The following is a 72,089-nucleotide window of genomic DNA, read 5'->3' on the forward strand; positions in this document are numbered from 1 at the left end:
GGATCTAAATTTCTTCAGTGACATAAAAAAATAATAGCTAAGTCAATTAACTAAGCTAAATAAATGATGCGACATATATTACATCACATTAAAAAATATATATACAAGTACTGTATTCATTTCTACTGCGGGTGTAAAAATTGAAATTTGCATTACCAGAGAGAGAGAGAGAGAGAGAGAGAGAGAGAGAGAGAGAGAGAGAGAGAGAGAGAGAGAGAGAGAGAGAGAGAGAGAGAGAGAGAGAGAGAGAGAGAGAGAGAGAGAGAGAGAGCGCAGATAATTTCCTGATGTTGTTGAGATGGAGTTCCATGATTTTCAGGTAGTGAAGTTTTTATTAAAGAAGTGAATGCCCTAAGTGTTATGAATGGCTTGGGAATCTGTCAGAATGTTTGCACCGCTCAAGGAAATAACAAACTCTACGCGGGAACTGGGTGTACTCCTGGTCACTATGGGTGAAAGAAGGGGCGGATGCAGACCTTCAAGTGAATACGAGGGGGAAGGGGGGAGGCGGGTGGGAGGCCCGCTGTCGATCGCTCGACTTGCTTATCTTCGTTAAACGAAAATCTAGGCGCCTCGGCCCTAGGGGCCTCGGTTTTGGTCTAAAAAATAAGGGGGTGGGGTGGAACCCCTCCCCTAGATCAGCCATTGACGAAATGGATGCACTATCAGGAACGTCCCATGGATTCGTTAAGGCTAGATAAAGATTGTTTTGTGTTATTATATGAGCAGCTTTGATTTGAATTTCCACACTAGGGATCTCTCATTCAGAAGTCAGATCTACGTATACCATACACGGCACATTATCAAAGTTTGACTCTGGGATTCACATTATTGAACGTTGGAAAATGAAGGAATAGTGTGGATGACGCGAAGACTACTTGTCAGGGGCGACTAGGACCAGAGTATCTTTTTAAAACGCAATGGACAGGAAACTGTTTACTGACACTGCGCATACAAGGCTTGTCAAAAGATGGTGTGTGTCATCAGTTTAATCTGCTCAGCAGGAATTAAAGCAGTATTTCAGCACTTTTGTTGTTTCCATTTGGTCCTTTTTAATATCATTGAATATCTGCCGTTGTGGTCACAGGTCCAAGGTATACATTTGCACCAGCAGCTCCACATATTGAAAGTGAATGTATGAAAATTCATGCATTTGATATATTCACCCTCATCTCATCACCTCTACGGGTACATTACGAATTCACAAAATGATCAGCTCGCAGTTGGCTTTATGCCTTAATAGCCATTTCTGAGTTGCTTTGGACCTCATTATGAAAGGGAGGCTAAGTGCAAAGTTTTTACTATGAAAATTAGTTTTCATTCATATGCAAACAAAACTAACTTTCATATGTAAAGATTTTCATTTATCCTCGCTTTCATAATGAGGTTCACAGCAACCCTTAAATGGCCTATTGGTAGAGCACTGTATCGATATTGCTGAAGTTATGGGTTCGATTCCTGTTCAAGCCTGAATTTTTTTCAGGCTTTCTTTTAGCGACTGCTATGTTGCGTACATAACTGTGATGATCATTCACTTATTCATAGCTCCACATATTATCGCTGCTTCTTGTAAGAGACAAAATCAATATTGTTACACGTAAATGACGTCCAACCCCTGTGTATGTAATTCTTCCATGAAGTCACGACTACATTGTTGGAAACTAGTGTCATTTAGAAAAATCAGATGTACCTATTTCAGAAAATGAAATCTCTAACATAGGAATAAGGAGGAAAATCGCGCTCCCAATTTCTAAATTTCAATCCTTTGTCTAATGTTGAAAATACTCATAAATTTCCAATGTTAACTGCATGTTGGACTTCCATTATCAACTTTGTACACGTAAAAAAAGTTTTACATCCCACAGTTTATCCCCAACGATTTTTGCAGAAACTCTTCCTGTCGCTAGTAATTACAGATGCGAATATTGTGGACCGAACTTGTAGTATACTAATTTGACTGCAACGTGATTTCTTTCTTTCTTTGCTTGTGACCCAAAACTTGGCCACGTTGTGTTTCCACAGCAACTTGCATTGGCAAATGCAGGGGGAGGGTCTGAGGAGTCCTGTATCCTCCCTGCTTTGTGGAGGAAGGAAAACTGAACCATTGGAGCAAGGACAAGAACCAACGATAACGACCCAGATATTTAACCTATGGCGTCAACTCTGGTAAAGAAACAAAATCGCACGGGGTGGGGTATACTACGCTATTCCTGCTCCACTCACACTGTAGGTCTACTTTGCAAATTTCAGTTAAGCCGAACTGCACCAAAGTTGCTTGATTGTCTTCTTAACACCTTGCCTCACTTCTCTCATCTTCCAACAGTAAAGAAGCGGGTTTAATGACGAGTTTAAGAAAACAAAAGTCATGGAAATTTTCTTGACCACAGACGAAAATGGAGATATTCTACTTTTGGTGGCCAAAAGTAAAAGTTAAATCTTTGTGAAGGACGACTAGGATCAGAGTATTCCCCAGAAATGCAGTAACAGACAGAAAAATGTTCACCGCGGAAACTGCAAGGCTTGTTAACCTGTTGTGTTCGTCACCATTTAAATCTGGTATGCAGAACAGCTCTTCATATTTAATTTTTCTTCCATTTTCAGTGAAATTTGCTATCGCCATGTCACTGGAATATGAATACCGGTTGTTGTAGTCGTAGGCTTGAAGCTTATTTATAGACCCAGAATTCACCCAGCTTGACGTATGATAATTGCTTTTGCAGGTGTTAAAATCCAATATTGTCTTGTTACACTTCCTTCTGTTGTATAATTTACCCACGTCCATCAACACAAATAAAAATTATGGAATTCGTGTCTCGTTCAATTCTATTATCGCTTCGCGCACTTAATATAAACTATCCACTCTTTTGGCCGCCAAAAACACTTTCTGCCAATCCATACAAGTTGTGCTAATCACGACTGTGGGCATCAAGCACCTGCAGTTATACGTTAAATATAATGGAGTTGTAAGATGGCCGAGAAGACTAAAATTGCAACCCAAGTGAATTTATCTTTTCATTCTTTCTCTTTTCGACTCTTTGCTAAAGATTCATAATCTCTTAGTTCTGAGATCCCCAGCTCTACATCTCTGGCGTCCTAAGAAATAATTTCCTGATTAAGAACTATTAACTTTTTAACATACAATTTGTTCTTCGATCTTCTGCCTCTTCTTCATCCATAGTTAAAGCAGCTGATCATTCAATCTTGTATTTTGTGACTGAGGAAACCTAATTTCGCATAAACCTCGTGATTTCGTTTAGGTTTTCACGCCATTTTTTACCTTCGACTCGAAAAACTGTGCTTGTATTGCATTTTGTAATGTATGCAGCATGGCAAAGATAAAAATCAAAAACAAAACAGCAAAAAAATAAGTAGTGTTTGTTTATCTGGGATATTCATCGTTTTGGAAAACGCTTTAGCTGGAAAAGTTCAGTCACAGAAATCCGTTATAAGGTAAATTGTTCAAAATTAATCTTTTTCGATAAAATACCTAAAAAAGAGTGTACGGAACAATTTTTTAGCTCAAGTCTTTGATTAGAATGTCACAGTTGCAACACTCTTCTTGACCACTTTCCAATCGAATTTGTATAAATGGCAAGTTCTCGGCCACATTCATTAGATATATTTACAAATAAAATCAGCTTTGACATCGCAGGATGTTTTTTCCGGAAGATGGAAAGTTTATTTGCAGACGTAAAACGTAAAGTTATGACAAAAAGAAGTGCTTTTCACTAATTTCACAATATTTACCTTAAATACAGGAAAGCTTTGTTTAGCTTACAAATTCAAGTCAATAAATTATTCGAAAAGGATGTCACTGTAAAAAAGAAAAGCTAAAACCGAAACACGTCTCGACCGCTCAGCGGCCATTCTCAATAACATGGCAAAATGCAATTAATTGTGAGCAGAACATTAAGTACTTACACGTGCATATATAGAAGCAATAAGAAATTTGAAAATGTCATTCGCTTTTAGCTTACATACATATATTTGTTATCGGTAAAACAGCTTTCAAAGGAAGTAATTCAGTAGTTCCTGGTAAAATAAGCTACAAAAACAATTTTGTTGGCATATCATTTGGACGTTTTTGAGGGAGCATAACCAAAAGCCAGTTCAGACATATTTTAGAGGCCTTTGTTGGTGAAATAAGTGAAATCAGCAAGTGCACGCAATGCTAGAAAGAGCTGGCTTGAGTTCTAAAGGCTTAAAATCTAAGTCAGTGGTAGGGAAGAGGATTTGAAAGCGGGGCCTCCAGCGTTACCGGTCTAAGTGTAACATCTACTATGCCACACGTCAAAACATAAAGACAGTTGGAAGGGGGAGGGGGGTGGGTAGTTTATAAAGAAACTTTCGGGCTACGTCAGTGGGGGGTGGGTGGAGGTGGTGTTCTTTCTTTTTTTCTACACAGATGAGGTAAATTAGCCACTGGTACGACACACATAAGCTGACGTTCCAGCGTTAGCCCTTGGTTAGATAGGTGCGCGTTGAGGTGAAAAATATGTGATATTCAGAAAATTGAATCTCTAACATGTTCCCTAACATAGGAATAAACAGTCTCACTGCACCATCCTTGCTCCTCCAAAACGGTTGGCCTACTTTGCACATTTCAGTTAAGCCGAACAGCACAATAGTTGCTTAATAACACTCTTTACAGCTTGCCTCACCTCTCTCGTTTTCCAGCAGTAAAGAAGCGGGTTTAATGACGAGTTTAGGAAAACTAAAGTAAAAGTAAATTTGCTGACGATACCAAGAGAGGGAGATGGCCGTTCACTTGAAGACGACATAATTAGGAACACACCATTTGGTAGGTAACAAAAAACTAATGTTAATTGCAGCCACAATGCACAGGATACTGCCTTTCTGAATCGCGCTATGTTGAGCTGACTTGATTGGCTTGACAATTCAAACTCTTGAACTTCATTTTGGCGTTGACGGAGTTTCAGAAAAATCTTTGTGTAAGAAACGCTTGAGGTTGTTAAACATACGGTGATCAATATCTGACTGTACTTAACAGCGATTTCATTACTTTTCACGTACATGGTTGAAAAGACAACAGAAATTACACAAAGCGTAGTTAAAAACATGTAAGTTCGCCTCAAAGTCACAACTTGTCTGTATTTGAGTCCCAACGACAGGGCGAGAAGCCGGTCCACACTAATTGCGGTGATAATCAACAAAGACATTCCACACAAAATATAACCTGTTACTATAAGTGAAACAAATATGTGGCGACAGAAATTCCAACGTTCGAAGATGGTAGACATCCAGAAGATGACAGCGAGGGGCTCCGAAACAAGACCAACACAGAGGTCGGATATCGCCAGACAGCGAAGTAGGAGTTTGGATGGCGGATGAAGCGAATTCTCTTTGTGAAGGGCGACCAGGATCAGAGAATTCCCCAGGATTGCCGTAACAGACAGAAAAATGTTCACCGCGGAAACTGCAAGGCCTGTTACCCTGCTGTATTCAAAACTGTTGTAACCTGCTGAGCAAAACAGCTCTTCTTTTTTGATTTTCCCTCCATTTTCAGTGAAATTTGCTATCGTCATGTTACTGCAATATGAATACTGTTAGTTGTAGTCGTAGGCCTGAAGCTTATATATACACCCAGAATTCACCCAGCTTAATGCATACTCATTGCTTTTGCAGGTGTTAAAATCAAATATTGTCTAATTACACTTCCTCCTGTTGTATGAGCACAAATAAAAATTATGCAATTATAATTAAATGTCTAATTTCCAAAATAAAAGATGTACCTTTGAATAATATATTCATTTTTTTTAAATGGCAACGTTACAATAAAGAGGAAAACTCTCCCTCTAGTTCTTAAAAATAACTTTTTGTGCAAAATAGAGCTGGGGATTTTTGTGACTGATTTTTCAAAACGTTCGTGTTTCGTTCAATTCCATTATCGCCTCGGGCACTTAAAATAAACTATCCACATATTTGCTCGCCAAAAACACTTTCTGTCAATCCATAAAAGTTGCGTCTTCCTGTCAGTGCTAATTACGAATGTGAGCACGTACAATTTGTTCTCTGATCTTCTTCCTCTTGTTCATCCATAGTTAAAGTGCCTGATCATTCAATCTTGTATTTTTGTGTGCAAGCCTAATTTCATATTAGCTGCGTGGTTTCATTAAGGTGTCCACGCCATTTTTTACCTTTGACTCAAAAAAATGTGTTTGTACTGTGTTTTGTAATGTGTGCAGCATGGCAAAGATGAAAACAATACCGAAACCACCATAACAAAAAAATTATGAGTAGTGTTTGTTTAACTGGGATATTCGTCGTGAAAATGCTTTAGATGGAAAAGTTGACACAGAAATCCAATTTGAGACAAATTGTTCAAAATTAGATCTTTTTCGAAAAAATACTTTTAAAAAAGTATAAATAACATTTTTTTATTAGAATGCCTTAGTTGCAACACTGTTCTTGATCACTTTCCAATCGAATTTGTATAAATGGGAAGTTTCCGGCCACATTCATTAGAGGTATTTCGAAGTACAATCAGCTTTGACATCGCAGGATGGGTTTTACGGAAGACGGAAATTTTATTTGCGAAAGAAGAACGTAAACTAGACAAAATGAAGTGCTATGCACTATTTAAAATTTCACACTATTTACCTTAAATACAGGAAAGCTTTTTTTAGCTTACAACTTCGAGTAAATAAATTGTTTAAAAAGGATTACGCTGTAAAAATATTCGCTAAAACCAAAAGACGTCTTAACCGCTCAGCGGCCATTCTTAATTTCAAGGCTAGCATGTATATTTAAATAAAAAAATGCAATTAATTGTTAGCAGAACACTAAGTACTTACACGTGATAAACTAGAAGGAATAAGAAATATGAAATTATCATTCGCTTTAAGCGTACACATACTTTTTTATCGGTAAGACAGCTTCCAAAGGAAGGGACAATTTCCTGGCAAAATAAGCTATAAAAACAATTTTGTTTCACATATCATTTGAAAGCGAGTATATTAACAAAAGCCCCTTTAGGCATATTTTGAAGAAATTTGTGTTTTCTTTTATGAAATAAGTGAAATCAGACAGTGCAAACAATGCTAGAAACAGGTAGGTGTCCTCCCTATCCTCCAACCCCGCATCTTCCCGCCCCCAAGGAAACCTTTGCGAGTCATCGCATGCCCTGCATGCTAGCCTGCAGTGCAGGCGTTTTTCATGGGCGAGCGCTGAATAATAAATTTAGTTCGCGTATTTGAAGGAAGCTGAGGGGCAGGGGGGGGGGGGGGGGGGCAGGAAATGTTAGGGTCACTTTTGAGTCGCTCCAGCCCTCTCGCGCTTCCTCGCCCAAGATGACAGCAACGAAGGATTATTCAGCGCTCCCGCTCCAAAAATACGCCTCCATTGCAGGCTACCTGCATGCCTGGCATTGGCATCGCGGAGGACGTGCGTGGGAACCGGTAGCGAATGCTATTTCCCCCTTTAAATTATTTGACGTCAGTTTGTTAAGTCACCAACGGCTTTAGGCAGGCTTTGATATTCGCAAAGCCGTATAGCAGAAATACGCCAAATAAGAAAACACTCAAATCCTGTTGACCTGAAAAACGTTCTCATATTGTTAACTCACATGCAATGAGACCCCAAAGAAATCGGCCAAATCGTGTTACCTCTATGATCCTCTATCTGTTTTAATTCCTTCAGTCAACACTTTTCCGAGTTGATTAATTCTTTAAAAATTCGCATGATCATTTAATTGTCATTGATCTTCTTTGATTGGGAATTTGAAATGTTGGCGTTCCATAGGTCCGCTGAGACCTATTCGTATAATAAATTTACTCGGGAAAGGGTTGCCTTCAAGGCTTCTAAAATTATGAGAGATACATGTTGTAGGACCCCTATTTACTGCCAAAGCGAGCGGATGTTGAATTGAGGAGTTCTAAGGACTCAAAAACTCAGTCAGTGTTAAGAAAGAGGATTTGAGATCGGGACCTCCAGCGTTACGTGTCTCATATACAATGCCACACGTCAAAACATGAAGACGGTTGGAAAGGGGGGGGGGGGGGGGGGGGGGCTATAATTCAAATTATAATTTAGTATCCGCCCAGCAGCACGTAGATTGTCGCTTTTTATGTGACAAAATCAATACTGTTAGCGCTTTCATCCGGCTGTGAATTTTCTCTCTTTCATGAAGTCAAAAAACAACGAGAGGATTATTTGACACATTATCAAAGAAATAACCGGATCTACCAAATGGAGAAAATTTATCTTTTTATCGAAATCCTCTCTTCCGTTTTTCAAGAAAAACTTTTACTTGGCAAAGGCCGATGATATCAATAGTCTAGCTACTCTCGTAAGCTTGTAATTGTTTTAATTGTGTAGCAACTGCTATTTTTTGGGGGTATTTTTCTGTTGTTTGTTCTATTCGGTTTTTTGGAAGGGTTGTCAGCCCATCGTGTGACACTTGAGAGCTGCAAAAATAGCCCCCAAAAATCATTTTCCTGTTTAATTTTGATTACATTCATGAGTTTCTTACTTAATGTTAAAATAAACTTTTCATGTTTCACATCCGCAAACAAATTATTTCTGCATCTTTTGTGCGCCCATCTTTATGTCATCGCTAATTACGACTGTGAGAAGAGTACACTTGTAGTTATGTTAACACAGATGCAAGATATCTGAGGAGAGTTTTGCACATAAGGATTTTTTGCCATTTTGCTGTTGCTTGCAGCTTAAGGGTAAAGAATTGCTTCAGATATATATTTAAAAAATAAATAAATGAATAACCCCCTCTGGTTGACAATAGATCGATCTCCTTCAAACCTTGAAGTGTCTTTGAACATTTTTCTGTTCACTACTACATTTCTGGGGAACGTTCTGATACTAGACGCCTACCTGGGTGAATCACTTCTGGGTGTATAAATGAGCTTCAGGCCTACGACTACAACTTCCAGTATTCACATTGCAGTAACATGGCGATAGCAAATTTCACTGAAAATGAGGGACATCAGAAATAAAAAATGAAGAGTTGTTCTGCTCAGCGGGTTACAATAGTTAAGTATACAGCAGGTTAACAAGCCTTGCAGTTTCCGCGGTAAACATTTTTCTATCTGTTACTGCAATCCTGGGGAACTCTCTGATCCTAGTCGCCCTTCACAAAGAGAATTCGCTTCATCCGCCGTCCAAACTCTTACTTCGCTGTCTGGTGATATCCGACCTCTGTGTTGGTCTTGTTTCGGAGCCCCTCGCTGTCATCTTTTGGATGTCTACTATCTTCGAACGTTGGAATTTCTGTCGCCACATATTTGTCTCACTTGTAGTAACAGGTTATATTTTGTGTGGAATGTCTTTGTTGATTATGACCGCATTGAGTGTGGACAGACTTCTCGCCCTGTCGTTGGGACTCAGATACAGACAAGTTGTGACTTTGAGGCGAACTTACATGATTTTAACTACGTTTTGTGTAATTTCTATCGTCTTTTCCACGATGTACGTGAAAAGTAATGAAATCGCTGTTAAGTACATTCAGATATTGACCACGGTATGTTTAATAACCTCAAGCGTTTCTTACACAAAAATTTTTCGGAAACTCCGTCAACGCCAAAATGAAGTTCAAGAGTTTAAATTACCAAGCCAATTAAATCAGCTCAACATAGCGCGATACAGAAAGGCAGTTTCCAGTGCACTGTGGCTGCAGTTGACGTTAGTTGTTTGTTACCTACCAAACGGTCTGGTAACATTTTTGACGTCCAAAAGTAGAATATCTCCATTTCTTTCTCTGGTCAACAAAATTGGTCTGACTTTTGTTTTCTTAAACTCCTCATTAAACCCGCTTCTTTACTGTTGGAAGATGAAAGAACTGAGGCAAGCTGTTAAGAAGACAATCAAGCAACTTTGGTGCAGTTCGACTTAACTGAAATTTGCAAAGTAGGCCTACAGTGTAAGGGGAGCAGGAATGGCGTAGTTGTGCCCCACCCCGTGTGTTCCTGGTTCTTTCCTGGAGTTGACGCCATAGGTTAAATATCTGGGTCGTTTTCGTTGGTTCTTGTCCTTGCTGCGATGGTTCAGTTTTCTTCCCTCCACAAAGCAGGGAGGGGACAGGACTCCTCAGACCCTCCCCCTGCATTTGTTAATGCAAGTTGCTCTGGAAACACAACGGTACCAAGTCGTGGGTCACAAGCAACGAAAGATAAAAATCACGTTGCAGTCATATTAGTATACTACAAGTTAGGTCCACATTATTCGCATCTGTAATTACTAGCGACAGGAAAGGTGTCTGGAAAAATCGTTTGGGATAAACTGGTGGATGTAATACTTAATTTTACGTGTACAAAGTTAATAACAGAAGTCGAATATGCAGTTAATGCCCACTTTACTTGTAAAGTACAGTTAACTACAAAGAGCTTTACTGTGTTGCTTATCACTACGGTGTGACCGCAGAGTTACAACTTTGTTGTCATAGTGCGTTACGGACATTCCAAGGAACTTGTTATCGGAACTATGGACGTTGTTAGCTACATTAACTTACTATTTATATCAGCACTCATACCCATGTCTTTGTTCCTAGATCGTTTAGGTTTGCGTGCATGTGCTTATCCGAATATTATCAGTTTAGCCATCTGTTGCATATCAGGTCTCAAGAACAGCACTTTCGTGCGTGTAGTTTCCATATGCCAATCTTTGTATGAATAGCACACACGCTATATTTTGATTGAGTATGCCTCGTCCAACTAGAAATCGTCGCCGCCTTTCCAATCCAGTACATCCAGCATCCATGGAGATAGTACAACTTTTGGCCCTTCCACGCCAGAGTTTAGTGCTGTTAGCTTCGGCCCGTAATCTCATGACGACCGGCTCAAAGGCGCGGCTCGCTGAACGAATCCACGCTTTCGAGCACGCTACGCCACCAGTTGTTGTTCCCTTAGACCTCGCCGGCCCAAGCAATGCGACTCCAGCGCCACTGTCAGTTAACGTGGACCAAACTCCCGTGCCAGCGACCGCCTTTACTGAGACGCAGATCACACAGCTCCGATCGCTCATCTCAGCTGCCGTTCTCAACGAGCGTGTGGGCTTACAACAACCCCCAAGTGTGGCCGTAGGATCGTTGCTTTCTCCTGCGACTCCACAACCACAACCTCCTTCGGCGGCCGTCCAAACTGGGTCGCAAAACGCGGTTACAGTCAACCCCGCGATCCAAGTTTCTGCAGGAAGCACACAACATGGCGTCCTTTCGTCTGCAACAGTCGGTCCCAAACCCCCACCAGCCAGTTTTGGTGGAACGCCTGGCACTTCTACCCCTGCTCACAATCTGCCCCCTCTCCCGCAGAAAATCCAACAGCGGATTGCCAAACGTGAGTACATTGATTTTGCTGACCTACTGTCTGACAGCCTATACCCTCACCCTTCCCTGGCGACCCAGAACCAGTATAAATTAGAGATCAACCGCCAGACCCCTCAGCCTTGGCTATCGTCCCCTCACATCAACGCAAACGCCGGGTTGATGGACTTCACTCCTGGTTGGAGGCCTGGAATATTTATTTGAGAACAGTCCTTCACCACTTCCCTCTCCTTGCCCCTGACCTTTTGGCCTACCAAGACCAAATCTGTAAGTTCAGCAGGAAGTTTAGAGCATCTGCATTGATAATGTACGATACTGCCTTCCGCTATATGGCCGTCTCCAACCCCTCAATGTCATGGGCAACACCCAACGACCAACTCTACAATGACACCTTGAAAGAAGAAACCCTCCCTTTCTGCATTTCTTGTCACTCTTACGGCCATCGCACCATTAATTGCCCCACTCGTTCCCAGGCCAACCAGTCCTTTCGTCGCCCCTCAGCTCAGGCTCCACCACCAACCTCTGGTCCAATCTCCTCTTCAACCAGTACATCTAAGCCCTCCACCAACACTCAGCAGGTCACCTTCTCAGCCTCTTCCCTTAACCTCACCTGCCGGGATTTCAACCGTCGTTTCTGCCGCCGCATCAACTGCCAATTCTTGCACATCTGCAGTAACCGAGGCTGCGGTGGCACCCATCCCTGTACCCAGTGCCCTAAAGGATCCCAACAAGCTGCCATCTAGTCTCTCCCACCTTTCTCCATCAACTCCTGTCTGCATCCCCAATTTGGCTTACGAATTAAAACACTATCCTGATCGTCAATTTGCAACAGACCTGCTTCATGACCTTCAGTCTGGCTGTCGCATTGGCTACCACGATACGCGCTACCATCGTATTACCCCAAATTTAAAATCTTCTCTCCTTCACCCTGAAGCGGTCACTGGGGCTCTTCAAAAGGAGATCAGTAAAGGCCACACAGCAGGCCCCTTCTCCTCTCTTCCCCTCCCAAACCTGCAGTGCTCACCTCTAGGGGTTGTACCTAAAAAGGATGGTTCCTGGCGTATCATCATGGATCTCTCTTCCCCCCGGGGCTCTTCAATCAATGACTTTATTGACAAAGAGGATTACACCTTACAGTACGCTACCTTTGATCAGGCCCTAGTTTAGTCTCTTCATTTGGCACCGGGGCGCTTATGGCTAAGCTCGACCTCAAGCACGCTTTCCGTCTCTGTCCCGTATCCCCTCATGACTGGGACCTCCTTGGCATGCATTGGCAGGGAAAATTCTACGTGGATCTCCGCTTACCTTTTGGCCTCCGTTCCTCATCGTTCCTATTCAATCGTCTAGCCGATGCCTTTGAGTGGATACTGAAGAACAACTACGCGATCCCAGCCCTCATGCACTACCTGGACGATTACTTTACTGTAGGCCCTGCCTTGTCACCATTGTGCGCATCCCACGTACAAACCATGGTTAAAACCGCTGACCATCTTGGCATCCCCTTGGCCCCTGACAAACTAGAAGGTCCCACTACTCGCCTGGTATTCCTTGGTATACTGATCGACTCCAATCTCATGGAATGTTGTTTACCTCCCGACAAACTCTCCGAGCTATTAGCCGAACTCCAAGTATGGTCTATTAGGAAGAAGTGCATCAAACGAGATCTCCTTTCCCTCATTGGTAAGCTTAACTACGCATGTCGAATCATCCCAGCTGGTCGCACCTTCCTCTGTCTTTGCAGTTAAAAACATCTAAAACTGACCCCTTCCGGAAAGGTTGTTCAATTATACTCGCCCCTTCTGGTAGATCGGTATGTGCGGTACGGGCCATGCGACGTTACCTGGATCATCAGCCTCCCCGCAGTGCCACCCCCTTTATTTCTTCTCAACTGAGCAATTCCTCACCAGGGACAAAGTCACCTCAATTTTGCGCCTCCTACTCCAGCGTCTAGGCTTCGCCACCGAGTCTTACGCATCTCACAGTTTCCGCATTGGGGCTGCCACTACTGCTGCAGAGGCTGGCTTGCCCCCCTGGCTTATCCAAACACTTGGCCGATGGTCCAGCAACTGCTACACCCAGTATATCAGGACACCGGCTTCAATATTCCAGTCAGTCCCTGCCCAACTGGCTGCTACCGATAATACTCCACTGCAATCCTGGGATCCAAGCACTGGACACTGTAGACCTCTTTAACGTTGCAAATGTTATTATTTTCCTGGCAGTATTTGGGGCTATATTTGGGTGCACACCTTCCACTCAGCTATCGCCTGTGGCAGGCTGGGTGGGTTCCTTATCCCACCTTATCATTAGCTACCTACAAGTACTGGGTTGGGGGGTTTCGTTCTCTGGGTGAGTCTGCTACCACCCCTATCATTCACTGGGCGTCTGCTACCGCCCAAGGGTTTCTGTCCCCATTCATTATCTCTGGGTGTGTCCGCCAACCGCCCAAGTTCGTGCATTGGGGTTTGTGTCCGCTAACCGCCCCACTTAGTGGTTGTGCTTTGGGGTTTGTGTCCGCTAACCGCCCCATTTATTTGGCAGGGTGTGTTCGCTAACCACCCATTTACACCTTCCTGGGTGTGTCGCTACCAACCGCCCTTGTTGCTATCCTAGGGAGCACCCAGTGTCCATAGTCCCATTTACTGCCAGACCTGTCTAGTTGTTATTTGAGTACTCTAGAGCGAAGTTGTTGTTAACATTGGAAATTTATGAGTATTTTCATTTTTGGACAAAGGATTAAAAAATTTAGAAATTATAAGCGGGATTTTTCTCCTTATTCCTATGTTAGGGATTTAATTATGTGATAAAACTCTCTTAAGATATCTTGCATCTGTGTTAACATAACTACAAATGTTCTCTTCTCACAGTCGTAATTAGCGATGACAAGAAGATGGGACTTTATTATTGTATTTTATGTCAGTGAAGAAATTCTGAAATTAAATGCAAGGCTGATCAGACAGCTAAAATAATTTTATTGCCCAATATTTCGGTTAGACAATACTAACCTTCTTCAGGGGCGGCAAAAAGCTAAGTAAAAATTGGAAATAAACGGTTACAATATTTGAAGACGATACAAATGAAAAGTTGAGATGTGATTGGTTGATAAATAAAGAAAGCTGAACCGTGTACAGTAGACAGATTAAGTTTCATCGCGTCTGTTTATTCCATAGGGTTCAAGAGTCTTGCTCTTGGAAATTAGAAATGCTTCTCTGGCTTTCCGAATGCCGTCTCTGTTGGAGTTAATGAGTTCTAGGGGAATGAGTTCTATGTTTTTGATTGAATGGCCAGGAAGAGTGAAGTGATCTGAAACGGCGGTAGGTTGATCGATGTGACGTTGTTGAAGGGCTTTTTCGATTGCGTGTCTTTGTTCGCCAAATCTGTCGCTTAGATGTCGTTTAGTCTCTCCTATGTACTGTATCTTGCATTTGGAGCACTGTATCATGTATATGAGATTTGAAGATGAGCACGTGATGTGATGTCGTATGGATCTGTGTTCGTTTGTAGAGAAAAAGGTGTAAAATGCGGTTCCCTCCGTAATAAAGACTATACGACAACTAAGCGACAGATTTGGCGACAGATTTATTCAAGAGTTACCTTAAGAAATTCTGAGCCAATTTCAACTGCTCTTCAAATTCTACTAAAATTAAATTTATAAATTGAATGTCTTTATTTATTCAGAAAGGTAGGTACGGTAGGTAGGTAGATATGTGAAATTTTGTCTGCTATGTTAGGTAAGGGCGTGGTTAACGTTTGTATGACAATTTACCAATTCACAACAATCAATGTTTGTTTGCCGAAATAGCCAATATCCGGCAGTTTCTAAAATCTCAGTGAGTTTTTAACGAGAAAGTCTGGTTAGAAAGAAACAGTATATTTGTTAAAACGAGAAACATTCATGTCTGACTCACATAAAGGAGATCGATCTATTGTCTACCAGAAAGGGGTTATTTATTTTATTTATGTGCAAAACTCTCCTCGGCAATCTTGCACTGTGTTAACATAACTACAACTGTTCTCTTCTCACTGTCGTAATAAGCGATGACAAGAAGATGGGTGCACAAAAGGTGCAGAAATTTGTTTGCGGATGTAAAACATGAAAAGTTTATTTTAACATTAAGTAAGAAATTCATGAATGTAATCAAAATTAAACAGGAAAATGATTTTTGGGGGCTATTTTTGCAGCTCTCACGTCTCACACGATGGGCTTAAAACCCTTCTAAAAAACCGAATAGAACAAACAACAGAAAAATACCGCTAGCCCTAGAAAAAATAGCAGTTGCTACACAATTAAAACAATTACAAGCCTACGAGAGCAGCTAGACTATTGATATCATCGGCCTTTGCCAAGTAAAAGTTTTTCTTGAAAAACGAAAGAGAGGATTTCGATAAAAAGATAAATTTTCTCCATTTGGTAGATCCGTTTTTTTTATTGATAATGTGTCAAATAATCCTCTCGTTGTTTTTTGACTTTATGTGAGAGAGAAAATACACAGCCGGATTGAAACGTTAACGGCATTGATTTTGTCACATAAAAAAGCGACAATCTACGTGCTGCTGGGCGGATACTGAATTATTATATGAATTATAACCCCCCTCCCTTTCCAACCGTCTTTATGTTTTGACGCATGGCATTGTATATGAGATACGTAACGCTGGAGGTCCCGATCTCAAATCCTCTTTCTTAACACTGACTGAGTTTTTGAGTCCTTAGAACTCCTCAATTCAACGTCCAGTCGCTTTGGCAGTAAAAAGGGGTCCTAGAGCATCTATCTCTCATACATTTAGAAGCCTTGAAGGCAACTCTTTCCCGAGTAATTTTATTGTACGAATAGGTCTCAGCGGACCTATGGAATGCCAACATTTCAAATTCCCAAGAAGAAGAAGAATTTTTAAAGAATTAATCAACTCGGGAAAGTGTTGACTGAAGGAATTAAAACAGATAGAGGATCATAGAGGTAACACGATTTGGCCGATTTCTTTGGGGTCTCATTGCATGCGAGTTAACAATATGAGAACGGTTCTACCGGTTGCCACGCACGTCCTCCGCGATGCCAACGTCAGGATTCTCGGCTTGCTGCCTCAGGTCTAAATTATATTGTACAACAGCGATAAAGCCGCACCGCACGCTATGACTCGCAAAGGTTTCCCTGAGGGGGCGGGAGGGGGCGAGGGAGGTTACCTACCTGTTTCTAGCATTGTGTGCACTGCTTAATAAAAGAAAACACAAATTTCTTCAAAATATGCCTGAAGGGGCCTTTGTTAATATACTCGCTTTCAAATGATATGTGCAACGACATTGTTTTTGTAGCTTATTTTGCCAGGAACTAGTCCCTTCCTTTGGAAGCTGTCTTACCGATAAAAAAGTATATGTTTGTACGCTAAAAGCGAATGATGTTTTCATATTTCTTATTGCTTCTATTTTATCTCGTGTAAGTACTTAGTGTTCTGCTAACAATTGATTGCATTTTTTTATTTGTATACATACATGCTAGCCTTGAAATTAAGAATGGCCGCTGAGCGGTTAAGATATCTTTTGGTTTTAGCGAAGCTCGGCGCGCCGGAGGCGCGTTTGCGGAGCCCCATTGATAAGAGATTTTGGTAAACCCATGTATGCGAAAAATTTTGGTTATGACGTCACTGTCGGTCCGGCCTACGTACGTACGTACGTCCGCCCCTCTATGTAAGCCATTGTGAAATGTCACACTCAACCTGTGCGGCAACCTGCGTTTTTTCGACGGGAAGTGGGATGGCGTACTTCTTTTAGAAAACAAACGAGAATTTTGAAGAACACTGATTTCTTGTATTCATTGTCTGAATATGTTGTATAACTACATATGTCGAGAAAGCAGGCGACTAATAAGCAAATTTGAACACCGAGAGCAAAATGTCAGTTAAAAACAAACATGTGGTGAGCTGGGTGAGTAAGCAACTCGCAAGTCGCATAGAAATTAAATGCATTTTTGCAGGCAACTGTCGGTAATTTTCCATATTTAACATACTTCAAATTATACACAAATACTTAAATATTTGTGGCAAATCAAGGCAAATGTTCGTAGATAAATTAATTTTGAACATTTACAGAGTTATTCACAGAGTTATGTTTTGTGTTGGACTTGTGTAATTCATTTGCAGGGCCAATTGTAAACAGCAGTAAACGTTTAAATATTTCGGACCACAACCAAACAATATTTTTCCTGTATTCTCCTTTTGTTAATGTTTACTTATAGACTTGAATTATTTCTATAGGAGAAATATTCACAGAGTTATGTGTTGTTTTGAACATTTTGTGTTGGACTTCTCTAATTCATTCGCCATTCGCAGCGCATAAGTTTTGTAAACACGCTCTAATTTTAAGCGCTCACTGAAATATTTCGGACCACAACCAAACATTATTTTTCCTGTATTCCCCGTTTGTTTACGTTAACTAAGAGACTACAATTATTTCTGTAAGAGAAATATTCACAGAGTTATGAATTGTTTTGAACATTTTGTGCTGGACTTGCGTAATTCATTCGCAATTCAAAGACCGTAAGTTTTGAAAACACGCTTTAATTTTAAGCCCTCACTGAAATATTTCGGGCCAAAACCGAACATTATTTTCCTGTATTCTCCGTTTTTTAACGTTTACTAGGAGACTAGAATTATTTCTGTAAGAGAAATATTCACAGAGTTATGAATTGTTTTGAAAATTTTGTGTTGGGCTTTTTCTATTTATTCATTAGCCATTCGCAGCGCATAAGTTTTGTAAACACGCTCTAATTTTAAATTAAAGCGCTCACTGAAATATTTCGGGCCACAACCAAACATTATTTTTTCTGTATTTTCCGTTTGTTTACGTTTACTTAGAGACTACAATTATTTCTGTAAGAGAAATATTCGCAGAGTTATGAATTGTTTTAGACATTTTGTGCTGGACTTGCGTAATTCATTCGCAATTCAAAGACCGTAAGTTTTGTAAACACGCTCTAATTTTAAGCCCTCACTAAAATATTTCGGGCCAAAACCGAACATAATCTTTCCTGTATTCTCCGTTTTTTAACGTTTACTAGGAGACTAGAATTATTTCTGTAAGAGAAATATTCACAGAGTTATGAATTGTTTTGAAAATTTTGTGTTGGGCTTTTTCTATTTATTCATTAGCCATTCGCAGCGCATAAGTTTTGTAAACACGCTCTTATTTTAAATTAAAGAGTTCACTGAAATATTTCAGGCCACAACCAAACATTATTTTTTCCTGTATTCTCCTTTTGTTAACGTTTACTTAGAGACTATAATTATTTCTGTAAGAGAAATTGTAACCGCCGGAGGCAAACACTTCTATTCACGCAATTTATTCTAAACTCTTTTCACTTTGTCGACTGCCCGGGAGGGCTGAACATTGTAGCTTAACATTGTTACTGACGAGGCGAAGAAGGTTTAAACTGAAACATACAAACAAAGTCAACTTACAAAATGTACCAACTATAAGGTAAACAAACCGATAAAACCGATCGAAAATACAGCACACTTACATTGTTGCGGCGCGTTTAGACGAAACTTCCAGAGGAAATTGCTAGCAGACTGCAGTAACTGCGGAGCGCGGCTCGTTGAAAGTTCAACGTATAATGAACAGAAAATGTCATTTCAGCAAAGTGTCACTTGCAAAATGCAAATTATTAACCTAAATTCCCGCGCAAAAACAGGCCTAGGGGAATACTAATTGAGGCCATTATAACAATCGGGTGTTAGATCCAACAGAAATATTCACAGAGTTATGAGTTGTTTTGAAATTTTGTGTTGGATTTCACCAATTCATTCGTTTTGTGAACACTCTCTAATTTTAAGCGCTCACTGAAATATTTTGGACCACAACCAAACATTATTTTTCCTGTACCCTCCGTTTGCTAACGTTTACTTAGAGACTATAATTATTTCTGTAAGAGAAATATTCACAGAGTTATGAATTGCTTTGAACATTTTGTGCTGGACTTCTCTTATTCATTCGAAATTCGCAGCACATAAGTTTTGTAAACACGCTTTAATTTTAAGCGCTCACTGAAATATTTTGGGCCACAACCAAACATTATTTTTCCTGTATTCTCCGTTTATTAACGTTTACTAGGAGGCTAGATTTATTTCGTTAAGAGAAATATTGACCGATTTAATTTTAAGCGCTTACTGAAATATTTCGGACCACAACCAAACATTATTTTTCCTGTATTCTCTGTTTGGTATCGTTTACTTATAGACTTGAATATATCTGTAAGAGAAATATTTACAGAGTTATGAATTGTTTTGAAATTTTGTGTTGGACTTCACTAATTCATTCGCTATTCTCAGCGCATAAGTTTTGTAGACACGATCTAATTTTAAATTAAAGTGCTCACTGAAATATTTCGGACCACAACCAAACATTATTTTTCCTGAACCCTCCGTTTGCTAACGTTTACTTAGACACTATAATTATTTCTGTAAGAGAAATATTCACAGAGTTATGAATTGCTTTGAACATTTTGTGCCGGACTTCTCTAATTCATTCGTAATTCGCAGCGCATAAGTTTTGTAAACACGCTTTAATTTTAAGCGCTCACTGAAATATTTTGGGCCACAGCCAAACATTATTTTCCTGTATTCTTTTCTTAAATGTTAGTTAGAAACTAGAATTATTGCTTTAGGAGGAATATTCCTAGAGTCATTAATTGTTTTGAACATTTTGTGCTCGTCATTCGCAGTGCATATTTGTAAACAGTACTACTCGCCCTAATACGTTCAAATATTTCGAACCATAACCAAAGATTATTTTTCCTTTATTTCTTTTCTTGTAAGGTTTAATATGAGACTATAAATATTTCTGTACGAGGAATATTTACAAAGTAATAAATTTTGAAACTAATATTTTATTTTTATCCGAGCGACCAAATTGCACAAGTGGAAAGATCTAATTAGGCATTCATAAGAAATTGGGCTAATAAGGCTTTTCATAAGAAAACTTAAAGTGCCCCTAACCCTTCAATTTGTTTTCTTTTGGTAGATTTCCATATCTTTCAAGAACTCATTTTCGAAAAAAATTTTGAGAAATATTGAATTCTTTTTTTTTACGAGCGCTAGAAGTGAAGGCAGTCTTGTCGATATTTTCACCTATCGTTCGCATTAGTCCCCCACTCGGCCAAATGTGGAGCGTGACGTAAGAAAAGGACATCGTGCAAAAATATCCGAAGATTCGCGGTAATGCTTCAATTGTAAACAGAGAAAATGGTTGGAAAATGTGTGGTTTTTGGATGCAGCAACTCTCGAAATGTAGAGAAAGGAATCAGCATGCATAAGATTCCTTCTGAATCCTTCTGGTGTCCTTTTCTTACGTCACAGCTAAGAAAGTGTCAAATATCGGACGCTTCTCATTGGCTCGTTCCTAATGAGCCCACGAGAGAAAAATTTGTCCAGCGGGGCTTAAAGGGCGCAAAAATTTAAAAACTTCAGTAACTTTTAGCGCTCGTAAAATAAAAAGGATTCAATATTTCTCAAAAATTTTTTCGAAAATGAGTTCTTGAAAGATATGGAAATCTACCACGAGAAAACAAATTGAAGGGTTAGGGGCACTTTAAACCATCCCTAAACGTGCAAACAGACTCGATTCGACTAGCGAGCTCCCCTTAAAAGAATCATTTAGGCATGTTTGGTACTCAGTGTTGAATTAATCATGCATTTTAGTGCATCGGAACGCAGACAAGAGAGGATAGTATTTAATTTTAATTTTAATTTGTGTATTGATGCTTCAACTGATTATTTCACTGCTTTGTGTTCATCTGTGCTTTTAAACATGACTTGCTAGATATTATTTGCTTGTCATGATTTGCCCATTATTCACCCATGAAAATGCTTTTTCAGAGTAAACACTAAGTTATTGAAAAGTAAACGTTAACATTCTAATGTATTCCGCTAATCAAAATGTTTAAATCTGCAGATGGAAGCACTCAAGCAGGCAAAGAAGAGCATCCCAGATGGACGATGGTGGATTAAAGCGGATGGATGTGATGTGAGGAAAGGTTTCCGGGGAGTATGCGTGGTATTTGGTCTGGAGATGAAGATCTCGGAGATGGGTCTTTGCAAGCGTTGTGTAATGAGTACAAAGCAAGTTGCGCTCTTGTTAAGGGCATTGATACCCCAGGAAGGTCGAGAGTAGGGAAGGGTCTTTGTAGATCCCTCTTAGCAGAGGCTAAATTTCTATCAAGTGCTATGTACTCATCTGCATGGTTTTTAGGTTAAGCACAGAAGGGCGATATTCTGTAACAAATGGCAAAATGTTTTTGCTCGTTTTTTGTTTGTTTTGTAGTGCCGACATGACTTCTGAGAGAGTTTTATGTATAAGGTTATCGGGATAACCTCTGTAGCGTAATCTCTGTTTGAATAGAGTAATGTTTTCTTTAAATGTTGTTTTTGAAGATTTTGTTTTGAGAAGTCTAAAGGCTTCGCCTTTGATAAAGCCCGTACTGGAAAGTTTCTGTCGGTTTGAAGTGCGTGCGCACGTCAACAATAGATTGTTTAAATAAAGGAAAGTGATTTGGATGTTTGAAATTCTTTCCACGTGTTTGTTTAGTTTCGGTTCATGGACCGTAGAGAGTGCCTTATCCGTAGTTTGTTTTACAGCAGTGTTTTTTCGCGATTCAAGTCGTTGATTAATCCTGCGAAGTTTGATTGTGGTGATGTCTTTTGGAAGCACTGATGTGGATACAGTGATGAATGAAGAAGGACTACTCACTGTATCCACATCAGTGCTTCCAAAAGGTATTACCGCAATCAAACTTCGCAGAATTCAACAGCTTGAATCGCGAAAATGCACTGATGTAAAACAAACTACGAACAAGAAGTTGTTTTCAGCTTGTACTCGGACCATATTTGACTGCATGGTGCGTAAGCCTACGATCTTTTAGCAGTGATAACTTCCAGCATCGCTAACTCCCCAAAATCGATAGATATAGAGATATACACTCAGGAACTGAAAAATAGTTCAGGCTTCAGAAGTGATTCATCGTTTTTTTGCTACAGCTCTGTTTCGTATGGTCAGGAGCTGACCACACTCACCAGGCAACTTTAACGAATGACCGGTTAAGATTCAAAAGCTGGCTCTATAAAGTAATCAAAAACTGGCGATTTAAAACAAGCAGCTGCTAGGCGATAAAATACAATTCCACGTGCCATGATACAAACGGTTACGTTACGTTACACCAAAGGTTTTTGGTACATATGTATTTATATGAAGGCATGGATTTGTGAAATCATTCGAACTGGTGATTTAAAACAAGCGTTTGCTGGGCGATGAAACACTAATGCACGTGGCGTGATACAATTCACGTGCCATGATACAAACGGTTACTTTACGTTATTTGAGAGGTTTTGAGTACATATTTATTTCTGTGGGGGCACTTACTTGGTAATTCATTGCGTTTGTTCAGGCTACAAAGATCTTTTCTACAGATTAAAATAAACTTTTCGTGAAGACATAGGTTACATTTCTTGTCAGTGTTATTGTAGGGTTTGCACTTTTTGAGTACTTTCCATTTAATGCTAAACGTTTTGTTTGCGTCCTTCAGGGTCCATATATGTTTAGATAGTTCTGTGTTGCATTTCGTCTGTCGGCGTTTCGGAAGAATGTGTTGCGGTTTCGGTATAGTTCTTTAAAGTTTGATGCCAGTCCCACGTGCGATTCTGTTGTTGTTACCGTCGTTACCGTTGTTTGGCAGACCACATCGCTTGGAGGCATTTACCATCAAGTGGGCATTCTGCTTTCTTCCTGCAGTTGCAGCCCGGGTCATGATTTTGGTTTGGGGTCGTTGCTACATTTTAGAGTATCTGTTTGTTATGTAATGCGATGATGGTTTTCATGTTTGGCATTCATGAGCCGCTGAGTTATAGTGTGTCTGTTGAAGATCTTGTTTAATGGGTGGTTCTTAGGGAAGCATTTGTCGACGATGGATAAAAAGTTATGTACAATTGACAATTTTTAAATCTCCTATATTTAGCATACACTGACATAAACACTCTAATATTAACTTATCAATATTAGCTCAAATTCTTTTACTTAGATGTATTAACGATATGAAACATGATTTAGCCAAACAAAGCTCTGTAAGCTCTAGGGCACAAATTCAAGAAGTTTGTTGACATGACGGTTTCCTTCTTCTGATGACAAAATTGCAAGTACGTTCGAATAATTTGTCATGTGTGATGTATCCCTTAACCCGCCAACTTTTCTGAACGTACCTTGTTTCGCGTTTCGTAATAAAAATGCTCCACATGATAACCGATGAAGGTTCAGGATTTTTCCGGCGGAAAAATCAAACACGAGAATTGTCATCGCAGGACTGAGTGTGATACGATAGCGATCGCGTCACCGATTACATCTCTATAAAGTCAAATTGGAAAATTAAGTCTAATTGTGGTCACCCAAATCAAAGCTATTCAGCGGAACTTTCTTTTGGGGCTATTTTGATGTTTAACTTTTAAGTGTCTGGATGAAAACCTAAGGCGTGGATATTAAAATAAAAGCTAAAGAGCCGCAGTTTCAGTTCTCAAACGTTGAATTCGGCATTTCTAAAGATGACGTTCGAAAGTTTAAACGTGTTAATGGATCCTATTCACCTAAACATCGAGCACCTCTGTTGTCCTATTACTCCAAACATTCGCTAAGTCCGAGACTGTCTCTCTTTTCCCCTCTCCTCAGCGTGCACTTGCGATCGATCATTCGGTTCGACATGACCATTCTTCTGCTGTGAAACATTCTCGTTGCTTGCGGTGAGGTCTGTATTCGAATGTTTGCAATTCTTTAAATTTTCTAAGCATTCTGCAGCATATTGCGAAGGTCCCGAAGAATGCTGCAAAACCTCACTATACTTTTCTGTTTCGATTTCGCATTCGCGTTTTACATGCTCTCCATCTACATCATCTTGCGCGGAGTTAAATTCATTCGCGTGCTGTTCGTGGGACAAACCTTCCAAAGGTTCATGATTTCTCGCATAACTGTCACCCTCGTTGATTTGCCAATCAGAAGAGACCGAATGCACCATGTTCAAGCTACCTCCTCTTCTCTTATGCTATATCCACGGGCTTTAATCCTTACGTGTTCGCTTTCTTTGCCACTCGTCATGCTACTATTGCCATCACCTTTTTGTTCTAACGACTCCAGAACCCTCTCTGTGCTGAGGGAAACCGTTCACGAACGCTTCACAACCGACGCCAAATGTTTTGATTCGAAAGAATAGCGACTCGCAGAACACATCGGGGAAAGGGAGGGGGAAGGGCTAAGGAAGCGAAAAAAAAAAAATGAGGGAGTTCGGGGATCTCCCCTCCCCTTCCCCGATTACTTAACTCGGCGCCTCACGGCCCGAGTACAAAGAACGCGAAGAATTTAATAACGAGACCGAAAACTGAACTCATGCCACCCGAGTACAAAAAACGAGACCGAGAACAATAACTCGTGGCCCGAAGTCTTATCTCTCCGCCGATCGCGACCCCAAAAATAAAAAAGAATTTGATAAGGCTACCGAAACCTTAACTCGTGCCGCCTTACGGCCCGAGTAATAAGACACTCTCTACGGTCTATGGACCGAAACTAAACGAACATGTGTAAAGAATTTCAACATCCAAAACACTTTTTTTTACACATGTGTACACAAGGGCGAGAGATTTAGAAAAAAGAATGTATTCTTGACGTGTGTACGCACTTCAAACCGACAGAAACTTTCCGATACAGGCTTTATAAAAAAAAACCGACAGAAACTTTCCGGCAATACAGGCTCGCCTTTGATAGACTTCTCAAAAAAGACTTCTCAAAAAAAATCTTCAAAAACAACATTTGAAGAAGTAATTGCTCTATTCAAACAGAGATTACGCTACAGAGGTTACCCCGATAACCTTATAGATAAAACTCTCTCAGAAGTCAATTTCAGCGAAAGAATGTCGGCACTACAATACAAACAAAAAACGCGCATAAACATTTTGCCGTTTGTTACGGAATATCGCCCTTCTGTGCCTAACCTGAAAACCATGCAGATGAGTAAATGGCACTTGATAAAAAATCAGCCTCTGCCAAGAGGGATCTACAAAGACCCTTCCCTACTTTCGTACAGGAAAAGGGGAGATCTTTGAAAGACGTACTCGTAACAGCAAATTGTCTTTGAAGGTCATATTCTTCTTATCTCGACCAATAGAAGCCGTGCTTGGCCTGTCATCATTATTTTGCCATCTTTGTTATATTCAGTACGTCCTGTACTTGACAATATGAGAATTAGCATTGATAATTGGGGGCAGTCACCAGCATTACAAGTGGAAGAAATCTTGAATTTGAACAATGGATCCATCGCCAGTTGGCACCTGTGACTACAAGTAACATTGAGGCGGTGGCAAACGAGGACCCATTGTACCGGACATATTGTTGCTCATGATGTTTCCTTGCGCGAGCAAACGAGAAAATGTTTGTTGCGGACACAAAATGTTTTTGACAAGAAATCAGAAACATTTTTTGTGCCTCCGCAGCAAAGTTTGTCGGCAACAATGTTGCGTGCGGGTGGGCAAACGGAAACATTTGTGTCGGCAACAACGTGTCCGCCACAGTATGTCCTCGTTGGGCACCCCCTTATCTCAACACGACACACATCACAACATAACATTTCATACTAATTTATTCATACAAATACATCAAAAAGATATCAGGCGGATATTAAAATAAGGTTATTTTTGGGGCTTTTTGCAAATAATTGAAAAGAATGGTTCGCACGAGTACGGTTATGTATTAATTAAAAAAAAAACTGCAGAAAATCACATTATTCGGACGTAATACAGTTTTATAACATTCTGCAAGTGGGATGAATTTTCGTTTCTATAAAGTAGGCCAATTCAATACGTTGAGACGATCTTACTTCATTTTTCCGGCCAGTTATCAGACGCTAATTTAAGTAACATAACGTAATGTTACTGAAGTTAATAGTTCCCCTTTTCGTGACCTTATCAAAGTGCGCTAAGTTCCCCAAAGTGCCTTATCTCTCTCTCTCTCTCTCTCTCTCTCTCTCTCTCTCTCTCTCTCTCTCTCTCTCTCTCTCTCTCTCTCTCTCTCTCTCTCTCTCTCTCTCTCTCTCTCTCTCTCTCTCTCTCTCTCTCTCAAAGGTTTCCGCATTGTCTCCAACCGGGATCACATAGGAGGATACTTGAAAACGTCCGAAAAGTACACCACGGGGCTTTACGTTCAAATCACTGAGTGTCCTGTGGCGACCTGAGCTATCTGGTAAGGCGAAGGACTGAGCAAAAATAGTGGCCTGGAATAAGGCGGTGCAATCCCATTCATTGTAAGACAGGTGTGTAGGAACGCGGGTTGTACCAACCTCTGTGGACACAAATAGATTTCTCACAGCAAGGGAGTCATCCCAGAGCTGGAATCCCGGGCGATGTCCAAAGCTGTTGTCCCAAATGGTTTTGAAAGTCTGACGTAACGCTTTGGGGAATTCATTTAAAACGAGGGATGAAAACTTGAAGTAATTTAATTCTTCGTCTCGATAAGGCCGCAGCGCCATCTCGTACCAACACCTGTTGCAAACGATACTCAGGGATCCAACTGGTCTTGAATTAACTGAAACCAATGATACCAGAGAAATTTTGAAAAATACCTACTTTTTTGGCATTTTGAATTATTCATTCAAACTGACGTGCATGTCTCGATTCAGACCTTTAAATCACTGGTCAAGAGCCCCTTAGATTGTCTGAAAGCATGCATTCCTAAATAATTCTTTGACCTTGCAAAAAAATTTGGCCTTTTTACCCTTCTCGTCAGTCGCTAACAAATGTTGAACACCTGTGGCCAAGTTGATTAAAAATTCGTCTAGTTCAGGTATGAATTCCAAGATCTTTTCGAATGATATTAAATGTTGTTACCTTAAGGTCTCTCACAGCAGTTTCCAGCATTTACATTTTGAGAGATGAACACTACCACTTTTTATCAATTGATACAACGATACTGGTATCAAACGAATACATGATCATTGGCAAACACGTCATGGTCATTTTCTCGACTTAATAGCTTACAATGAAAGCATAGCCTGTTTAAAAAAAACCCCGTTTTTTAGCTTTATGTGGTTACAATTTAACAACAAGCCTTGTGACCCTCATTTATTTATGGCACCGTGATCAGCTGCAAGTTTTGTAAAGGGGTTCTAAGCCACCTGTTTTTAACAGGTTATACTGTTGCTATGGTAACCTATCAAGTTACCATAATCCCGTTCATCTACTGTGCTGTAAAGCATAAGCAAGAGGTGACATACGCAGGCGCAGTGAATTAAAATTTTGGCGCCAAAATTTTAAACCAAGGTGGCGGACGCCGAGGAAGTATTCAGCGACGAGGAGAGGTTGTTGCTTGTTCTTCTCTTGTGCTTAAGCTTGCGTTATCCTGGTTTACACGGGCGACGCAACAATGCAAAGATAAGTGCAAGCACAAGTAAAACGAACTATTTCCTTTTCTTGTTCTTGCGTTTATGCTTGCGCTTATGCCTGCGTCGTCCCCGGTTTACACGTTGGTTTCTTGTGCTTATGCTTGTGTCGTACATGTAAACAAGCCTTTAGGGCCGATTATTTATATAGATCTTGTTGTAAGACTGAATCGAGCTTTAAACGAAGACTTCAGAAATCACGGCTACTGAGCTTAGCTAAGCTTGGTCTTAACGGAATTATTAGAACGTATGACTTCACCTTGGTTACCAAGATTGTATGTTCATGCACTGCATATATTGTCGCGCATTTCATGATTAAACATGCCTGAAATAAAGTACGGCCAACAAATTTTAGATGAAGGAAGAAAAATTTCTCATCGCAGTATTCAGCTTTGGGTTTTCGGACACTGAAAATAAGGGCTACGATAGCACTAGCAAGAACAAAAATTATTAGAGAGTAATTTGAGAGCGCTTTGACGCGACTGATCCAAGTCAAAGGGATTTGAAGGCACTGCCAGGGCTGAGTTGCTCGAAGCATGGTTAGTGCTAACCATTGGTTAAGAGGTATTAAAACCTCTAGGTTGTCATGGTATTTAACCCGGGTTAGCGCTAACCATGCTTCGAGCAACTGGTTCCAGGAAGCTAAAAAATATTAAAAGTCCCGGCAGAGAAAGAGTTTGACAAGCACGGGAGACAATGAGCACTTGGCTGCAAATACGACACTGGCAACTGGAATTGTAGACTACAAAACAGTCGTTTTTTTCTTTTATTATTTTTTTCTCTTAAGTCGATCGAAAGCCGCTAAGCGTCTCTCCCCAGTCCCACTCTCTGTTTATACACTCGCTCTAGACCTTTCGTGTGAATACCGCGCGCATACAAATGACAGACCAATGCAAAATATACGTAGTTTTGTAGTCATCTGGAACTGAAGGTTACCCTTTTTAAAGGCAATCAAACAGACTTGCCACTGATTGCTTCCAGAAGGGAAACCGGTTCCGAAAATCTGCGTGGTCTGCTTCTGGTTTTAACTCTTCCCTTCCTGTCTGTTTATTTTAAATTTTTCTTATGTAGTGGGTACGCAGTAATTGGCTTGCGCTGTTGCGCTTACCCTGCCATATTGTGTTCTTATTGTATTCTGTAAGTTGTTGATCACTATTGTAACGTATTATCTGTTGGCGAACTAATAAAATAAAATAAAATAAAATAAATAAAGAAATTGATTGACTCTATTGACTGAAAGCATGCACACCTAAATATTACTTTGACCTTGCAAAAAAGTTTGGCCTTTCTACCCTTCTCATCAGTCGCTAACAAATGTTGAATATCTGAAGCCGAGTTGATTAAAAGTTCGTCTAGTTTAGGTTTGAATTCCAAGATCTTTTCGAATGATATTAATTTTTGTTACCTTAGGTCTCTCACAGCAGTTTCCAGCATTTATATTTTGAGAGATGAACACTACCACATTTTATCAGTTGATATAACAATAATGGTATCAAACGAGTATCTAATCATTGGGAAACAAGTCATGATCACCATGAAAAGCATAACCTGATTAAAAAAACAAAACCTTTTTTGGCTTTACGTAGTTACAATTTAAATACAAGTTAGGTGACCCCCATTTGTTTATGGCACCGTTATCAGCTGCAAGTTTTTCAAAGTTTAAAAAACAAGTATAAGGAAGGGTTCTTAGCCACCTGTTTTTAACTGGTTATATTGTTGCTATGGCAACCTATCAAGTTACCGTAATCCCGTTCATCTACTGTCCTGTTGCCGAGACGTGTTTGCACCCTTACGAAGGTGCCGTTGAAAACCATGACAAGGTCCACTGCGTATTTTGACAAATCATAACTTTCCTCGCTTTTAGTCCACGTTACAAATTTCAACCAAATGTTAGTGAAAGCAATTAAAATAACAAAGTGAAGACTAAGATCTTTTTGCAAATTCAAGATTAAAGTGACCAATACAAAACCGTGTACAGCCACCTTAAACTTCGCCTGGATGTCCGATGGGAGTGCGCATGCTTATACACGTTGTACAAGGGAGGGGAGGGGGCCATATAATCTACACACACTGAGAGCCTTGTAAACTAAGCCGGATTATTCAAATCAGATTTGCCCGTGTCATTCACAGTTTACTGCAAACAATCCAAGTCATCATCATTACTGGGTCATATAAAACTAAATCAGTAATCTTGAAAAACAACCTTCCAGTTGAACTTGCGTTTCAGTCCTTTGCATTAATTTCAATCATAACGTACCGTTGTTAAACAGTTTGAAAACTTGTCGTAATAACGCAGGTCTTGACGGAGGAGCAATTCTCAGTCTAAGTTTGCAGATAAAGACGAAATTATGTGCGCATGTAAGCACTTATTTACAAGAGCTTCCGTTTTATTTTGAGCAACAGAATACAGACACTCCCTTTACTTCGGACATCCTGGGGACCGCGATTCAGTGTCTTTAACAGCGAGAGTCCGTAATATCGGAAATTTATTTCAGTCAAATGTCTGTAATTTATTTTTGGAAGGGAATTTAGCTGCTGTCTGTATTATCGGTGTGTCCATAATAGCAAGGTGTCCCGCAAGGCGAGAGTTGACCATAATTACATAAAAAGAAATACCTGCTCTTTCAGGATTCGTATAGTTTAGTACAGTGACTCGTGTGCGAAGCTCAAAGGCCTTCCTCTGCTTTAAAATTCGCTTTGACAGCATTTCGGTTCCTCGAAGGTCAGGCGACTTTCGAAGACGACAGGCCGGAAGCTGCAAGTTCTGTTTTGAAACAATGAAGCCCCACTTTTCCTCATTAAAGGATACAAAACTCCAATGTAACCTTTTGAGACAGGCCTGGGAACCTTCTTTATGCCGCAAAAAACTGAGTAAGATTCAACTTCAAACATTCGAGGATCTAGCGGCACGGATCAAAGATCAATTTAGCCTTCGTCAAGGACTACACCAGGGAGTTTTCTAAATAATTCTATACTAAAACTGATAAGCTGTACCTTCATAAGCCTTTAAGCTATACAAAACATACAATACCTGAATGAACGGCTCCAGTCTTGAGAAATCTGTTAGGGAACACTTTAAACGGCGGTTTATTACTCCACCTCAAAGCAAATGTCTTGCAAACTCATATGATTTACATTCCGAAAATGCCGACAAATAATGCAGCGAAATACAGCGTGACTCCTTCAGGCAATTTGCTTAATAGTTAGACCCTTGACAATAGTGGGGTTTTCTGGCGTATCGAAACTGAAAATTCCAAACTATATACGTCAGCGGAGAATTTATAAGTGTCATTTGCGATGGACGCCACGGTGTGTAAAAACAAAATCATAATGAAAACAAATTTTCACGAATCGCCTGCGCGGGAGAAACCTCCAATAAACGGGCTACGCGGGTTCAAAGTACATGTGTTCAATCTCATAATCTTCACTGATTTTAGCAGCTTTAAGGCTGGTTTACATGTGCGATAAGCTTAAACACGGGGTGACATACCCAGGCGCAGTAAATTAAAATTTTGGCGCCAAAATGTTAAATCCAAGACGGCGGACGCCGAGGAGGTATTCAGCAACAAGCCTTGTTGTTCTCTTGCGCTTAAGCCTTCGTTTTCCCGTTTTCAAGAGTGACGCAACGACGCAAATATAAGTGCAAACACAAGTAAAATTAACGATTTCCTTTTCTTGTGCTTGCGTTTATGCTTGCGCTTATGTTTGCGTCGCCCCCGCTGGTTTACACGTTGGTTTCTTGTGCTTATGCTTGCGTCGTACGTGTAAACCAGCCTTTAGGGTCGCTTATATTTATAGATATGGTTGTAGACTGAATCGAACTTTAAATGAGGACTCCAGAAATCACAGCTACTGAGCTTAGCTAAGCTTGGTCTTAACGGCATTATTAGAACATGGGGTAGCCGCAGCACATGAAGTCTACAACTAACCGTGGCTTAACAAGTACGGTTATTGTTTTACCAAGATTGTATGTTAATGCACTGCATACATTATTGCGCATTTCATGATTTAACATGTTTAAAGTAAAGTACGGTCAACAAATTTTAGATAAAGGAAGAAAAATTTCTCATTGCAGTATTCAGCTTTGGGTTTTCGGACACTGAAAATAAGGGCTACGATAGCACTAGCAAGAACAAAAATTATTAGAGAGTAATTTGAGAGCGCTTCGACGAGACGATACAAAGTCAAAGTGATTTGAAGGCACTGCCAGGATGCTAAAAATAATAATAAAAAACCGGACAGAGAAAGAGTTTGACGAGCACGGGAGACAATGAGCACTTGGCTGCAAATACGACAGCGTGGTAGTCTTCACTGGCAACTGGAATTGTAGACCACAAAACAGTCGTATTTTTCTTTTATTACTTTTTTCTCTTAAATCGATCGAAATGCGTTAAGCCTCTTTTCCCAGTCCCACTCTATGTCTATACACTCGCTAAAGACCTTCCGTGTGAACACTGCACGCATCCGAATGACAGAACAACGTAAATTTTACAATAACTGTCCAAATTCTCGCGCGCTGATTGCCCGTAGCTATTGTCTATAAGAGTACAGACAATAAAAATGACGCCAGCCAATTCCGCTCGTACTTTTTCCATGTCATTGAAAACAACAAATCGACGGCAGTTTTCTATGATCTATACCCTTATAGACCATGAAATGACGCCATAAAATGTCCAAAACTTGGCAGTGAAACCAATCGCCTGCGGCTCGTGGTTCCACTTGAGTTTTGAGCATTTTTTGACGTCATTTTATGGTCTATAAGAGTATAGACCATAGAAAACTGCCGTCGATTTGTTAAATGTACGACGGTTTTGCAGTCCACTGGAACTGAAGGTTACCCTACTTCTAGTTTTAACTTTACCTTCCCTGTCTGTTTATTTTAAAATTTTTCTTATGAACTGGGTCCGCAGTAATTGGCTTGCGCTGTTGCGGGTTCCTTCCATATTGTGTTCTTAATTCTTTATGCCGCAAAAAACTGAGTAAGATTCAACTTCAAACATTAGAGGATCTAGCGGCACGGATGAAAGATCAATTTAGCCTTCGTCAAGGACTACACCAGGGACTTTTCTAAATAATTCTATGCTAAAACTGATAAGCTGTACCTTCATAAGCCTTTAAGCTATACAAAACATACAATACGTGAATGAACGGCTCCAGTCTTGAGAAAGCTGTTGGGGAACACTTTAAACGGCGGTTTATTACTCCACCTCAAAGCAAATGTCTTGCAAACTCTTATGAGTTACATTCCGAAAATGCCGACAAATAATGCAGCGAAATACAGCGTGACTCCTTCAGGCAATTTGCTTAATAGTTAGACCCTTGACAATAGTGGGGTTTTCTGGCGTATCGAAACTGAAAATTCCAAACTATATACGTCAGCGGAGAATTTATAAGTGTCATTTGCGATGGACGCGACGGTGTGTAAAAACAAAATCATAATAAAAACAAATTTTCGCGAATCGCCTGCGCAGGAGAAACCTCCAATAAACGGGCTACGCGGGTTCAAAGTACATGTGTTCAATCTCATAATCTTCACTGATTTTAGCAGCTTTAAGGCTGGTTTACATGTGCGATAAGCTTAAACACGGGGTGACATACCCAGGCGCAGTGAATTAAAATTTTGGCGCCAAAATGTTAAATCCAAGACGGCGGACGCCGAGGAGGTATTCAGCAACGAGCCTTGTTGTTCTCTTGTGCTTAAGCCTTCGTTTTCCCGTTTTCAAGAGTGACGCAACGACGCAAATATAAGTGCAAGCACAAGTAAAATTAACGATTTCCTTTTCTTGTGCTTGCGTTTATGCTTGCGCTCATGTTTGCGTCGCCCCCGGTGGTTTACACGTTGGTTTCTTGTGCTTATGAACTTTAAATGAGGACTCCAGAAATCACAGTTACTGAGCTTAGCTAAGCTTGGTCTTAACGGCATCATTAGAACACGGGGTAGCCGCAGCTCATGAAGTCTACAACTAACCGTGGCTTAACAAGTACGGTTATTGTTTTACCAAGATTGTATGTTAATGCACTGCATACGTTATTGCGCATTTCATGATTAAACATGTTTAAAGTAAAGTACGGTCAACAAATTTTAGATAAAGGAAGAAAAATTTCTCATTGCAGTATTCAGCTTTGGGTTTTCGGACACTGAAAATAAGGGCTACGATAGCACTAGCAAGAACAAAAATTATTAGAGTAATTTGAGAGCGCTTCGACGAGACGATACAAAGTCAAAGTGATTTGAAGGCACTGCCAGGATGCTAAAAATAATAATAAAAAACCGGACAGAGAAAGAGTTTGACGAGCACGGGAGACAATGAGCACTTGGCTGCAAATACGACAGTGTGGTAGTCTTCACTGGCAACTGGAATTGTAGACCACAAAACAGTCGTATTTTTCTTTTATTACTTTTTTCTCTTAAATCGATCGAAATGCGTTAAGCCTCTTTTCCCAGTCCCACTCTATGTCTATACACTCGCTAAAGACCTTCCGTGTGAAAACTGCACGCATCCGAATGACAGACCAACGTAAATTTTACAATAACTGTCCAAATTTTCGCGCGCTGATTGCCCGTAGCTATTGTCTATAAGAGTACGGACAATAAAAATGACGCCAGCCAATTCCGCTCGTACTTTTTCCATGTTATTGAAAAAAACAAATCGACGGCAGTTTTCTATGATCTATACCGTTATAGACCATGGAATGACGCCATAAAATGTCCAAAACTTAACAGTGAAACCAATCGCCTGCGGCTCGTGGTTCCACTTGAGTTTTGAGCATTTTTTGACGTCATTTTATGGTATATAAGAGTATAGACCATAGAAAACTGCCGTCGATTTGTTAAATGTACGACGGTTTTGCAGTCCACTGGAACTGAAGGTTACCCTACTTCTAGTTTTAACTTTACCTTCCCTGTCTGTTTATTTTAAAATTTTTCTTATGAACTGGGTCCGCAGTAATTGGCTTGCGCTGTTGCGGGTTCCTTCCATATTGTGTTCTTAATTCTTTATGCCGCAAAAAACTGAGTAAGATTCAACTTCAAACATTAGAGGATCTAGCGGCACGGATGAAAGATCAATTTAGCCTTCGTCAAGTTCTACACCAGGGACTTTTCTAAATAATTCTATACTAAAACTGATAAGCTGTACCTTCATAAGCCTTTAAGCTATACAAAACATACAATACCTGAATGAACGGCTCCAGTCTTGAGAAAGCTGTTGGGGAACACTTTAAACGGCGGTTTATTACTCCACCTCAAAGCAAATGTCTTGCAAACTCTTATGAGTTACATTCCGAAAATGCCGACAAATAATGCAGCGAAATACAGCGTGACTCCTTCAGGCAATTTGCTTAGTAGTTAGACCCTTGACAATAGTGGGGTTTTCTGGCGTATCGAAACTGAAAATTCCAAACTATATACGTCAGCGGAGAATTTATAAGTGTCATTTGCGATGGACGCGACGGTGTGTAAAAACAAAATCATAATGAAAACAAATTTTCGCGAATCGCCTGCGCGGGAGAAACCTCCAATAAACGGGCTACGCGGGTTCAAAGTACATGTGTTCAATCTCATAATCTTCACTGATTTTAGCAGCTTTAAGGCTGGTTTAAATGGGCGATAAGCTTAAACACGGGGTGACATACCCAGGCGCAGTAAATTAAAATTTTGGCGCCAAAATGTTAAATCCAAGACGGCGGACGCCGAGGATGTATTCAGCAACGAGCCTTGTTGTTCTCTTGTGCTTAAGCCTTCGTTTTCCCATTTTCAAGAGTGACGCAACGACGCAAATATAAGTGCAAGCACAAGTAAAATTAACGATTTTCTTTTCTTGTGCTTGCGTTTATGCTTGCGCTTATGTTTGCGTCGCCCCCGGTGGTTTACACGTTGGTTTCTTGTGCTTATGCTTGCGTCGTACGTGTAAACCAGCCTTTAGGGTCGCTTATATTTATAGATCTGGTTGTAGACTGAATCGAACTTTAAATGAGGACTCCAGAAATCACAGCTACTGAGCTTAGCTAAGCTTGGTCTTAACGGCATTATTAGAACATGGGGTAGCCGCAGCTCATGAAGTCTACAACTAACCGTGGCTTAGCAAGTACGGTTATTGTTTTACCAAGATTGTATGTTAATGCACTGCATACGTTATTGCGCATTTCATGATTAAACATGTTTAAAGTAAAGTACGGTCAACAAATTTTAGATAAAGGAAGAAAAATTTCTCATTGCAGTATTCAGCTTTGGGTTTTCGGACACTGAAAATAAGGGCTACGATAGCACTAGCAAGAACAAAAATTATTAGAGTAATTTGAGAGCGCTTCGACGAGACGATACAAAGTCAAAGTGATTTGAAGGCACTGCCAGGATGCTAAAAATAATAATAAAAAACCGGACAGAGAAAGAGTGTGACGAGCACGAGAGACAATGAGCACTTGGCTGCAAATACGACAGCGTGGTAGTCTTCACTGGCAACTGGAATTGTAAACCACAAAACAGTCGTATTTTTCTTTTATTACTTTTTTCTCTTAAATCGATCGAAATGCGTTAAGCCTCTTTTCCCAGTCCCACTCTATGTCTATACACTCGCTAAAGACCTTCCGTGTGAAAACTGCACGCATCCGAATGACAGACCAACGTAAATTTTACAATAACTGTCCAAATTTTCGCGCGCTGATTGCCCGTAGCTATTGTCTATAAGAGTACGGACAATAAAAATGACGCCAGCCAATTCCGCTCGTACTTTTTCCATGTTATTGAAAAAAACAAATCGACGGCAGTTTTCTATGATCTATACCCTTATAGACCATGAATTGACGCCATAAAATGTCCAAAACTTGGCAGTGAAACCAATCGCCTGCGGCTCGTGGTTCCACTTTAGTTTTGAGTATTTTTGACGTCATTTTATGGTCTATAAGAGTATAGACCATAGAAAACTACCGTCGATTTGTTAAATGTACGACGGTTTTGCAGTCCACTGGAACTGGAGGTTACCCTACTTCTAATTTTAACTTTACCTTCCCTGTCTGTTTATTTTAAAATTTTTTTTTATGAACTGGGTCCGCAGTAATTGGCTTGCGCTGTTGCGGGTTCCTTCCATATTGTGTTCTTAATGTATCCTGTAAGTTGTTGATCATTATTGTAACGTATTTTCTGTTGGCGAAGCTAATAAAATAAATAAATAAATAAATGTTGTTTAAATAAGCAGTGGCATATCGGGAAAATCCCTGGGCTTAGACCTCAACGATGATTTTCTTAATCTCGGTTCTATGGACATCCTGTGGAAAAAGCAAACAAGGCCTACCCCTCGACAATGCCAGTAATGGCCTGATATGTTACTTTTACTTGCAGGAATTTCGATCTTCTGGGAAATACTCATATTTGATACGTATTCAAGTTAGTCGGCTTGAATGTTTGGTCGAGTTGACCGTTATCTTGGAGGCGAGTAAATGGAATTAAGGGGAAATTATTTAGATGAGTAGACACAATTGACGTACGAAGGGGTCCCTCTCCTCTCCTCTCCCCGATAAGAGGGGAGACTAATCACAGGTTGACCCCGAAGCCGTCTCTGCTCTTTTCTTTGGTTAAACTGAGTAGTCGTGTTTAATTAACACTCAACTCTAAAAATCAAAGGTCCGCCGTATCGTTAATGGTTTCACATTTTTACCCGATTGTTCTTCAAACGTGTGTACATTCAAAGGCGGTGCGATCCAGATGTACAAAAAAACCAACGCTTTATTAGTAATCTTAAATACATCTTATCATGGATCGGCTCGCAGCTAGGAAATGCGACGCTTAACCTGCGTGGCAGGCACCACAAAGTGGGAGAAAAGGAGGAAATCAGGCTTCGCGCGCGAAGCGAGGGGAGCGCGCTCTCCTCGCTTCGAGCGTGCGACCAATTCTCCTCTGTACACGCCCTTTCTAGCACGTGCTACACAGGCTACGCGATACTAGGCGGGCCATTCGGGCATTATTTGGAAGAAAATAACAGTTCTGATATAAGAATTAACGCGACATTAATCTGAGGAACAGCCAGAATTAAAGATAATATTACAGTACTTGTAAAAAGCAATAGAAAATGTAGTTTACAGTTCACCTGTACGGCAGTTCTTTTTCTGCACTCTCATTCTTTTATACGTGTTATACTCAGATTGATATCAGTTTATTTTTAATTAATTGACGTACTCTTGCGTGAGGTCCTTTCTTTATTGGACCTGAGAGGGGGAACAATGCACAATGAAAGTCGAACCTCAACAATAAAACACCCTAGTGACTGGGGAGATAAAATTCTGATAAAACTTTCTGCCTGTGCTAATTGGAGGTTTGACTGTACGTGGATAGCACGTGTAACCATTTGAAAGAAATTTTGAGCCGATCCATCGACACTAAATACTAACCATTCACTAACGGTTTGCACAGTCGGTAAATTTCATAGTACGGTCTTCACAGATGGTAGAAGATTGTTATATGATGTCTGTCAAGCAGGGATCGGCTTAACATGTTTGATAAGGTTTCAAAACGTATCCTTGCAGTTTTGTACATCAATAAATATACTGCCACATATTAAAATAAAGAAAAATATTTACAATTATAAAAGCACTAGTTATCGCCATGACTGTGTACAACATAAATCTGCGCAACAATGCATCTTACTGAGGAGAAACAGAACAATAGGCAACATCCTGAAAAATGTTTACAGCATTTAGCCCCGTTTTATACGATGAGCAAGGTGGCAGGCGTGCCTGCATGTGTTATCCATCTAACCGAGCTATCCTGAGCTTGCGAGCGGTTTTCAAAGTGTCTCGAAAGTGCTTTGCTGCTAGGCCACGTCACTTGCTTAGGTAGGAAAGACTGCTTTTACGTGTAAACACGAGCTGTGTAATAGCTTGACTAATAATATAATTCAGTTACCCGCCAGCCCACTCATCTGCCATCCACTTAAAACGAGGCCTTACTATGCTGACTGACTCCATCTCTTAACATTTCAGTGTTTGTCTTACATTTTAATTGTGCTATCAACAATTTCAAAGTGATATAGTTATGAGTCACGAAACAACTTGCATGTAATATTCAAAGCGGATTCATTCTTTCAAATCCCACCGATTGCAGTCAACGAGAGTGGGAACTGTCTGAAGAAAGTTGAAAGCAAGTGTAACGTTACTAAGAGACCGGATAAGTCTCGACCCAGGACTTCGAGGCGGGGAACACGGTCATCTTTGTGAGTGCAGTTGTTGTTGTTGTTGTTCCGTTACGCTATAAAAAGAGAGTTTATCCACCGTTACACTGATGCCAGCGGTGGGATCGACGAAATGGCCTCGAGGAAATTCTGGAGGATATAATCGAACGACTAACCATGCAGTCGAAGCCGTGGTTAATGCTATCCCTTCAAGTGGCGTTCAAGGAAACTACAGGCACCCCCAGTTCGGGTGGGCTAATGGCAGGGGTAGGGGGTGTTGGTCATGTGGGTCTGCGTACCATTTCCAGAGAGATCGCCCGCAGGGAAACTTGCGCAGGGCGGGGTACAGATCGTAAACGTGAGCCGCTCCCCGCCAGAAGACCAAGTACGGTGATACGTATAAGCTCCATCCAATCTAACGTGTTTTTACCTGACTGCAAAATCAAAGGGGTCCCTGTGTCCGCAGTGGTGGACTGTGGTAGCCCAATCTGTATTTTGAGTAACGAATTTTTTAAGTATATTGGCGTAAACGACATTCTAGGGAATTTTGGGTCTTCAACTGCACTTACCGAGGCCTTCTCAGCTTGGACCAAAGTTGCAGGCTTTCCTGTGGATCTGAATGTTGGAGAGCGTGTTGTGATGGAGTCACCGACGGCTCGTGTCATAGACGCCTTACTTGGGGACACGGCGCCGATACTGTGTGTTCCCGAGTAAAGGGTAACTGTCAGCTCCCTTTGCATGTTCTTCTCCAAACACTTTTCTTCTAACATCTAACGCGTGCTGGAGTGACTAGAGAGCAGAGGTCAAGCTCATGTTGCGTGATCCCGAGTGAAGGGTAACTATTAGCGGTCTTTGTATGTTCTTCTCTAAACAGTTTTCTTCTAACATCTAACGCGTGCTACTTTGACCGGAGAGCAGAAGTGTAGTTGCCAAGCCCACGTTGTGTGATACCGAGTGAATTGTAACTTTCAGCAGTATGTGCATGTTCTTCTCCAAGCAGGTTTTTTCTAATATTTAACGCATACTGCTGTAACTGGAGAGCAGAAGTGTAGTCACCAAGCTTATTTTGTGTAATCTTAAGTGAATGGTAACTATGAGCATTGTGTGCATGTTCTTCTCCAAACAGTTTTCTTCTAACATCTAATGCGTGCTGCTGTGACTGGAGTGCAGAAGTGTTCGTCACCAAGCTCATGTTGCGTGATCCCGAGTGAATGGTAACTATTAGCGGTGTGCGCATGTTCTTCTTCAAACAGTTTTCTTCTAACATCTAGTGCGTGCTGCTGTGACTTGAGAGCAGAAGTGTAGTCAGGAAGCTCATGTTGCGTGATCCCGAGTGAATGGTAACTATCAGCGGTTTTTGCATGTTCTTCTCTAAACAGTTTTCTTCAGACATCTAACGCATGCTGGAACGACTGGACAGCAGAGGTGTAGTCACCTAGCTGATATTGTGTTATTCCGAGTAAATGGTAACTATTAGCGGTCTTTGCATGTTCTTTTCCAAACAGTTTTCTTCAGACATCTAACGCGTGCTGCTTAGACAGGGGAGCAGACGTGTCGTCACCAAGCTCATGTTGCGTTATCCCGAGTGAATGGTAACTATTAACGGTGTTTGCATGTTCTTCTCCAAACAGTTTTCTTCTAACATCTAACGCGTGCTACTTTGACCGGAGAGCAGAAGTGTAGTTGCCAAGCCCACGTTGTGTGATCCCGAGTGAATTGTAACTTTCAGCAGTGTGTGCATGTTCTTCTCCAAGCAGGTTTTTTCTAATATTTAACGCATACTGCTGTAACTGGAGAGCAGAAGTGTAGTCACCAAGCTTATTTTGTGTAATCTTAAGTGAATGGTAACTATGAGCATTGTGTGCATGTTGTTCTCCAAACAGTTTTCTTCTAACATCTAATGCGTGCTGCTGTGACTGGAGTGCAGAAGTGTTCGTCACCAAGCTCATGTTGCGTGATCCCGAGTGAATGGTAACTATTAGCGGTGTGCGCATGTTCTTCTTCAAACAGTTTTCTTCTAACATCTAGTGCGTGCTGCTGTGACTTGAGAGCAGAAGTGTAGTCACGAAGCTCATGTTGCGTGATCCCGAGTGAATGGTAACTATCAGCGGTTTTTGCATGTTCTTCTCCAAACAGTTTTCTTCAGACATCTAACGCGTGCTGGAACGACTGGACAGCAGAGGTGTAGTCACCTAGCTGATATTGTGTTATTCCGACTGAATGGTAAGTATTAGCGGTCTTTGCATGTTCTTTTACACACAGTTTTCTTCTAACATCTAACGCGTGCTGGAACGGCTAAACAGCAGAGGTGTTGTCACCTAGCTGATATTGTGTAATTCCGAGTAAATAGTAACTACCAGCTGTCTTTGCTCTTCATGCAGTTTTCTCCTAACATCTAACGCGTACTGGGATAACTGTAGAGCAGAGGAATAGTCACCAAGCTGAAATTGTGTGACTGCTAGTGAATGGCAACTTCCGTGTTCTTCTCCAAACAGTTTTATTCTAACATATAACGCGTGCTGGTCTGACAGGAGAGCAGAGGTGTAGTTACCAAGGCCATGCTGTGTGTTCCCGAGCGAAGAGTAACTCTCAGCTACCTTTGTAAGTTCTTCTCCAAACACTTTTCTTCTAACATCTAACGCGTGCTGGAGTGACTGGAGAGCAGAGGTCAAGCTCATGTTCCGTGATCCCGAGTGAATGGTAACTATCTGCGGTTTTTGCATGTTCTTCTCCAAACAGTTTTCTTCTGACATCTGACGCGTGCTGCTTTAACAGGAGAGCAGAAGTATAGTCACCAAGCTCATGTTGCGTGATCCCGAGTGAATGGTAACTATCAGCAGTCTGTACATGTTCTTCTCCAAACAGGTTTCTTCTAACATCTAACGCGTGCTGCTTTGACTTGAGAGCAGAAGTGTGGTCACCAAGCTCATGTTGCGTGATGCCGAGTAAATGGTAACTATCAGAGCTGAGTGCATGTTCTTCTCCAATTAGTTTTCTTCTAAAATGTATTTCGTTGCTGCCACTGGAGAGCAGAAGTGTAGTCAGCAAGCTCATGCTGCGTGATCCCTAGTGAATAGTAACGATCAGCGGTGTTTCCACGTTCTTTTCCAAACAGTTTCTTCTGACATCTAGCCCGTGCTGCTTAGACCGGAGAGCAGAAGTGTAGTCAGCATGCTCATGTTGCGTGATCCCGAGTGAATGGTAACTATCTGCGGTGTTTGCATGTTCTTCTCTAAACAGTTTTCTTTTAACATCTAACGCGTGCTGGTGTGACTGGAGAGCAAGAGTGAAGTCACGAAGATAGTTTTTGCGTGATCCCGAGTGAATGGTAACTATCAGCAGTGTGTGCATGTTCTTCTCCAAACAGTTTTTTTTTTCTAACATCTAACGCGTTCTCACTGACTGGAGAGCAGTAGAGTAGTCACCAAGCTCATGTGGCGTGATCCCGAGTAAATGGTACCTATTAGCGGTGTTTACATGTTCTTCTCCAAACAGTTTTCTTCTGAAATCTATCGCGTGCTGCTTTGACCGGAGAGCAGTAGTGTAGTGTCTAAGCCCATGATGCGTGATCCCGAGTGAATGGTAACTATCAGCTGTTTTTGCATGTTCTTCTCCAAACAGTTTTCTTCTAACATCTAACGCGTGCTGCTGTGACTGAAAAGCGATGGTGTAGTCACCAAGCTTATTTTGCGTGATCCCAAGTAAATGTTAACTGTCAGCAGTGCGTGCATGTTCTTCTCCAAACAGGTTTTTTTCTATCATCTAAGGCGTGATGTTTTGACTGGAGAGCAGAAGTGACTCAGCAAGCTCATGTTTCGTGATTCCAAGTGAATGGTAACAATCTGCGGTGTGTGCATGTTCTTCTCCAAACAGGTTTCTTCTAACATCTAACGCGTGCTGGTGTGACTGGAGAGCAGAAGTGAGGTCACCAAGCTCATTTTGCGTGATCCCGAGTGAATGGTAACTATCAGCAGTGTGTGCATGTTCTTCTCCAAACAGGTTTCTTCTAAATCTAACGTGTGCTGCTTTGACTGGGGTGCAGAAGTGTAGTCAGCAAGCTCATGTTGCGTGATCCCGAGTGAATGGTAACTATCAGCGGTGTTTGCATGTTCTTCTCCAAACATTTTTCTTCTAACATCTAATGCGTGCTTCTGTGAATGGAGAGCAGAAGTGTAGTCAGCAAGCTTTTGTTGCGTGATCCCGAGTGAATGGTAACTATCAGCCGTGCTGGCATGTTCTTCTCCAAAAAGTTTTCCTCTGACATCTTACACGTGCTGCTTTGACTTGAATGCAAAAGTGTGGTCACCAACCCCCTTATGCGGAATCTGGAGTTAATGGTAACTATTTGCGGGATTGGCATGTTCTTCTCCAAACAGTTTTTTTCTAATATCTAACGCGTGCTGCTTTGACCGTAGAGCAGACGTGTTGTCATCAAGCTCATGTTGCGTGATCTTGAGTGAATGGTAACTATCAGAGGTGTGTGCATGTTCTTCTCCAAACAGTTTTCTTCTAACATCTAACGCGTGCTGCTTTGACTGGGGAGCAGAATTGTAGTCACCAAGCTCATGTTGCATGATCCCGAGTGAATGTTAACTAGTAGCGGTGTGTGCATGTTTTTTTAAAACAGTTCTCTTGTAACATCTAACGCGTGCTGCTTTGACTGGGGAGCAGAAGTGTAGTCACCAATCTCATGTTGCGTGGTCCAGAGTGAATTTTAAGTGGTAGCGGTGTGTGCATGTTCTTCTCCAAAACAGTTTTTTTTTCTAACATCTTACGCGTGCTTCTTTGACTGGAGAGCAGAAGAGTAGTCATCAAGCTCATGTGGCGTGATCCCGAGTGAATGGTAACTGTCAGCACAGTGTGCATGTTCTTCCCCAAACAGGTTTCTTCTAACATCTAACGCGTTCTGCTTTTACAAGAGAGCAGAAGTGTAGTTTCCAAGCACATGTTGCGTGATCCTGAGTGAATGGTAACTATTAGCGGTGTTTGCATGTTCTTCTGCAAACAGATTTTTTTAAACATCTAACGCGTGCTGCTGTGACTAAAAAGCGGAGGTGAAATCACCAAGCTTATTTTGCGTGATCTCGAGTGAATGGTAACTGTCAGCAGTGTGTGCATGTTCTTCTCCAAACAGGTTTTTTCTAACATCTAAGGCGTGCTGGTGTGACTGGAGAGCAGAAGTGAAGTCACCAAGCTCATTTTGCGTGATCCCGAGTGAATGGTAACTATCAGCAGTTTGTGCATGTTCCTCTCCAAACAGGTTTCTTCTAACATCTAACGCGTGGTGCTTTGACTGGAGAGCAGAAGTGTAATCAGCAAGCCCATGTTGCGTGATCCCGAGTGAATGGTAACTATCTGCGGTGTGTGCATGTTCTTCTCCAAACAGTTTTCTTCTAACATCTAACGCGTGCTGGTGTGACTGGAGAGCAGAAGTGAAGTCACCAAGCTCATTTTGCGTGATCCCGAGTGAATGGTAACTATCAGCAGTTTGTGCATGTTCCTCTCCAAACAGGTTTCTTCTAACATCTAACGCGTGGTGCTTTGACTGGAGAGCAGAAGTGTAGTCAGCAAGCTCATGTTGCGTGATCCCGAGTGAATGGTAACTATCAGCGGTGTGTGCATGTTGTTCTCCAAACAGTTTTCTTCTAACATCTAATGCTTGCTGCTGTGAATGGAGAGCAGAAGTGTAGTCAGCAAGCTCATGTTGCGTGATCCCGAGTGAATGGTAACTATCAGCCGTGCTTGCATGTTCTTCTCCAAACAGTTTTCTTCTGATATCTAATGCGTGCTGCTTTGACTGGAGAGCAGAAGTGTGGTCACCAAGCTCATTTTGCGTGATCCCGAGTGAATGGTAACTATTGGCGGTGTTTGCATGTTCTTCTCCAAACAGTTTTTTTCTGACATCTAACGCGTGCTGCTTTGACTGGAGAGCAGAAGTGTAGTCACTAAGCTCATGTTGCGTGATCCCGAGTGAATGGTAACTATCAGCGGTGTGTGCGTGTTCTTCTCCAAACAGTTTTCTTCTAACATCTAACGCGTGCTGGTGTGACTGGAGAGCAGAAATGTAGTCACCAAGCTCAAGTTGCGTGATTCCGAGTGAATAGGAAATGTTTGTTGCGCTTGCGTGTTTTTTTCCAAATAGCTCTAGTGTTATATCTCGCGAATGTAACTTTTCTTTTAGTGCCTCCCGATAGTTTTTTTTGCGGTGGTGAAACTCACCAAGATCCAAATAACACTTAGCAAGTGCTTCACTATGAACCTGATGAGAATTTGCGGTGGTTTCTTTACTTTCGGACGAACATTCCTCGCTTTGATTATATTGCTTTAGTGCTGTTTGATGATAACTGATTCTTTCTTTGTACAGTTTTTCTGGGTCTTCAATTTGGTTACAATGCCCCATGAGTTCGGTAACAATGCGATGAAAATTGAACAGACCGGGAGACATTAGTTCATTCCTTTCGGCTTCGTTTAGTATTTGGAACACAGCATTATCTAAATACGTCTTCGTATCAGTATCAATAAAATTCTTTGTTGCTTCGCTGACAAGAAGGATGACTTCTAATTTAAGTGGCTGATTGAGAAGATCACTGGTGTTGCTTTGAGGGTTGACGTCATTTTCGGTCTCTGCTTTTCCTTGTTTTTCCAGTGGGGGAATGACAAGTAGCTGTGTGTCTCCAGCCTTTTTGCATTCGTTCTGTGCCATTCTGAAAAACTTATCTGAGTTTGACGCGTTCGTTTCAAATTTGTAGAAAGAAGCAAGGATCTGGAAAACAACAGCTCTGAGGATGATTTGCTCAGGAGTTTCTTGCATTAAAGGAAAGGCCTCACGTAAACAGTGAATTCCATCTTTTGTCTTTCCGATAACAATTTGGCAGATTCCTAAGTAGCACAAACGTTTGCCCTCTCCCATGAAAACTGAACTGCACGGGATTTGCATGTTTTTCGCGTCAGAAAGCCGCTGCATATTTCCTGTAGCATTCACATTCACTACATCTGCAAAACAACTGGAAACAAGTAATTGACTGTAGTACACACGTTCGCCAAGGTTATCTGCAGCCTTTAAAGCTTTGTTGAAAATATCATGTAAGTTATTGTGCTCATTACTACTCCAAAATAATGAGACTAAAAAGATCTCCGCCTTAACCAAGACTTGAAAAACACTCGAAGCTGTCTTGGGATCCAAAATACCCTCCAAAAGGCTTGTAAGAATAATATCTTTATCTTCGTAGAATGCTATAAATGCTGTCATGGAGTGACCAGTAAGAAACTGGTCGTTCAGCTCCTCGAAGAGGGAAATGTAATGCGCATTGACGCGGGATTTTGAGTTTAGAACCGTATCTTTCATTTCTTGTTCCCCCTTCTCTCTTGCAAACGATTGAATGAGCTTGTGCATTGAGAATGACGGGAGGTTTGCACTTGAATCGAGAAGGGATTTCCTCTGGAGGCTTTGTAATATCTTTTTTGCATCGACAATTCTTGTCTCTCCTAAAACAGCTGCAGCGACCTTGATGGTGAAATTTGAAGGAAGAATGCATAAGGAAACTAGCGCCTCTTTTTCTTTTGCGGAGAGTCTCTGGAAAGACGAGTCAAAAAGAAATTGCAGTCGGTGATTGGTCGGATAACCTGGGTTGTCTAACATCTCCAAGATGCTTTCTGTTGAAGCCTCCATAAAATCTTTAAGAACCTGACTTGGTTGAGCACTTTCTCCGGAAATTAATGAACATAACAACCTTATGGCCAAAGGTACATGTCCACAAATATGTGTAATTCGTCTGCAGTCGGAGGTGTTAACAGCTGAAAGCAATGCGTGAACTAGGGATTGAGAAGAAGCTTCATTCAAAGATCCTATTCTTACCGACTCATGGCCTTGAAAATTCAAGTTCATAAATTGGAAGGACTCCCTTGTTGTTACAATGAATGTCACCTTTTCATTTCGCCGAAGAATTTCTTCCAGAAGTTGAATGACGTCTTCCTTCACTTTCGGCAAGCCACTTTCTAATATGTCATCAGCGTTATCAAGAATAACTACGAAGGGATCTAAAATCTCGCCAACACGTTGGCAAAGCTCGTCATCCAGGGATAAACGCTGAACCGATGATTGATCATTTGTGGCAAATTGCCTGACAATACTAAGAAGCTTTGATGTTATATGTTCTTTTGACTGAAGTCCTCGCAATGAGAAAAAATAGACGGGCAGTCCTTGAGAGTCGAGACCATGTCCCACGGCAATTGCAACCGAGGTTTTCCCGAACCCCGGTGAACCCCAGACCGACACGATTCTGGTCGATTCGGAAGTAACGTGACCAACGATCTCCTGACACTCGCTCTGGCGGCCAGTGAATTTAGGAACCATTGGAGGAAGGCAAGATCTTGGTAATGATGTTTTTGTACCTTTACAGATAAAAAACAGTTGCATGGCAGTTTTGTTTAAGACCCGGTCTCTCTCTCTCTCTCTCTCTCTCTCTCTCTCTCTCTCTCTCTCTCTCTCTCTCTCTCTCTCTCTCTCTCTCTCTCTCTCTCTCTCTCTCTCTCTCTCTCTCTCTCTCTCTCTCTCTCTCTCTCTCTCTCTCTCTCTCTCTCTCTCTCTCTCTCTCTCTCTCTCTCTCTCTCTCTCTCTCTCTCTCTCTCTCTCTCTCTCTCTCTCTCTCTCTCTCTCTCTCTCTCTCTCTCTCGCTCTCTCTCTCTCTCCCTTTCTCCCTCCCTGTGCCCTCCTTGCACCACTCTCTTTACTCATTTAATGGTCCGCTACTCTTTGCTAGGGTTAATTTCTGACACAAGTCATGTAATATAAAAAGCAAACCAAAGATATTTCATCAATTCTGTTCTTAAACTGAACAAGAACAGCATCCGCAATAGGAGAAAGATTATTAACGTCATTCCCGTTATTTCAGGTTCAGTATAGGGTAAACGTTTTTATGGTGGTGTCATTTGACTACAACTACCTGAAGGTATTTAGTTTTCCTTTTCCAACTGAAATTTTGCAATCAGAATGTAGAGGAAATAACAACAGATCTGATTAGCACGAGAAATAGAAAAAATGAACTAAGGATTCTGATTACTGTAGTGAAATGATGTCATAATCACAATGTCCTGTTTCAATGGTAAGAGTGACCGAATCTGTTCCCAGGCTCTTTAGACTTATATGTTGTGCTCGTCTGTAAGTGGCAAAGAACAGAGGAAGGTTTTATTTGTGTTTTGGTCGCTACACATAAGTGCACTCTCTGTGATAAGGAGGTTTCCGCAATATTTAGGTAACCACGGTAAGGGGTAACTATCCAGCCTCGTTTCCACGGTTCTCCCCTCAAAATAATTGCAAGGTAGGGAACAAGGTTAGAAAATTCGTTCAACTTAAATAATGTAGCCAAACTAAATTGGCAGGAATGGCATTCGAGGTAGAAAAGAAAATGAAAAATTTACTGTTGTGTGCTCTCGTTCTCTACAAACTTTAGATTTCATCATTTCACGTTATTGTTTTGTACAACTGAAACGGGAAGGGTATTTAGCAAAATACATACCGCACTTACAGGGCAACTATTTCGTTCATTAAATATCCCATAGTTTTGAAATGTTTTCTTTGACGCCTTGACGAAGTTGTGCGGAAGAAGTTTCCTGTACCCTAAGTTACCATCGATAAACAGTGGAACCCCACTCTATGGACACTAGGGAACTTGCTAAATTAGCATGAACACCTTACTACCACTTAAATTTTGTCTTATAATCACCAATCCATTTCGCATTAAATTAACTTGAGTAAATTACGGCCATTAGCCTGTAATACAGGCGTATTGTTTAGGGGAGGGGGGGGAGGGCGCTAAAGCCGCCCTCTTGGATTTTAAAAGCAGATGAAGATTTAAGAAAGTATGGGGTGCGACCAAGGGGGTGGGTATTAACTTCAAAGAACAAGGAGAGGGGTAGATCCGTTTTAACGGGGATGTAATGTAGTTTTCTAATTACTTATATCAGAGTCTCAGTCTCTTATCAAGGCTAATTGGTACCTGGATTTTGTGATTGATCATCACCAACATCTTGCGCTACCTTCAGCTCGTCGATCTTTCCTTCCAACATGGCGATGTCTTTTTTGCTAGCGGATTTCTGCTTCAAATCATCGATCTTTTGCTCCAGTATGGCGATGTCTTCTTTGCTTGGAACGTCGCTTTCCATTTTCTGTTTTATCGTAGCTGAGTTCGATCTTAACTCGTTGATATCTGAACTCATATTTTCAAGTGTCTCGTTCGCACGACTATCCCTCTCATCAGCTTCGTTTTTCGCTTTTATTAACTCTTCGAGTTTTTGCCCCAACATGGCGATGTCTTCTTTGTCAGCAGTATCGCCTTCCACCCTACGCTTTACGGCAGTGATCATCGCTGTCAACTCGCTGATATCTGAGTTCATAAATTCCAGAAACTTGATGTACGCCTGAAACTCCTTCATCGTACGCTGTTCCAACATATGGACTTCATTTGTAGGAAAATCTTTTTCAGTCAAACCTCCAACGGCATCAATCACAGCTGTCGTAGCTCCAAGAGCTTTGAATGCATCTTTAGCGTGTTGCACACGTTGGTCAAATGTTATTTTGTCCATCTCTGGGCTTGTTGAATGGCACAGCGAGTTCCTTAGAAGTCGAAGTTGATCGATCGCAAGTGCTAATGTTTCAGCATTGTTACCAACCGAGCTCACCACGGATACATGAAAACTTCCATGAGGTACACTACGAGTCTTCACGTACAAATCACTTAGTGTTCTGCGGCGACCTGAGCTATCTGGTAAGGCGAAGGACTGCGCAAAGATAGTAGCCTGGAATAAGGCACTGCAATCCCATTCATTGTAAGACAGGTGTGTCGGAACGCGGGTTGTACCAACCTCTGTGGACACAAATAGATTTCTCACAGCAAGGGAGTCATCCCAGAGCTGGAATCCCGGGCGATGTCCAAAGTTGTTGTCCCAAATGGTTTTGAAAGTCTGACGTAACGCTTTGGGGAATTCATTTAAAACGAGGGATGAAAACTTGAAGTAATTTAATTCTTCGTCTCGATAAGGCCGTAACGCCATCTCGTATTAACATGTGTTACAAATGATACACAGGAATCCAACTGAACTTGAATTAACTGAAACCAACGATACCAGAGAATAAATGGGGGTAAATACTCACTTCCTTAGCATTTTGAATCATTCATTCAAACCGACGTGTAAGTCTCGATTCAGACCTTTAAATCACTGGTGAAGCGCGCCGTAGATGGACTGAAAGCATGCATTCCTAAATAATACTTTGACCTTGCAAGAAAATTGGCCTTTTCACCCTTCTCTTCAGTCGCTAACAAATGTTGAATATCTGTGGTCAAGTTCATTAAAAATTTGTCTAGTTTAGGTATGAATTCCAAGATCTTTTCGAATGATATTAATTGTTGTTACCTTAAGGTCTCTCACAGCAGTTTCCAGCATTTATATTTTGAGAGATGAACGCTACCAATTTTTATCAGTTGATACAACAATATCAAACGAACACAAACAAGTCATGGTTTTTTCTCGACTTAAAAGCTCACAATGGAAAGCATAACCTGATTAAAAAACAACCCTTTTTTAGCTTTAAGTGGTTATAATTGAAAAACAAGCTTTGTGACCCCCATTTGTTTATGGCAACGTGATCAGCCGCAAGTTTTGCAAAGTTTTAAAAAATTATAAGGAGGGTTTCTTAGCCACCTGTTTTTAACATGTTATACTGTTGCTATGGTAACCTATCAAGTTACCATAATGCCGTTCATCTAGTGCGCTGTTGCCGAGACGTGTTTACGCCCTTAAGAAGATAGCGTTGGAAACATGGCAAGGTTCGTTGCGTATTTTAAAAAAAAATCACAACTTTCCTCGCTTTTAGTCTACGTTTCAAATTTCAACCAAATGTTAGTAAAGGAAACAATTTACATAAGAAAGTGAAGACTAAGAACTTTTTGCGATTTCAAGATCAACGTGATTAATACAAAACCAATCAGCATTTTCTCACAGCATGTCGGCTCAGTGTGGTACGCATGGCGTGCGAAAAACAAAGAGAGGTCTGAGAGAAAAGGCAGCCGATTTGAAGTGGAAGTGATGCATAACCGCCCGGAATTGTGCTTGAGACTCGAAGTATAGATTAAAATTAAAACTGTAATCTTTTGATTGTCTTCGTTTGCCGACGAAATCATTGTCCCACTATTTTAGAATACACTAAGTTTCTTCAGATTCCCTCTGCTTGCAAAAAAAAGGGCTCTTTTGTTCTGCGTCAGATCAACAGTCACGACTCAAAGCCCCGAAACAATTCATAATGCAACACAGTCATTAAATAATTAAAATAACGGAAAGTCGGTCAGCTAAAATTAGCTCTGTGGCTCTTGTTTAGTGTCATGAATGCAGATTATCGGAGGTGCAAAAATGTCCTTACAGGAGCATTTTTCATCTTATTTTGGCCTCTAGTGATATGAGTTAACGTTAAGAGTGGTCAGGCGCCCGTTTCTCGAAAGTCCCGGTAACTTACCGGGCCCGATAAGTGTCTGATGAAAAATGTTAAAAGTCAATTTTTGTTAGCTTCGAATACTAAATTTCAAAATCTTATAATTCTATAAACACATTGACCAAGTACCATGTCTGTAATCACTGTGTAATCGGCGAAAAAAGCATTTAAAAATATACTTACCGGGCCCGGTAAGTAACGGGACTTTCGAGAAACAGGCCCCAGGATGGTTTTAGTTAAGAGATTCTTGCCCATAACTCAACACATACACATTTTAATTATTCATAGTCCCAGTTGTAGCCAATTTCAAACCAACAAACATGAGTCAAAGTTCCCTTTGTATTTCAGATCAAGTCCAGACAATCTTTTTCTTTATCAAAAAAATATTGAAAGGTCCATTACCATTTCAGATAAGTGGGTACCGAGATACCCTACTTCAATCTTTAAGTGATTTCAGACAGTGAAACCACTTAAACTTCGCCTGGATGTCCGATGGTAGTGCGCATGCTTATACACGTTGTACAAGGGAGGGGAGGGGGGCCATATAATGGAACTACACACACTGAGAGCCTAGTAAACTAAGCCGGATTATTCAAATCAGATTTGTCCGTGTCATTCACAGTTTACTGCAGACAATCCAAGTCATCATCATTACTGGGTCATCTAAAACTAACTTAATAATCTTGAAAAACAACCTTCCAGTTAAACTCGTCTTTCAGTTCTTTGCATTAATTTCAATCATAACGTACCGTTGTTAAACAGTTTGAAAACTTGTCGTAATAACGCAGGTCTTGACGGAGGAGCAATTCTCAGTCTAAGTTTGCAGATAAAGACGAAATTATGTATGCATGTAAGCACTTATTTACAAGAACCTCCGTTTTATTTGAGCAACAGAATAATTACATAAAAAGAAACACCTACTCTTTCAGGATTCATACAATTGGGTACTTAGGATTGCAAAATGTTTGCCGGCGAATCGTGCGCGAAGCTCAAAGGCCTTCTTCTGCTTGAATCTTTGCTTCGAAAGCATTTTAGTTCCTCCAAGGTCAGGCGACGTTCGAAGACGACAGGCCGGAAGCTGTAAGTTCTGCCTTGGAGCAATGAAGCCCCACTTTCCCTCATTAAAGGATGCAAAACTCCAATCTAACCTTTTGAGACAGGCCTGGGAACCTTCTTTATCCCGCAAAAATACTGAGTAATATTCAACTTCAAACATTCGAGCATCTAACGGCACGGGTCAAAGATCAATTTAGCTTTCATCAAGAAGGACTTTGTCAGGGAGTTTCCTTAACATTTCTGTACTAAAACTGGCATGTTGTACCGTCACTCCGGCATAAGCCTTTAAGCTATACATACAACATACAATACCTGAATGGACGGCTTCTGTCTTGAGAAAGTTGTTGGGGGACACCATAAACAGCGGTTTATTACTCCACCTCAAAGCAAATGGCTAGCAAACTCCGTATGAGTTACATTCCGACAGTGCCGACAAATAATGCAGCAAAATGCAGCGTGACTCCTTCGGGCAATTTGCGTAATAGTTAGACCCTTGACAATAGTGGGGGTTCCTGGCGTATTGAAACTGAAAATTCCAAACTATATACGTCAGCGGAGAATTTATAAGTGTCATTTGCGATGGACGCGACGGTGTGTAAAAACGAAATAATAATGAAAACAAATTTTCGCGAATCGCCTGCGCCGAAGAAACCTCCAATAAACGGGCTACGAGGGTTCAGAGTACATGTGTTCAATCTCATAATCTTCACTGATTTTAGCAGCCTTAAGGCCGGTTTACACGTGCGATAAGCATAAGCACGAAGTGACAGACGCAGGCGCAGTGAATTAAAATTTTGGCGCCAAAATGTTTAATCCAAGATGGCGGACGCCGAGGAAGTATTCAGCGACAAGGAGAAGTTGTTGCTTGTTCTTCTATTTTGCTTACGCTTGCGTTATCCCGTTTTACCCGGGGGACCCAATGACGCAAACATAAGCTCAAGCACAAGTAAAAGTGCTTGTTTTTTTGTGAGCTTGTGCTTGTGTTTATGCTTGCGCTTATGCTTGTGTCGTCCCCGGTTGTTTACACGTTGGTTTCTTGTGCTTATGCTTGCATCGTACGCGTAAACCAGCCTTTACGGCCATTATTTATGCAGATCTGGTTGTAGACTGAATCGAGCTTTAAACGAGGACTCCAGAAATCACGGCTACTGAGCTTAGCTAAGCTCGGTCTTAACAGCATCATTAGAACATGGGGTAGCCGCAGCTCATGAAGTCTACAACTAACCGTGGCTTAGCAAGTCCGGTTATTGTTTTGACTTCACCTTGGTTACCATGATTGTATGTTCACGCACTACATACATTATCGCGCATTTCATGATTAAACATGTTTGAAGTAAAGTACGGTCAACAAATTTTTGCTGAAGGAAGAAACATTTCTCATCGCAGTATTTAGCTTTCGGTTTTTGGACACAGAAAATAAGGGCTACGAAGGCAAACCCCTGGGCTTAGACCTCAACGATGATGCCTTAATCTCGGTTTTAAATAATAGTTGTCTGTAAACATCCAATGGAAAAAGCAAAAAAGATGCCCCGCCAAAGGCATTTACAAGGAATGCTTAATGTAGCCCCATTTATTCCCCATTGTATGCTTCGCGGAATTTTAAAAACTATCCTTCCTCCGCAATTCCCACCGTTTAAACTGCCGGGTACTACTAAGAAGTTATTATTTCGATTGACCGCTCAAAAAAGTTTGTTTTCTCTCTGAAAACGGCAGATCAGAGTCTTTAATTCATACATGTGGCCGCCATTGAACGAAAGCAACCTTCTGAATGATGATTTGCTTTTGACGTCACACAGGTAGAGATGAGTGGGGCCCCTCCCTGGTAATGTACGTGCCAAATGTGGATTTTGATTGGGTCGTTTTTCTTGAAGACAATCAGAACAATAAATTCCTTCTGAGAGAGGGCAGAATTTAATGTAGGTTTAATGAATAAATCAAATGATGATTTAACGCCACACAGGAAGGGGTGAGTGGGTCCCCTCTCTCGTGATATGTGCCTAAATAATACATTTTGATTTGGTCGCTTCTGTCGAAGACAATCAGAACAATATATCCTTACTAGGGGAGGAGATATTTTAATGTATAAAAAAAAACAAGATGCCTATACTGGCATTTACGCGTGATGCAGTGGCTGATTCATTTATTTCAACTGTATGCTTCGCAAACTTATAAAACTATCCTTGCTAATGGAATATTGTGTTGCGTTACTTAGGGTTTCACCGGAAATTTCGGAAACTCCATTACGATAACGTAAGCTGCTCAATGACCTCTTTACAGTCTCCCATCGTGGTCTAAGACTGTCAAACAAAGCACGATTCCTTCGCCAGGAACTCTCCAATTTCCACCGTTTTAAATGTCGAGTGCTTCTTAGAGGTTATTCTTCCGATTTACCCTTTTAAAAATGGTGAAAATTCCATTTGAAAACGGCACACTTGAGTCCACGACATGTTTTCAAACAATATGGCGACAAAAATTTAATCCGGTTTTAATGAATAAATCAAATAATGCTTTGACGTCACACAAGTAGGGGTGAGTGGTTCCCCTTCCTCGCGATATAAGCGACAAGAATGGATTTTGATTGGCCTGCTCTTGGTAAAGACAACCTGAACAATACATCCCGACTAGGAGAGGGGAAAGTTTAATGAATAAATTAATGTACAGATTTTTGCCTATAACGAAGAAAAGAAATCGACCTTTTTTTAGACAGGCTTTGCCCCTCAGGGCATCCCGCTTAACAAGATGCCCCTCTAATGGCATTTACAAGGAATGCTTAATGTAGCCCCATTTAATCCCCATTGTATGCGTCGCAGATTTTTAAAAACTATCCTCCCTTCGCAATTGAAAAAATTGAATGGTTTTATTCAGAGAGACTGCGTGATACTTTATCGTTACGTTACTGGGAATCATACCGGAAATTAATATGCCATAACGTCATAACCCCCACTTTAACTGGTCTGGTTTCCTTCGCGTTGAATTATTCGTTCTTTTTATGAAAGCGTAGTTTCTTCGCTGTAAACTCTCCCAATTTCCTTCATTTAAACTGTCGAGTACCACTTAGAGGTTATTTTTTCAATTTACCGCTTGAAAAACGTTTGTTTTCTTTCTCAGAACGGCAGATGAGAGTCTTAAATTCATACATGTGGCAGCCATTGAACGAAAACAATTTTTAATTAATGATGATTTGCTTTGACGTCACACAGGTAGAGATGGGTGGGTCCCCTCCCTTGTGATATACGCGCCGATGATGGATTTTGATTGGGCCGTTTTTGTTGAAGACAATCAGAACAATAAATCACTTCGGGGAGAGGGCAGAATATAATGTAGGTTTAATGAATAAATCAAATGATGATTTGACGTCACACAGGAAGGGATGAGTGGGTCCTCTCTCTCGTGATATGTGCCTAAATAATAGATTTTGATTGGGCCGCTTCTGTTGAAGACAATCAGAACAATACATCCCTACTAGGGCAAGACATATTTTAATGCATAAATTAATGTGCCGATTTGTGACTACGACGAAAAAATAAATAGATAGCCGACCCAAACCTTGACACGACTTGCCTGCGGGCATTCGAGCCGTTTTTAGACACGGTATGCCCCTCAGGGCATCCCGCTTAACAAGATGCCTATACTAGTATTTACGCGTGATGCTGTGGCTGATTCATTTATTCCAACTGTATGCTTCGCAGATGTATAAAACTATCCTTGCTAATGGAATATTTTGAGTCACCAAGATCGCATTACGTCTTTGCTCTTGTGTTACGTTACTTAGGGTCTTACCGGTAATTTCGGAAATTCCATTACAATAGCGTAATCTTCTCAATGGCCTCTTTTCAGTTTCCCATCCTGGCTATAAGACTGTCAAACTAAGCACGATTCCTTCGCCAGGAACTCTCCAATTTCCACCGTTTTAAATTTCGAGTGCTTCTTACAGGTTATTTTCTCGATTTATCGTTTCAAAGCGGTTAAAATTTCCGTTTGAAAACGGCACACTTTATTCCACAATATGTTAACAATATGGCGCCACAAATTTAATCCGGTTTTAATGAATAAATCAAATGATGCTTCGACGTCACACAGGTAGGGGTGAGTGGGTCCTCTCCCTCGTGATATACGGCACAAGACTGGATTTTGATTGCCCTGCTTTTGTTGAAGACAATCAGAGCTATACATCCCGAGTAGGAGAGGGGAGAGTTTAATGAATAAATTAATGTACAGATTTGTGGCTACGATGAAGAAAAAAAAAAAAGATGCCCCAAATGGCATTTACACAGAATGCTTAAGAGCAATTCTCCAGGAAAGTGAAGCAAAGTTGGAAATGAAAATTTTTAACCCCTCTTCAATTTTTGTGTGGAGGTAGGTTACCTTGGGGGATAAACACAAACAACCATATTTGGATCGGCAGATGTATCGTTGCCATGGTAACTGCACTAGATGACGTCGGCCTTAGGAACATGTTTTGAGCAAAAGTTCCATTCTCAAAAAGTAAAAGTAAACGAGTCTGGTTCTCGGGTGCATGTGAACCAATTAAAATGAAATTCAAACAGAGTGTATAGCCACTCTCCCTATTTATAAAATTTGCCGTTAAAATAATTTGGGTTTTATAAACAAGAAGAAAATGCTCGTCTTCCTATGTTCCCTTTCAGCCATTTAGACAAGCAGGAAAACAATCACAACCACATTCGTAATTTCTCCGAAAGTACTCTTTCCACATAAACCAAATTAGCAGCAGAGATTACACAGATATTGACGTTTCTAAATACCATAAAATCAATTTGGGGAAAACTATATTCTGGCCATGGGTGCTGAAGACACCTGGGACAAATTGCAAAAAAATTGCAAAATTGGTATTTTGAGGGCTCTAGTATTTGGCTCAAACAGGCTTTAGCGAGAGAAAAGCAGCTTCAAAAGTATCTTTTATCATCTTGTCTGCTACCTACATTTAGTAATTAAGGTTTTTGCCAGCAAATTTGATGAATTGATACAAAACCTGCCTTGAAGGTTTTTGGAATTTCTTCAGGATGCTTTTGTCGTGTGGTTCTCTCCAGTGTCTCTCCTTCGCACGGTCCGTTTTTTTGACCACATCTAGCGCAGACTCTAATCTAACAGTTACTCCCATCGAACATCCAGTTGGCCGTTTTTCAGACCAGAGATGATGATACAAGTAGCCCGCATACGCTTGACAAAGAATAATCTACAAGGTCCAAAACGTGGTCGTAATACTTGCGATTTCTGCCGTCGAGCACCTAAACTCATCAATATATTATCCAACCAGGAAGATAAGTAAATGTGTCGAGATCAATGGACAAAGCAAATGCATGCCTTTGAACAATCCAAAGTAACGTCTTTGGCTAAAATCGAATCAGATATTGCGGTAGTCGACAAGCCAAAAATGGTGAATAAACTGAACGCGTAGGCCGGAAGTCCGAGGAGCATGACTGCTGACCGGATATAACACAATGTAATGGGATGTAACACCGGATGTAAGTGTAATGGTATCCTCTTGTAATGGGGTTGTTTTATTATGGCAATGGCGAAGAAAGCCAGAAAAAAAGAAAGAAAACAAGAACAAAGGAAATGAAGCTCAACTGAAGCTTGGGTGAAAATTGAACGCATGCTAATAAAAGCCGCAACCCACCCCCCCCCCCCCCCTACCCAGAAAAAGATTACTTTTTAGATTGTGAAAATGACTATTCGTGGCAAGAGAATGAAAAATTCGCACGTGAAATGTTACATTTATTTACCTGCACGGCAAAGAATAAGATCCATTTTGTCCCTGATTTCATCACGGTTTATACCAAGTCCGTAGGCTTGCACGTGCCTGAAAATATCCCTTTGACATTCACTGAGTTTTATATTGTTTCCACTGGACTCACAAACGTCCCTTTTGGGATTTAAAAAAGAACAACTTTCCATTGTCCTGACCAGGATTTTCTCCTTACAGTGTTTTGAATCTACCGCACAAATTTACTTCCGGCAGGAGCCCATTACCCCTCCTCCCACCAAAAAAACAACTACAAACAAATAAATAAACAGACAGAAAGAATGCCAAAATTTAGGCAGGTATTAGGTACTGAATGTGAAGATTTTTTTCGGCCTGGAGAAGGCTTATTTATTTCTGGGAAAGTGAGGGGGCGAAAGTTCCAACTTCGTAACTTCTAATGTGTACGCTAATGCCCCAGATCAGCGACCTATCTTACGTGCGGGCCATCCTTAACATCCGATAAGCAATGAATTAAAAAAGCAAACAAACCCAGGAAACATGGCGGTTTATGTGGTTGCGTAAAACGATCAATGAAGCGCTTTTATTTTGTCCTCTTTATTCACCACTGTAAAACAGTCATAAAAGCGGATCAAAATTAAAGTCGTCCTTTTATCCCTCTATCAATGATATATTGTACCAAAAAAATCTAAAGAAGAGACAATGCCATTGCGACAATGTCGCTTTATCTGAAGCTACAAAAACAAACAAACAAACAAACAAAAAGCGCGTATATCGCATTTTAAAGTACATCCGGTCAGCAGTTTTGCTCCTCACATTTCCGGTCTACATACGTTTGGTCGTAAAAAAACGATTCCTTCGCTTCTCAACCATGCACCACGGAATGTACGGCTCGATTTAGCCAAAGACTTTATTCAGAATCGTCGCAGAATTGCATTTGCTTAGCTGCGATCTTGATGCATCTAGTTAACTTCCTGGATGGATTATATTGATGAATTATTTCGATACTCGACACAAGACAGTGTTTGACCTGTTCGATTGTTCTTTATTCGGCGAGGCTAGCTAGTTAGATGTGTCCTTTCGGCTAGAGTCTGCGCAAGATTTGGTCAAGAAAATGGAGCGAGCGAACTGAGGAGAGACCCATCCTATAGGACAAAAGCATCCTGAAGAAATTCCCAAAGTTGCAAGAGTAGTATACCTTCATTGGAATTAACCCCGTTAGTGTATAGGTACAGGTATAGGTATAGGTAAATCATTGATATGCATAAGGGTGGAGTCCATGACGTCATCTATTGTTATAACCTAGGGAAAAATACCTTCCTCCATACTAATTAAGTGATTAGGTAGTGCCTTCCTGCATACTAATAAGTGCCGAGGTTTACTAGTGGGCGTCACTCTTGCACAAAGGAAACAATAGACATGCCCAGGCTTGCCCGATCTATACCCACCCTGATTGGATAGTCAAGACTCTATTGTTAGAGTTAATAAAAAACAGCGCAAAATTTGAAAGCGTTATCCTTCTTGCAATCGCTTTGCTGGGAAAACCTTTTTTCGATTTTCAAAACGTTAGTACCAATGGAAATGGCTTTTTTCACCAACGTTATTGATCTTCATGCTGCCTCGAGTGCTTGTTTAACTGTCCGCGACTGGGAGACAAAACAGTTTTCTCCTATCTATCTCGAGGAAATGAAAAACTGTTAAAGTCACGCACCGTTAGTCAGTTAATTATGCGGGTTCACGAGCCCAAAGTTGCATACAAATTAGTTCAGTTCTGCTGGAAACACTCCGAGGGAGTATCTTGATGTATTGGTATATAAACAATTTTATATAACTTAACAAGGATCAATTGAAACACGCGACTTTTAATTGCTATCAAATAGAACCAGACAAGAGATACTGTTCTAAAAACTTTATTAAAAACCAATGAGAAAAAAGAGTCAAATACACAGCGATTTCAAGCGGATGGAAATAAATTAATCTTCATCTTCTTCGCCCATGGAGTACTTGTAAGGATTAAATTTCTTATGCCGACGTTTCCTCAGCCGTTTTCCATGAGCTTCATGGTCATCCAAATAATTTACAAATTGAATCCGACGCCTCTTTTGCTTCGGGTCTTGTTGTGATGGTATTTCTACTGTGGGAGAAGGGGTCAGGAAAGCAGGGTTTGAAGGTGGTGCAGGCATGAGGTTTTCTCTGTATGGTTTTTGAGAGATAGCCGCTTGTGTTAATTCAGGTGTTACGTCAAAGGGGTTGAGGGGGGTGGAGAATGCTGCCGTTGCTTTCGAAGAATCTAGTGCCCTTGATGTTAAGTCTGGAATGGCGCTGATTATTTCTTCCGGTCGTGTTCTTGAATATAATTGTTGTTTAAAAGCTAGGTATCTGTTTTGCTACTGAAAGTATCATTTAGCCTTGTCATCTTCCCGGAGATCGTTTCGAGGAACAATGTCATCCATACTGCCCTGTATTTCTTGCATAGCTGAAACTACTGGGGGTGTCGCTAGGTTTTGTTGTTTGAGATATTTCAAAAGGTCTTGAGGAATATTTTCTTTAAACCCTGCTCGGTTAAAGCCTTCTTTGCTGGGGAGGATGTTTGTTCGCAATCTGAAGTTGTCTTGGGTAGTGGTTTTCAGATCAATCAACAGATAACCAAAAGGTCTTTTCACAGCCTCTTCGTACTGATTTAAAAAGAAATCTGTTTGGCCAGGATACATTTGCTTCAGGCCTACTCTGGGACCTTAAGTCGCCTTAAGTCGCTTAAAGTTGCCTAAAGTCGCCTTTAGTCGCCTTAAGGACGTTCACGCGAAAAAATTCTGCCCCACAGATTTTTTTCATACCTTAGGTATGGTCAGCTAATATAAGTTATTGATGTTAGAAATGCAAAAAAATTGGGGGTCACCGACTTCGTTTCAGAGATATCGCGCTGGAAAAATACCCTGATTTTGAAAAGTTGGACCTTCGTAACTCAAAATGATCTCCATAGTTTTAAGTTTAAAATATTCAAGATGACTAACTGGAGACAAACTATTTTAGTCAAATTTTATCTGAGGGTGTATATTTCGTAAATTAGTCCAACTGGTGTCATCCTTGTAATTAAATGTAGCCCTCAAAGAGGACATTCGCGATCGTCACACAGCCAAAAAAAGGGAGCAATTCGATGGCGTGTGAACAGAAAAATAGAAAATAATCAAACTTCTGCCCCATAAATTTTTTCGTTTTTCCCTAAAACGTAGATAATCGAGAAAGAAAGTGATCAATTGAAAAAAAAGTGGGGGTCACCGAACATCTAAGAGAGTTATAAGCTAGAGAAAGTAATCGCTGTGGTGACAAATTTCCAAAGTCACGTTTTTGCGTGACAGGTCGGAGAAGCACTGGAACCTAAACAGCGTTTTGCATCCCATAATTCACAGCGCACAATGGTTGCTCGAGTCAATGTTTTCGTTCGAGTGTGCTATCAAAACTCTGAGCGTTTATAAGTTGTTTATTGTTATTCTACCTTCAAAACCTACACAACTGTTTAGCCAATGCCAAAAAAAGGCATCTACAGGGTGTTTCAAAAGTTCGTGGACACTTTATTTTAATACAAATAAATGATAGTTTTAGAAATCCGATATTGATGAAGGTTTTCCAGTTTTATGTACATTGTTTCCTTTGACCACTGTTGAAACATCAATATCCAGAGTGCCCCCCATTGTTCTGTATAACGTTCTTGAGCCGTTGCGGCATAGGACGAGCTAGCTCCCTTAGGCTTGCTAGCGGTATGTTCTGCCAGGCGTGCCGTAACCTTGATTCTAGTTCTCCCATCGTATTAGGGATCGGATCTCTGTATGCAGCTTCGTCGATGATGCTCCATAGGTTTTCAATGGGGTTAAGGTCAGGTGAATTTGCTGGCCACTCATCTTTTTGGATAAAATTCGGGAGGTTTCTCTTGCACCACTGCTGTGTTGGTTTCGCTGTATGAGCTGGTGCGCCATCTTGAACGAGGGTCGCACTGCTATTGTTTGTGAAAAGCTTTCGTTTTACAGGCTCTTCTGTTGTAGATCTTCGGCTGAAAAGAGGCTTCACTTCTCTCTCAAGGATTTTTGTGATGTAATACTCTGCCGTTACAGTCTGTCCTTGCGGGATGAAATGTAGGGAAGTAAGGCCGCGGCCTGTCATGCCACCCCAAACCATCCATTTGGCGCTTCCTTTAAATTGGTACGATGGCGGAACTTGACTCTCCTGTGAGCCCCATACGCTATCGTTTTTAGGGTTCGGAAAATGAAAAAGGTTTTTAAGGTATTCATCGCTAAAGAGAATTTTCCCGTTCATCTGCTGTAAATTTATGATATTTATAAGCGAATACTAAGCGAGCTTTCCTCTGGTTGTTGCTCAGAAGTGGAGGCTTTTTTCGTCTCAAAGGTTTTCATCCTTTTCTTGACATATACCTCCACACTGTTGGTGCAGATCCAGGCAGACCTTTGTTCTTCAGTTGTTTGCTGATTTTTCTTGTAGAATTTCCTCTTTTTATACTTTGCTTTTTCTATAACTTTCTTTGCCGTTCTGTCAAGGACTGATGGTCGACCACTTCTTGGCTTGTCGTAAAACTCTTGTGAACCTTTAATACCACTTCGCTACCCAGCTCTTGCTTTTTTGCAGTATTTTAGCCGTTTCTCGAACAGATACTCCAGATGATCCTAGAATTGCTGCCTGTGATCTTAAATAGACTGCATTTTTAGGGTTCATAATTAAAAATTATACCAAGACGTGGAAAATCTACAGTATGTAGTTGCTACTGAAAACAGACAAAAATGGCGGGAAAGTACAGAAACACACACTTTACAGATTTGCACCTTTTGGCGGGAAAATATTTATTTCAACGGGGATTTTTATCTGACTCAGACAAAAGTTCTGAAAATCGATAAACAATAAGATTTGTTAATATCTGCAAGAAAATGGAGAGAAATATAAGAAATCTGGATGAAGTATAGACTTTTTAAAATGTCCACGAACTTTTGAAACACCCTGTATAGCCGTTAGCGAGGCGAAAATGTGAGAAGTAAGCTTATTCATTTACCTAGAATGGGTATGTGGACATTGATTGTACACGGGATTGGTGATCAATAAAATTGCTCTCTTGTAAGGTAAGACTTTTTCGTTTACTATCAAAACTTAAAAAGAGCTTAAAGGTGACTTCGTTTGACGAATAGACTACATAAAGTATTGCATTTCAATTATTTTGTTTTATCGAGAGTCAAGTAAACATATAAATCTCTTGGCGCGAAATACCCGCAGGTATCAGCGCCTTTTCTTGGACTTTTTGTTACAACCTTAACCCGTCAAGTTTTTCACGTCAAGTTTTCGCTTTCAAAACTGTGCAACGGAGATGAATTTCCCCCTTTTTCCTCTTTTTTATGCTGTCACATAGGCCGACATGTGTGTTTACCCCCGTGTATCGTCAACCATGAATTGCGCGTGACATTGCGTGGCGTGTGCGTTACTTGCGCACTTAAGATGCGCATAAACAGTTAGCGCGAACGTCCTTTAAGTCGCCTTAAGTCGCCTTAAATACCCCCGGCAGGGGAGGGAGGAATCTTATATTAAATTGACGGGGGTGATTGCCATACCTTTAAGGGGTTAGTATTTGTGGTTTGATACCCTTTGATAGGGTGTTAAGAGTGGCGGTCAGGAAATATCGAGCATTTGGTGGCAGAACTCGTGAAATCAATTCCGCTCATTTTCTGGTTACAAAACGCCCTTAAGTAGAGAACAAATTTGACGCCTTTAGTTTTCTCTAGGAGCGCTTAACGTTCTAGAAAACTAAGAAGAAAAAATTTGACCCGCGAAAATCCCGAAAGTACCCGCATAGCAGTGTAAAATTAATATTCTGAATTGACTCTTCATCTGCAAGGAAAGAAGATCCATGGTATTTTTATACTCGGTATTGACAGAGGAAGCTCCGCACTTTTATAGCAGAGTTTGAACTGGACTTAACCATTATTAATAAAAACAAACAGTGCTTAGGAAAATGTCCCTTTTTTAAACAGGAAAAATCCCGCAAAAACGGATACATTTTAAAGATGGTTTTCGCTATGTGGTATAAGGCCGATATTTCTTAAACTTTGCCTTTTGAGTAATTTAATGTTGTTCTTGACAATAAATTAAAATCAGCCTGGGTTTTGCATTAAGCACTTCACACGACGGTTTTGAAGTCGATTGCATACCATCCAAATTCTCTAAATGATCATGTTAACCCGCTAGAAACATACAAGAAGCTAAATTGGTTCAAAGACCGATATGAATGTCAAACATGTGAGTAGGACTTCGTTAGGCCTTTCAACTCCCTTTTGCTCGTGAAAATTATATCCAATTCCAGAACAGCCTCACCCTATTCAGCAAAAAGTGGTCAAAATCTATGCACTTCTTCACACTAAAATGGCTTCCGCGGTCAAAAGCGCACCTAAATTTAAACAGGACTTTTCCTTGTTAATCACAAATTGATAGAAGAAGTTGTTTCTATGTGTGTCATTCATGGAAAGTTTAAATATCTTCTTTTCAATTCACCATGAGGGTCGTTTTTCATTACGAAGGTATTTCGTTGTAGGAATTAATTTAAATGTAAAAGCGATGACTCGGAGATGTTAAGCTTTAAGGATTGTTAAACATTTTAAAACATCTCTTCTAATGAAGACCTTACCTGATAATATATATTGCGAAATTTCGCTCTCTATGCAAACGTCGTCTTTAAGTCAACATAAAATTTCAATCATTTAAGTTTAAGTGGGAGGCTCCGTAAGTTCCTCATAACCCAAATTGCGCCTTCATTCAGTGTGGTCAGTTACAACACCCCATTTACCCTACCGTCCCACCTACTCCGTACTTCTTCTTATATCAATTTCTTTCGGATACAATGTGACTTCATTTTATATAAAAAAAACGCACACTTTTTTTTTCATTGTTGCCTTCATTTTTATTTTATATCATTGTTTTTTATCTTAATATTTTTTCGTGTTCCGGGATGTTCCGGAATGTTCCATGTTCCGGGTTTTATCGACGGCCCGTTGAATTGAGGATTTCTAAGGACTCAAAAACTCAGTCAGTGTTAAGAAAGAGGATTTGAGATCGGGACCTTCAGCGTTACGTATCTCATATACAACGGCACACGTCAAAACATGAAGACGGTTGGAAAGGGAGGGGGGTTATAATTCATATAATAATTCAGTATCCGCCCGGCAGCACGTAGATTGTCGCTTTTTTATGTGACAAAATCAATGCCATTAACGTTTCAATCCGGCTGTGTATTTTCTCTCTCACATAAAGTCATAAAACAACGAGAGGATTATTTGACACATTATCAAAAAAAAAACGGATCTACCAAATGGAGAAAATTTATCTTTTTATCGAAATCCCCTATTCCGTTTTTCAAGAAAAACTTTTTCTTGGCAAACGCCGATAATATAAATAGTCTAGCTGCTCTCGTAAGCTTGTAATTGTTTTAATTGTGTAGCAACTGCTATTTTTTTTAAGGGTTAGCGATATTTTTCTGTTGTTTGTTCTATTCGGTTTCCTAGAAGGGTTGTAAGCCCATCGTGTGAGACGTGAGAGCTGCAAAAAAAAAAAAAACCCAAATATCAGTTTTCCTGTTTACTTTTGATTACATTCATGAATTCCTTACTTAATGTTAAAATAAACTTTTCATGTTTTACATCCGTAAACAAATTTCTGCATCTTTTGTGCGCCCATCTTTATGTCATCGCTAATTACGACTGTGTGAAGAGAACAGTTGTAGTTATGTTAACACAGTGCAAGATTGCCGAGGAGATTTTTGCACATAAGGATTTTTTGCCATTTTGCTGTTGCTTGCAGCTTAAGGGTAAAGAATTGCTTCAAATATATATTTAAAAAAAAAAATAATAATAACCCCTTCTGGAAGACAATAGATCGATCCCCTTTATGTGACTCAGACATCAATGTTTCTCGTTTTAACAAATATACTCTTTCTTTCTAACCAGACTTTCTTATTAAAAACTCACTGACATTTTAGAAACTGACGGATATTGGCTATTTCGACAAACAAACATTGATTGTTGTGAATTGGTAAATTGTCATACAAACGTTAATCACGCCCTTTCCTAACATTGCGGACAAAATTTCACATATCTACCTACCGTACCGTACCTTTCTAAATAAACAAAGACATTCAATTTATAAACTTGGTCTTAGTAGAATTTGAAGAGCAGTTAAAATTGGCTCAGAATTTCTTCACTGACATAAAATATAATATTAAAGTCCCATCTTCTTGTCATCGCTAATTACGACTGTGAGAAGAGAACATTTGTAGTTATGTTAACACAGATGCAAGATATCCGAAAAGAGTTTTATGTCATAATTAAATCCCTAACATAGGAATAAGGAGGAAAGTCCCGCTTACAATTTCTAATTTTTTTAATCCTTTGTCCAATGATGACAATACTTATAAATTTCCAATGTTAACTGCATGTTCCACGTCTTATATTAACTTTGTACACGTAAAATAAAGTATTACATCCACCAGTTTATCCCCAACGATTTCTGCAGACACCCTTCCTGTCGCTAGTAATAACAGATGCAAATAATGTGGACCTAACTTGTAGTATACTAATATGACAGCAACGTGATTTTTATCTTTCGTTGCTTGTGACCCACGACTTGGTAACGTTGTGTTTCCAGAGCAACTTGCATTAACAAATGCAGGGGGAGGGTCTGAGGGGTCCTGTCCCCTCCCTGCTTTGTGGAGGGAAGAAAACTAAACCATCACAGCAAGGACAAGAACCAACGAAAACGACCCAGAGCAGTTTAACCTATGTCGTCAACTCCGGGAAAGAACCAGGAACACACGCGGTGGGGTACCACTACGCCATTCCTGCTCCCCTCACACTGTAGGCCTAATTTGCAAATTTCAGTTAAGCCGAGCTGCACCAAAGTTGCTTGATTGTCTTCTTAACAGTTTGTCTCAGTTCTCTCATCTTCCAACCGTAAAGAAGCGGGTTTAATGACGAGTTTAAGAAAACAAAAGTCAGACCAATTTTGTTGACCATAGAAAGAATGGAGATATTCTACTTTTGGTCGTCAAAAATGTAAGCAGACCGTTCGGTAAGTAACAAACAACTAACGTCAACTGCAGCCACAGTGCACAGGAAACTGCCTTTCTGTATCGCGCTATTTTGAGCTGAATTGATTGGCTTGACAATTCAAACTCTAGAACTTCAGTTTGGCGTTGACGGAGTTTCAGAAACATTTTTGTGTAAGAAGCACTTGAGGTTGTTAAACATGCCGTGGTCAATATCTGAATGTACCTAGCAGCGATTTCATTACTTTTAACGTACATCGTTGAAAAGACGATAGAAATTACACAAAGCGTAGTTAAAAACGTGTACGTTCGCTTCAAAGTCACAACTTGTCTGTATTTGAGTCCCAAAGACAAGGCGAGAAGCCGGTCCACACTTATTGCGGTCATAATCAACAAAGACATTCCACACAAAATATAACCTGTTACTACAAGTGAAACAAATATGTGGCGACAGAAATTCCAACGTTCAAAGATAGTAGACATCCAAAAGATGACAGCGAGGGGCTCCGAAACAAGACCAACACAGAGGTCGGATATCGCCAGACAGCGAAGTAAGAGTTTGGACGGCGGATGAAGCGAATTCTCTTTGTGAAGGGCGACTAGGATCAGAGTATTCCCCAGAAATGCAGTAACAGACAGAAAAATGTTCACCGCGGAACCCGCAAGACCTGTTACACTGTTGTATTCAAAACTATTGTAACCTGCTGAGCAGAACAGCTCTTCTTTTTTCATTTCTCCTCCATTTTCAGTGAAATTTGCTATGGCCATGTTATTGCAATATGAATACTGTTAGTTGTAGCCGTAGGCCTGAAGCTTATTTATAGAACCAGAATTCACCCAACTTGACGTATATTCATTGCTTTTGCAGGTGTGACAATCAAATACTGTCTAATTACACTTCCTCCTGTTGTATGATTTACCCACGTCCATGAGCACAAATAAAAATTATGGAATTATAATTAAATGTCTAATTTCCGAAAAAGAGATGTACCTTTTAAAAATACATTCATTTTTTTTTAAATGGCAACGTTACAATAAAGAGGAAAACTCTCCTTCAAGTTCTTAAAAATAATTCTTCGGTGCAAAACAGAGCTGGGAATTTTTGTGACTGATTTTTCAAAACGTTCGTGTCTCGTTCAGTTCCATTATCGCTTCGGGCACTTAAGGACGGTGCCTACTAATACCGAAGTATTTTTGTGCGGTTTAAGATTATGCGGGAAAAACAGATCTTAGCAAGGCCTCTTGGAATCCAAAAAGAAAATTGGGGGTAACCACGCATTTTTCAGAGATAATTAAGCAATAATATTTCTAAAAAGGGCCAAAATATAAAGCAATGTATGGGATTTTCCCCTTAAATTGAAGCTTAATTATCTCTGAAAACTGCACGGTTACCCCTAATTTTCTTTTGAGATACCAAAAGCACTTGCTAAGTTCTGCTTTCTCCGTATAGTTTTAAACCGCGCAAAATTATCCCTGTATTAGTTGGCACCACCCATAGGAAACCCGAGTATCTCGAGATGCGTAGAACGTATGCGCAGTAACAATGGTAGGCACCGTCCTTAAAATAAACTATCCACATATTTGGCCGCCAAAAACACTTCCTGACAATCCATAAAAGTTGCGTTTTCCTGTCGGTGCTGATCACGAATGTGAGCCTGAAGCACCTGCAGTTATACGTTAAATATCATGGAGTTGTAGGATGGCCGAGAAGACTAAAATTTCAACCCAAGCGAATTTATCTTTTCGCTGTTGCTCTTTTCGACTCTTTGCTAAAGATTCATAATCTCTTAGCTCTGTGATCACTAGCTCTAAATCTCTGACTTTCTTCAAAAATAATTTCTTTATTAAGAACTGTTAATTTTTCAAAATACAATTTGTTCTCCAATCTTCTGCCTCTTACTTATCCATAGTTAAAGGGGAAGTATCACGCAAATTTGCAGTCATTTCAAAAGCCAAAAATGTTTGTCTGTCAGCAGAAACAAAGAAATAAAGAAATAATAGTCAAGTTTGTCATAAATCATCGCCCCAGTGTAATAAAACTAATAAATCTGTCGATTAGTACCTCTGGCCAGAGACAGAGTAGGCCGGTATGAATTGCCGGAAACTTGAAACATGCTAGGCTAATGTATTTCATTTTCTCGCATTTTCGTTTCCAAAATGCGCTAGAACAGATCAGGAGTTTTTCCTTTTAAGAATTGGGCTGATTTCTTTCCTCTCGTCATTCTAGAATTATTTGGCAGCTGATTGAAGGTCTCATTTCATTATTTTTAACAAAATATACCAAAAACCCCATTATACTTCCCCTTTAAAGTACCTTATCATTCACTCTTGTATTTCTTGTGAGAAATCCTAATTTCATATAAGCATCGTGGTTTCGTTTAGGTTTCCACGCCAGTTTTTACCTTCGACTCGAAAACCTGTGCTTGTATTGTATTTTGTTATGTTTGCAGCACGGCAAAGATAAAAATCAAAAACAAAACAACAACAACAACAACAAAAATGAGTAGCGTTTGTTTAACTAGGATATTCGTCGTTTTTGGAAAATGCTTTAGATGGAAAAGTTGAGTCACCGAAATCCTTTATCAGGCAAATTGTTCAAAATTAATCTTTTTCGATAAAATACTTAAAAAGGAGTATAAAGAACATTTTTTATCATTTTTTTAGTCTTTGATTAGAATGCCTCAGTTACAACACTCTTCTTGACCACTTTGCAATCGAATTTGTATAAATGGCAAGTTCCCGGCCACATTCATTAGATATATTACAAATGCATTCAGCTTTGACATCGTGGGATGTATTTTTACAGAAGATGGAAAGTTTATTTGTGGACGGAAAACGTAAAGTTAAGACAAAAAAAAAAGTGCTTTGCACTAATTTCGCAATATTTACCTTAAATACAGAAAAGCTTTGTTTAGCTTAAAAATTCGAGTCAATAAATTATTTAAAAAGGATTTCACTGTAAAAATAAAGCTAAAAAAGAAAGAAATCTTGACCGCTCAGCGGCCTATCTCAATTTCAAGGCTAACATGTATATATATAAATAAAAGTGCAATTAATTATCAGCAGAACACTAAGTATTTACACGTGCATATATAAAAGCAATAAGAAGTATGAAAACCTCTTTCGCTTTTAGCGTATATCCATATATTTTTACCTCAAAAACAGCTTCCTAAGGAAGCGACAATTTCCTGGTAAAATAAGGTACAAAGAAAATTTTGGTCACATATTATTTGAAAGTTTTTGAGGAATCATAACCAAAATTCCGTTCAGGCATATTTTGGAGGAGTTTGTGATTTTTATGAAAAATGTTAAATCAGCGAGTGCACACAATGCTAGAAAAAGCTGGTCTCCCCCTCCCCCAAGGAAACATTTGCGAGTTATTGCGTGCGCTTCGGCGTTATCGCTGCTGTACAATATAATTTAGACCTGAGGAAGCAAGAATCCAGACATTGGCATCGCGGACGACGTGAAAGGGAATTGGTAGCGAATGCTGTTTCCCCCTTTAAATTATTTGGCGTCAGTGTGTCAAGTCACAAACGCCTTTAGAAAGGCTTTGCTATTCGCAAGTAAAGCAGAAATACGCCATATATAGGACAACAAACAAAGTCCTGTTGCCTTAAGTGACGTTCTCAGATTCTTTAATTAAAGATTCTTATGTTTCAATTTCCCATGCAATGAGACCCCCATGAAATAGGCCAAATCACGTTATTAGGAGCCTCTATGATCCTATATCTGTTTTAATTCCTTCACTCAACACTTTCCCGAGTTGATTAATTTTTAAAACTTATTTTTTCCACGAAAAGGTTACACGTATGACGATTTAATTGTGCGACTGATCTTCTTTGATTGGGTATTTATAATGTGGGCATTACAAAGGTCCTCTAAGGCCCTTTCCTAAAATGAATCTACTTGAGAAAGGCTTGGCTGCAAGACTTGTTTAAGAGATACATATTCAAGAACCCCTATTTACTGCCAAAGCGACCGGATGTTGAATTGAAGAGTTCTAAGGACTCAAAAACTCAGTCAGTGGTAGGAAAGAGGATTTGAAATCGGGACCTCCGGCGTTACATGTCTCATCTACTATGCCACACGCCAAAACCTAAAGACGGTTGGAATGAGGGGGGAAGGGGTAGTCTCTGAAGAAATTGTGGAGGTGCGTCTGTGGAGGAGGGGGGAAGTGATGGTTTTATTAACTTCACTGATTAGGTAAATTAGCCACTGGTAAGAGATACATAAGGTCACGTTCCATCGTTAGCCCTTGGTCAGGTACGAGCGCGTTGACGTGAAAAATATGTGATGTACCTATTTCAGAAAATTAAATCTCTAACATGTCCTCTAACAGAGAAATAAGCAGGCTCTCACTTTTAAATATTTAAAAACAAATCTCCATTATTTCATCAGTAAGTGTTTATGAAATTTTTAAATACATTAAATGTATCAATAAATAGAAATGCGCCATCCCAGCTCCTCAAAAACTATTGGCCTACTTTGAATCTTTCGGTTAAGCCGAACAGCACCATAGTTGCTTCATAATACTCTTTGGAGCTCGCCTCACCTCTCTCATTTTCCAGTAGCAAAAAAGCGGGTTTAAAGACGAGTTTAGGATAAACTGAAGTGAAAGTGAATTTGATAAGAAGAGAGGGATATGGCCGTGCACTTGCAGACGACACAATTATGAACACAACATTTGGTAGGTAACAAACAACTAATGTCAATTGCAGCCACAATGCACAGGACACTGCCTCTCTGTATCGCGCAATGTTCAGCTGACTTGATTGGCTTGGAACTTCAAACTCTTGAACAGCAGTTTGGCGTAATGAAAAATTTCATTACTTTTCACGT

At 40.4% G+C, this 72,089-nt stretch overlaps 1 protein-coding gene and 1 pseudogene across 1 annotated transcript; both read right to left on the reverse strand.

Moving 5' to 3' along the window:
- Window positions 1-38,975: 38,975 nt before the first annotated feature.
- Window positions 38,976-43,665, reverse strand: LOC146487235 (uncharacterized; annotated as a pseudogene).
- Window positions 43,666-43,844: 179 nt separating this feature from the next.
- On the reverse strand, window positions 43,845-52,843 carry LOC146487236 (uncharacterized). Its single transcript, XM_085086690.1, has 3 exons — window positions 52,753-52,843; window positions 48,899-50,008; window positions 43,845-47,294 (listed from the first exon to the last, which is right to left on the reverse strand). The coding sequence occupies exons 2-3, from the start codon at window positions 49,950-49,952 to the stop codon at window positions 43,945-43,947; spliced, it is 4,404 nt and encodes a 1,467-aa protein (XP_084942816.1). The 5' UTR covers window positions 49,953-50,008; window positions 52,753-52,843; the 3' UTR covers window positions 43,845-43,944.
- Window positions 52,844-72,089: the final 19,246 nt, after the last annotated feature.

The sequence above is a fragment of the Pavona decussata genome, unplaced genomic scaffold, assembly GCF_977016875.1.
Source record: "Pavona decussata unplaced genomic scaffold, jaPavDecu1.1 SCAFFOLD_16, whole genome shotgun sequence".
Taxonomy (NCBI): domain Eukaryota; kingdom Metazoa; phylum Cnidaria; class Anthozoa; order Scleractinia; family Agariciidae; genus Pavona; species Pavona decussata.

Coding starts and splice junctions, on each gene's coding strand:
- LOC146487236 (XM_085086690.1), bottom strand. CDS start 49,952: ATGGCGTTACGGCCTTATCGAGACGAAGAATTAAATTACTTCAAGTTT. Junction 47,295..48,898: donor TGATCAATCACAAAATCCAG/GTACCAATTAGC, acceptor TTATCTGTAAAG/GTACAAAAACATCATTACCA.